The following is a 71,640-nucleotide window of genomic DNA, read 5'->3' as shown; positions in this document are numbered from 1 at the left end:
TGTCTTCATTGATCATCAAGAAAAATATATGTCCTTTGAGATAAAAAAAATAATCCTATTTAAATATTTTATTATGCAATAGATACACAATAAGTAAAATGTAAACAACCCCAACCCCCAGAATACGTACAGGTGAAGTCAGAAGTTTACATACAAATACATTTAAACTCAGTTTTTCACAATTCCTGACATTTCATCCTAGTAAAAATTCCCTGTTTTAGGTCAGTTAGGATCACCACTTTATTCTAAGAATGTGAAATGTCAGAATAATATTAGAGATAATTATTTATTTCAGCTTTTATTTCTTTCATCACATTCCCAGTGGGTCAGAAGTTTACATACTAATTGAGTGTATTTGGTAGCATCGCCTTTAAATTGTTTAACTTGGGTCAAACGTTTCAGGTAGCCTTCCACATTTAGAAAATCTGAGATGACAGGGTGATTAACAAAAGGCTAAGCTGTGTCTCAATATATTTAACTTGTGATTTTCATGAATAGGAATATTTTCTAGGAATATTTATGTTCGTTGCGTAATGCTAATTAGTGTCAGACGATGATTACACTCCCGGACCTGGGATGGGGAGTCACTAGAGGTTAAATTGTTTAACTTGGGTTAAATGTTTCAGGTAGCCTTCCACAAGCTTCCCACAATAAGTTGGGTGAATTTTGGCCCATTCCTCCTGACAGAGTAACTGAGTCAGGTTTGTTGGCCTCCGTGCTTGCAAAAGCTTTTTCAGTTCTACCCACATATTTCCCATAGGATTGAGGTCAGGGCTTTGTGAAGGCCATTCTAATACCTTGACTTCGTTGTCCTTTTTGCCACAACTTTGGAAGAATGCTTGGGGTCATTGTCCATTTGTAAGACCCATTTGTGACCAGGCTTTAACTTCCTGACTGATGTCTTGAGATGTTGCTTCAACATATCACATAATTATTTTTCTCCATGAAGTCATCTATTTTGTGAAGTGCACCAGTCCCTCCTGCAGCAAAGCACCCCCACAACATGATGCTGCCACCCCGTGATTCACGGTTGGGATGGTATTATTTGGCTTGCAAGCCTCCCCTTTTTCCTCCAAACACAACAATGGTCATTATGGCCAAACAGTTCTATTTTTGTTTCATAAGACCAGACGACATTTCTCCAAAACTTCAATCTTCGTCCCCATGTGCAGTTGCCAACTGTAGTCTGGCATTTTTATGGCTGTTTCGAGCAGTGGCTCCTTCCTTGCTGAGCTGCCTTTCAGGTTATGTCGATATAGGACTCGTTTTACTGTGGATATAGATACTTTTGTACCTGTTTCCTCCAGTATCTTCACAAGGTCCTTTGCTGTTGTTCTGGGATTGACTTGAACTTTTCGCACCAAAGTACGTTCCTCTCTAGGAGGTGGAACGTGACTCCTTCCTGAGCGGTATGACGGCTGCGTGGTCCCATGGTGTTTATACTTGCGTACTATTGTTTGTACAGATGAACGTGGTACCTTCAGTCATTTGGAAATTGCTCCCAAGAATGAACCAGACTTGTGGAGGTCTACATTTCTTTTTCTGAGGTCTTGGCTTTCTTTTGATTTTCCCATGATATCAAGCAAAGAGGCACTGAGTGTGAAGGTAGGCCTTGAAATACATCCACAGGTACACCTCCAATTGACTCAAATTATGTCAATTAGCCTATCAGAAACTTCTAAAGCCATGACATCCTTTTATGGAATTTTCCAAGCTGTTTAAGGGAACAGTCAACTTAGTCCCTGTAAATTTCTGACCCACTGGAATTGTGATACAGTGAATTATAAGTGAAATAATCTGTCTGTAAACAATTTTTTGGAAAAATTACTTGTGTCATGCACAAAGTAGATGTCCTAACCGACTTGCCAAATCAATATATATTTTGATGACAACTCTTGGCATTCTCTCAACCAGCTTCATGAGGTCACCTGGAATGCATTTCAAATAACACGTGTGCCTAGTAAAAAGTTAATTTGTGGAATTTCTTTCCTTCTTAATGCGTTTCAGCCAATCAGTTGTAGTGTGACAAGGTAGGGGTGGTATACAGAAGATAGCCCTATTTGGTAAAAGACCAAGTCCATATTATGGCAAGAACAGCTCAAATAAGCAAAGAGAAATGACGGTCCATCATTACTGAAAGACATGAAGGTCAGTCAATCTGGAAAATGTCAAGAACGTTTGAAGTTTCTTCAAGTGCAATCGCAAAACCATCAAGCGCTATGATGAAACTGGCTATCATGAGGACCGGCACAGGAATGGAAGACCCAGAGTTTCCTCTGCTGCAGAGGATATGTTCATTAGAGTTAACTGCACCTCAGGTTACAGCCCAAATAAATGCTTCAAAGTGTTCAAGTCACAAACACTTCTCAACATCAACTCTTCAGAGGAGACTGCATGAATCAGGCCTTCGTGGTCGAATTGCTGCAAAGAAACCACTACTAAAGGACACCAATAAGAAAACAATCATCTGTACTTAGTGGGAAAACAATTTGTTTTCAACAGAACAATGATCCAACACACCTCTAGGCTGTGTAAGGGCTATTTGACCAAGAAGGAGAGTGATGGAGTGCTGCATCAGAGGACCTGGCCCCCACAATCACCCGACCTCAACCCATTTGAGATGGTTTGGGATGAGTTTAACTGCAGAGTGAAGGAAAAGCAGCCAACAAGTGCTCAGCATATGTGGGAACTCCTTCAATACTGTTGGAAAAGCATTCCAGGTGAAGCTGGTTGAGATAAAGCCAAGAGGGTGCAAAGCTGTCATCAAGGCTATTTGTTGATCACTTCTTTGGTTACTACATGATTTCATATGTCTAATTTCAGAGTTTTTATTTCTTCACAATTATTCTACAATGTAGAAATAGTACAAATAAAATAAAAACTTGAATAAGTAGGTGTGTCCAGACTGCTACTGTACGTATGCAGAATTTCTAGTACAGAAGCACTAGTAAATAGTTTAAAAATCTCATCATACATATGTAGAATTTCAAACGCAGAAGCATAAAAAAAATAGGTAAACAACAGTGGGAAAAGTTGTATCTTAAAGTATAGTACACACTTCATATCTTAGTGGAATCTTAAAGGTTCATACACTATATACACATAGTAGTAGGCACTTGAATCTATGTCAGTCTCTCTCTCTCGATTTCTCTCTCACTCTCTCAATCTCTGTCTGTCTCAGGGCCCTCTGAAATCCAGGTTTGCCCTACACTTTGCTCCAGGGCCTTCATGTTGATCACTTCCACCTCCACTAGAAGCCTGGGGGGGGGGGGGCGATGAGCTGTATCAGCCGAGTGAGAGCTCCCTGAGTGTCTGCCTCGATGTCTAGGAAACTGGCTGGCTCCAGGACACCTGGAAGGCCTGGTGCCCATGCCCAGGCCAGAGCTCCTGTGCTTTGCTGCCTCAAAGAGTTAGGTGTCTCTGAGTGGGTGTGGGTGAGGTTGGAGAAAGACAGACTCGGAGGAGGAGCTGCACTCGCAAGGGAGGGAGGGATTGATTGATGGAGGGAGGGAGGGCAGGAGAGAGGGGTAATGGGTTTACAAGAATGAGGAGAGGAAGAGAGTTAGATGATCAATGTCAAGAATAAAATCAGAAATATAAACGGTACAGCATATGTTCATTGCAGGAAATATGTTGGGAGCATATAGTCAAGGCCAGATACTGTATGTCTAGAGCTTAGGTCTGGAGTGTAGTGGTCAGGCAGGTCTTACGTGTGTGACTGAGAAGTGTTCCCGGGGGAGTAGCAGCTACTGTCTGATGTTGAGGGACTGTCGGACACTCCTGTGTCTGCTGCTATAGACCTCGGCAGGTCCTCCTCTGAAACACCATGGGAGACAACAGAACTGTTTTAGGTGTTTTCACACACACGTCAGACAGGGTTAGGACCTTGGCTTGCAGGTTGTGACTGTGGCTGTAGCTGGGGTCTGGAGGCAGGTCAGACAGGGATGGACCCACACATGCAGGGGAGGAGGGGAGGGAGTTGAGGTAGGGGGGGTTGGGGTGAGGAGGGTGAGGCGTAGCTTCATCAGAGCTTTCGTTATCTAGAGGCAGACGGGAAGGACCCAGGGATGAGGCCAAGGCATGGCTGTGGCAAGACGTTCTGGGCTGGGGGTGTAGAACAGGAGGTCTGACCGAGGGTCCCACACCACCACATGCTGCACGTACTACGACCCAGGACACACACACACAAATAGGTATTGTCGTGTTACCTATTTGAAACTAGTACCTAATGCCTCAGTCTTCTGACTTCCTTGTGTTCCAGTAGGCATGTGAATATGAGACAAAGTAGTCTGGCAATGCGAAGCTACAGCATTTACCTGTGTTGTAGGTCTCCAGGTGAAACAGGTCCAGACCACAACATTGGAACGTTCACTCACCTTCCCTCTGAGGGTGGCGTAAGCTGTTTTTAGTCACCCCGTACAGACTGATCTTGCTTCTGCTCCCCTTCACTCCCACTCAGGGCTGTAAATTGTGTGTGTGTGTGTGTGTGTGTGTGTGTGTGTGTGTGTGTGTGTGTGTGTGTGTGTGTGTGTGTGTGTGTGTGTGTGTGTGTGTGTGTGTGTGTGTGTGTGTGTGTGTGTGTGTGTGTGTGTGCGAGTGCGAGCGTGCGTTTGTGTGTGTGTGTGTGTATACTCGGCCTTGTCTCAGGATGGTAAGTTGGTGGTTGAAGATATCCCTCTAGTTGTGTGGGGGCTGTGCTTTGGCAAAGTTTGTGGGGTGGGGTTATATCCTTCCTGTTTGGCCCTATCCGGGGGTAACATCGGATGGGGCCACAGTGTCTCCTGACCCCTCCTGTCTCAGCCTCCAGTATTTATGCTGCAGTAGTTTAAGTGTCAGGGGGCTAGGGTCAGTTTGTTATATCTGGAGTACTTCTCCTGTCTTATCCTGTGTCCGGTGTGAATTTAAGTATGCTCTCTCTAATTCTCTCTTTCTCTCTTTCTCTCGGAGGACCTGAGCCCTAGGACCATGCCTCAGGACTACCTGGCATGATGACTCCTTCCACCCGGTACAGCCAGAAAAAGACAGGCCACCCCTCATAGCCTGGTTCCTCTCTAGGTTTTTTCCTAGGTTTTGGCCTTTGTAGGGAGTTTTTCCTAGCCACTATGCTTCTACACCTGCATTGCTTGCTGTTTGGGGTTTTGGGCTGGGTTTCTGTACAGCACTTTCAGATATCAGCTCATGTACGAAGGGCTATGAGTGTGTGTGTGTGTGTGTGTGTGTGTGTGTGTGTGTGTGTGTGTGTGTGTGTGTGTGTGTGTGTGTGTGTGTGTGTGTGTGTGTGTGTGTGTGTGTGTCTTTAGCATTCCAGAGATCATAGGAATGGTGAGAGACATCTCCATAGCAGCGGGACCTAATTTCAGCACTTCTCCTCCCTTCCCTCTCCTTTTCTCCATCTCCTTGAATATATATTATTTGATTTATTTTGTGCAATAACTTCTGACTTTAACTGTCAAATCACTGAAACCTGCTCTCTGCGCCTGATTCCACCCACCTTAGTACATCGTGAAAGAATCCCGCACCACCATGGAATCAGCAGGAGCAGCCACGTCTCCTCTCCCATCGATGGAAGAGAGGTTCCTCCATCACACCAGAGTGATTCACAGGATTGGTTCTGCCATGGACCAAATGATGGAGAGGATGGATCGATGGGAGAGGAGTGGCCTTCCCACCTCATCTCCAGCAACCCCTTCTTCAGCACCTCCTGTTCCTGCGACCACATCTGGCTCCGGGGCTCTTCGGCTGACGCTCCCACGGGAGTATGACGGAACGGCGGCTGGGTGCCAGGGTTTCCTGCTTCAACTAGAACTATACCTGGCTACCGTGCGTCCTGCTCCCTCCGGAGAGGAGAGCGTGAGCGCCCTCGTCTCCTGTTTGACTGGGCGAGCCCTCGAGTGGGCCAACGCAGTGTGGAATGGTCCGGACTCGGCGAGGGATAATTACACAGAGTTCACCCGCCGATTCCGAGCTGTTTTTGACCATCCACCAGAGGGTCGGGCGGTGGGTGAATGGCTGTTCCACCTGCGTCAGGAGACGAGGAGCGTACAGGACTTTGCTCTGGAGTTCAGGACCTTGGCCGCAGGAGCAGGATGGAACGACAGGGCCTTGATCGACCATTTCAGATGCAGTCTCAGGGAGGACGTCCGCAGGGAGCTGGCATGTCGGGACACAACATTCACACTGGAGGAAATCAACATTGACTTGGCTATCCGTCTCAACAACCTGCTGGCTGCCCGCGTGCGTTCGGATCAGGGCCTGTCGTTTCCACTTCCCAGCCATCCTGCCCCTGAGTTAAGGCTAGGGATTCCCTTGGTGTCGTTAGACCTACCTTTCCCCGTGCACTCCTTAGATAGCCAACCATTAGGGTCAGGAGTAGTTAGGGAGGCTACGGTGCCGCTGGACATGGTAACGCAGGGGGATCATAAGGAGCAGATTAGTCTGTTCCTTATAGATTCACCTGGGTTTCCAGTGGTGTTGGGGGTTCCCTGGTTAGCTAAACACAACCCGGTGATTTCCTGGCGACAGGGGGCTCTTAGGGGGTGGTCAGAGGAGTGTTCAGGTAGGTGTATAGGAGTTGCCGTTGGTGCGACTACGGTGGAGAGTCAGACCAAGTTTCCACCGTGCGCATTCCCTCTGAATATGCCGATTTGGCTATCGCCTTCAGTAAAAGAGGGCGACCCAATTACCACCCCATCGTCGAGAGGACTGCGTGATTAACCTTCTGGAGAACGCTGCACTTCCTAGGAGTCAGGTGTATCCATTGTTCCAGGAGGAGACGGTAGCGATGGATACATATGTTGCTGAATCACTGGGACAGGGGTACATTCGGCCCTCCGTATCACCCGTCTCCTCGAGCTTCTTTTTGTGAAGAAGAAGGATGGAGGTCTGCGTCCGTGCGTTGATTATAGAGTCTAAATTCCATCACAGTGGGGTTTAGTTACCCACTACCTCTCATCGCTACGGCGATGGAATCATTTCACGGGGCGCGCTTCTTCACAAAACTGGACCTGAGGAGCGCGTATAATCTGGTGCGTATCCGGAGAGGAGATTAGTACTACATCTGGTCATTATGAGTACCGCGTCATGCCATACGGGTTGAAGAATGCGCAAGTAGTCTTCCAATCCTTCGTAGATGAGATTCTCTGAGACCTGCTCGGGCAGGAGTGGTAGTGTATATCGAAGACATCTTGATCTATTCTGCCACACGCGCAGCGCATGTCTCTGGTGCGTAAGGTACTTGGGCGACTGCTGGATTATGACCTGTATTGCAAAGCGGAGAAATGTGAGTTTTTCAAACAGTCGGTTTCCTTCCTGGGGTATCGTATTTCCACCTCCGGGGTGGTGATGGAGGATGACCGCGTTACAGCCGTGCGTAATTGGCCGACTCCGACCACGGTGAAAAAAGTGCAGCGGTTTTTAGGGTTTGCCAATTACTACAGGAGGTTTATCCGGGGTTTTGGTCAGGTGGCTGCTCCCATCACCTCACTGCTGAAGGGAGGACCGGTGCGCTTGCGTTGGTCAGCAGAGGCGGTCAGAGCTTTCAGTCGTTTGAAGGAGCTGTTCACCAATGCGCCCGTGTTGGAGCATCCAGACCCCTCTTTTGCATTCATAGTGGAGGTGGATGCGTCCGAGGCTGGGGTTGGAGCCGTGCTGTCCCAGCGCTCGGGCGTGCCACGCAAGCTCCGTCCGTCCGTGTGCCTTCTTTTCGAGCAAGCTCAGCCCAGCGGAGCAAAACTATGATTAGGGGGACCGGGAGTTGTTAGCTGTCGTCAGGGCTCTGAAGGTGTGGAGACATTGGCTTGAGGGGACTAAACACCCTTTTCTCATCTGGACTGACCATCGTAATCTCAAGTATTTCCGGGCAGCTAGGAGACTAAATCCACGTCAGGCTAGATGGGCCATGTTTTTTACCAGGTTCCGGTTTACCCTCTCATACCGGCCAGGCTCCCAAAACACGAAAACCGACGCTCTGTCCTGCCTCTATGATACCAAGGAGCGGTCCGTTGAGGCAACTCCCATCATTTCACTGTCATGTCTCGTGGCACCGGTGGTATGGGAGGTGGATGCGGAGATAGAGGAGGCGTCACGGTCAGAGCCGCCCCCCCGCAAACCGTCCAGTGGGTACTCAGTACGTGCCGAGGGGGGTCCGGGACAAGCTGATCCGGTGGGCTCATACTCTCCCCTCCTCGGGTCATGCGGGCATCAAGAGGACAGTGCTGAGTCTGAGAGGGAGATACTGGTGGTCCACGCTAGCTAAAGACGTGAGATTTTATGTCTCCTCCTGCTCTGCTCAGTGTGTGCTCAGAGCAAGGATTTTCTTACCGACCTTCCCCCGTCCCAGGGAAGTACTACGATCGTGGTCGTTGTGGATCGGTTTTCTAAGTCCTGTCATCTCATCCCGTTGCCCGGTCTCCCTACGGCCCTGCAGACTGCAGAGGCCTTGTTTACCCATGTCTTCCGGCACTATGGGGTGCCTGAGGACATCGTTTCTGATCGGGGTCCCCAATTCTCGTCCAGAGTGTGGAGGGCGTTTATGGAGAGACTGGGGGTCTCGTTCAGCTTAACCTCAGGTTTTCACCCCGAGAGTAATGGGCAGGTGGAGCGCGTAAATCAGGATGTGGGCAGGTTTCTGCGGTCCTATTGCCGGGACCGGCCTGGTGATTGGGCAAGGTATGTTCCCTGGGCTGAACTAGCTCAGAACTCCCTACACCACTCCTCAACTAACTTGTCTCCTTTTGAGTGTGTGTTAGGTTACCAACCGGTCCTGGCCCCATGGCATCAGAGCCAGACCGATGCTCCTGCGGTGGAGGAATGGGTACAGCGCTCCAAGGACACCTGGCAAGCCATTCAGGACTCACTACGGTTCGCGGGAGAACGGCAGAAGAGGAGCGCTGACCAGCACCGCAGTGAGGCCCCCGTGTTTGCACCGGGGGACAGGGTCTGGCTCTCAACCCGAAACCTGCCCTGTCGGAAGCTGGGGCCGCAGTGTGTGGGGCCATTCAAAGTCCTGAGGAGAATAAACTAGGTGTGTTACAGATTACAACTTCCTAGGTATTCCCGTATTAACCCCTCGTTTCATGTGTCTCTCCTCAGGCCGGTGGTGGCTGGTCCCCTGCAAGAAGGTGAGGTGCCTGAGGTCCCTCCGCCCCCTCTGGACATCGAGGGGTCCCCGGCGTACACAGTTCGGGGCATTCTGGATTCGAGACGCCGGGTGGGGGGCCTACAGTACCTCGTGGACTGGGAGGGTACGGTCCGGAGGAGAGATGCTGGGTTCCGGTGGGGGACATTTTGGACCCTTCTCTCCTGTTAGATTTCGACCGCCAGATCCAGGAAAAACACAATTTTTAAAGGCAACGTTATTTTTTAAAATTAAAAAAGTTGCCTATAAACTTTGACAAAACACTTCAAACTACTTCTGTAATCCAACTTTAGGTATTAGTAAACGTTAATAAATGATCAAATTGATCACGGAGCGATCTGTATTCAATAGGCACAGGGTTTGGGAAACGTAGCCAGCTTTTCTGGTTCCATTTCTCACAGCTGTGGACTTGAAAACCGGATGTGGCTATTACTCAGATGACCAAGGATTTAGTTGAATCACAACACTGGTGACATCGTGTGGAAGCTGTAGGAACTTTAATCCCAACCTTAAGTATTTTTCCTTCCAATAGACAATACATAGACTGGCGGATTGATTTTTTTCTCCGTCGATTTTGTGACCAGGTTTCCTTGCGATTTTGACCACGGAACTCGTTCTGTTATAGTCACAGACACCATTGAACCAGTGTTTTCTATGCACACATACTAATCATTTGCATATACTATATTCCTGGCATGAGTAGCAGGATGTTGAAATGTTGCGCGATTTTTAACAGAATGTTGAAAAAAGTAGCCCGATCTCTAAATTAAAACAACTATGTTCTTTTGAGACCCCTCTTTCAAAATCACTAAGATCGCTTCTTCTAGCCGTTGTAGCAAAAAATAATGGGCAACTGGGCAGTTTTATGCAGGACCCTAAGCATGGTGTTGTTACGTTTTCAATGACGGCTTACCAAAAGGCAAAAGGTCTCCTGCCGGGACTGGGTTTTAAAAAATTATAATAAATACAATATAAATATAGGACAAAACACACATCGAAACAAGAGAGACAACACAACACTACATAAAGAGAGACCTAATACAACAACATAGCAAGGCAGCAGCACATGACAACACAGAATGGTAGCAACACAACACAACAACAACATGGTAGCACCACAACATGGTAGCAGCACAAAACATGGTAGCAGCAAAAACATGGTACAAACATTATTGGGCACAGTCAACAGCACAAATGTCAAGAAGGTAGAGACAACAATACATCACACAAAGCAGCCACAACTGTCAGGAAGAGTGTCCATGATTGAGTCTTTGAATGAAGAGATTGAGATAAAACTGTCCAGTTTGAGTGTTTGTTGCAGCTCGTTCCAGTCACTAGCTGCAGCAAACTGAAAAGAGGAGGACCAGGGATGTGTGTGCTTTGGGGACCTTTAACAGAATGTGACTGGCAGATCGAGTGTTGTATGTGGAGGATGAGGGCTGTAGTAGATATCTCAGATAGGGGGGAGTGAGGCCTAAGAGGGTTTTATAAAAAAGCATCAACCAGTAGGTCTTATGAGGGTATACAGAGATGAACAATTTACAGAGTGCAGTGACAATATACTTTGTATCCCTCATTTACTCAATTGTTTCATTTATTTAGGCAGTTATCTCTAGTTGGATGAGAACATTACCGCCCTCTACTGAAAGAGATAGAGGGAAGGCATGGTAACGTGTTGAACATGCATTGTATTGGATAATAAATATTCACTACACAAATACTAGATATGTATACACGTTGCCTTTGGTATCTCGGGAGATGCTGCGAAAGGTATTGGAGGATGCGGGCATCGATCCCGCTACCTCTCGCATGCTAAGCGAGCGCTCTACCATTTGAGCTAATCCCCCAGCTGTTGTTAAAGGGGAAGTTTTGAGTACTAGACTCACATCACTGCAAGAGTTTACAGTACTGGGCCAATTAGTTATCAATGGCTAGGTTTCATCCACGAGTTGAAGATTTTTAAGCGAAAACTATAACATTAGCACAAAAAGATATGCGCATTCTACCTAAAAGGGGATGGTTGTAGCGAGAACAACAGGACATAACATTACGTGAGAACGAGGGTTGTTTGTGGAGGATGAGGGCTGCAGTAGATATCTCAGATAGGTGGGAGTGAGGCCGAAGAGGGTTTTATAAATAAGCATCAACCAATGGGTCTTATGAGGGTATACAGAGATGAACAATTTACAGAGGAGTATAGAGTGCAGTGACAATATACTTTGTATCCCTCATTTACTCAATTGTTTCCTTTATTTAGGCAGTTATCTCTCGTTGGATGAGAATCAAATCAAAATCAAATTTTATTTGTCGCATACACATGGTTTGCAGATGTTAATGCGAGTGTAGCGAAATGCTTGTGCTTCTAGTTCAGACAATGCAGTAATAACCAACAAGAAATCTAACTAATAATTCCAAAGCTAATTTCTTATACACAGTGTAAGGGGATAAAGAATATGTACATAAGGATATGGATGAGTGATGGTGGAGAGCAACATAGGCAAGATACAGTAGATGGTATCGAGTACAGTATATACATATGAGATGAGTATGTAAACAAAGTGGCATAGTTAAAGTGGCTAGTGATACATGTATTACATAAGGATGCAGTAGATGATATAGAGTACAGTATATACGTATACATATGAGATGAATAATGTAGGGTATGTAAACATTATATTAGTTAGCATTGTTTAAAGTGGCTAGTGATATATTTTACATCATTTCCCATCAATTCCCATTATTAAAGTGGCTGGAGTTGAGTCAGTGTGTTGGCAGCAGCCACTCAATGTTAGTGGTTGCTGTTTAACAGTCTGATGGCCTTGAGATAGAAGCTGTTTTTCAGTCTCTCGGTCCCAGCTTTGATGCACCTGTACTGACCTCGCCTTCTGGATGATAGCGGGGTGAACAGGCAGTGGCTCGGGTGGGTGTTGTCCTTGAACATTACCGCCCTCTACTGAAAGAGATAGAGGGAAGGCATGGTAACGTGTTGAACATGCATTGTATTGGATAATAAATATTCACTACACAAATACTAGATATGTATACACGTTGCCTTTGGTATCTCGGGAGATGCTGCGAAAAGTATTGGAGGATGCGGGCATCGATCCCGCTACCTCTCGCATGCTAAGCGAGCGCTCTCCCATTTGAGCTAATCCCCCAGCTGTTGTTAAGGGGGAAGTTTTGAGTACTAGACTCACATCACTGCAAGAGTTTACAGTACTGGGCCAATTAGTTATCAGTGGCGAGGTTTCATCCACGAGTTGAAGATTTTTAAGCGAAAACTATAACATTAGCACAAAAAGATATGCGCATTCTACCTAAAAGGGGATGGTTCTAGCGAGAACAACAGGACATAACATTACGTGAGTCCAATGACTTAGACATAATGGTTATTCATGACAGTATTTGTACAAAAAAAAGCGTTTCCATGCGCTATTTGTCACATAATCTATTTCACCGACAAAAAAAAGCCACCCTTGTCGAATGTATTTTGTATTGTTGACGTTTACGAGTCATTTCAATTTCCTTGTACATTAGTTTTCGGGAAGGGACGCAGCTGACAGTGTCATGTGACCTTTCTAAGCCAATCGCAGGGTAAAAACAAACCAGCTCAATTCAGGAAGTGAGTCAGCTGACACATGTCATATTATCACAATCATATTGTAACGTTAATCCAACTCCAAGAAAGATTTATTCTTGTAAAAAACTTGTAATACACTATTATTTATCGTGATTCAAACGTTATCTCACGTAAGATTCTAATGGATGAAGTTTACAAAGTGCTGCTGCAGGATTTTGGACTCTGAATTTGTGATTTGTCTACTCTACTCGTCTGCTCCATTCATGGACAGTCCAGTCCCGAGTGTGTCTGAGTTGGTTGCCGAGGCTCGACGTGTGTACGAGCAGAGCTTCGGGGGAGATGGTCCACAGGTGGCAGTGTGTGCCCCAGGCAGGGTCAACCTGATTGGGGAGCACATCGATTACAACCAAGGATTCGTCCTCCCTATGGTAATAATGTCATGAATGTTGTGTTTATTATATCAATGGTTGTTTATTTAGGACTGTAAAGTGTCACTTATATAGTCCAGTCCACACTGGGTACACAGATAAATGAACTCCCTGCCGTTTGCATTGACAGCTGAAGTACAGTACCAGTCAAAAGTTTGGAAACACCTAATCATTCATGGGTTTTTCTTTATTATCTTGATTTTTATTTATTTATTATTCTACATTGTAGACTATTAGTGAACCCGTCAAAACTATGAAATAACACATAGGGAATCATGTAGTAACCAAAAAAGTGTTAAATCAAAATATATTTTATGTTTGAGATTTTTCAAAGTAGCCACCCTTTGTCTTGATGACACTCTTGGCATTCTCTCAACCTGCTTCATGAGGAATGCTTTTCCAACAGTCTTGAAGGAGTTCCCACATATGCTGAGCGCTTGTTGGATGCATCATCCCAAACCATCTCAAATGGGTTGAGGTCAGGTGATTGTGGAGTTCAGGTCACCTGATGCAGCACTCCATAAATCTCCTTGGTCAAATAGCCCTTACACAGCCCAGAGGTGTGTTTTGGGTCATTGTCCTGTTTAATTCCACAAATTAACTTTTTACAAGGCACACGTGTTATTTGAAATGCATTCCAGGTGACCTCATGAAGCTGGTTGAGAGAATGCCAAGAGTTTGCAAAGCTGTCATCAAAATATATGTTGATTTGGCAAGTCGGTTACTACATCTACTTTTCGAAGGATGGATCCCAGTCTGTTCAGGGCTATGGAATGTGGGGGGTCAGAGGTGGCATTGGGATGAAGGCCCAGCTCGTGATGCGGAGGGCTTTTAGCAGGTGGAATGGTGGAGACCAATTGGAGGTTTACTTAGTAGCAATGCAAATATCATGGTACAGCTACAGTATATAGACACTCAATCATCATGTTACTTTTTAATGGTACGTTTACAAACATATATTTTGATAAACAGAATTGAAAGTTGTGTCTCATTATGGTAAGTGGTGAAATAAGTATAGCCAGTTACAGTTGCAGATAATAAGAAAAGATGATCAGTATTGACCTGGATAAAAGAGGAATATAATATCTATTGTTTACAGGAAATTTTAGATTAAGTTTTGTGGAAAAAGACCTGGGGGGTGAAATATATTTCTCCCATGGGCAAAGAAATTCAAAAGGGGTGATGGTTTTAATTAACAGTAATTTTGATCCAAATGTACAAATTGTCCAAACAGATTGTCACGGTAGATGGATTATTTTAATTATATTATTGGACAATAAACAGATATGGCTTATTAACCTATACGGTCCGAATAATGATGATCCAAGCTTCTTTGAAAATATATATAAGAATTGATCAACTCTACAAGCAACACTGGACACTGGATTATTATGGAAGGAGATTTTAATACGGTCTTAAATACCTCTATGGACCGGAAAGGGAATCACACTACAGACTATCACCCTAAGGCAGTAAGGAAATCATTAATGTCATGGATATATTGGATTTTTTTAACCTTTATTTAACTAGGCAAGAACAAAATCTTATTTTCAATGACTGCCTAGGAACAGTGGGCTTACTGTCTGTTCAGGTGCAGAATGTCAGATTTGTACCTTGTCAGCTCAGGGTTTTGAACTGGCAACCTTCCAGCAACTAGTCCAACGCTCTAACCCCTAGGCAACCCTGCCAGAATTACTGGATATATGGAGACTTAAATACCCTGACCAAGTGAGATATACATGGCGGAGCCTTAATCAAGCTAGTCGTCTTGACTACTTTCTTATGCCATTCTCTCTGGCACCAAAAGTTTCAAAAGTGTTGATAGGGGACAGAATGCGGTCGGATCATCACATAATTGGCATATATATTACTCTTACAGAATTTCCACGTGGGCGAGGATATTGCAAATTTAATCAAAGCCTACTAGCTGATAAATTGTTTAGATCTAGAGCAGAAGGATTTATAAAGGATTTTTCAGACATAACATAGGTACAGAAGATCCCTTTATTGTATGGGACGCTTTTAAATGTGCCTTTAGAGGCCATGCAATTCAGTACTCATCTATAAAACAAAAGACATTTAGATCAAAAGAGTCCATATTAACAAAGGAAATTGAAGGACTAACAGTACAGTTAGATAGCAATAAAAACGGTACCATAGAGACACAGAATAAGTTAGAGGAAAAACAAAAAGAAATGGAGGAACTTATTCAAGAAAGATCCAATGTAATAAAAAAATAAAGCAAACTGGATGGAATATGGGGGAAAATGCACCAAAGTCTTTTTCAATCTTCAAAATAGAAATGCTACCAAAGAAAATGTATTAAAACTTGCTATAAATGATGGAGTCATTCATGATTCTCTAAATTATATTGAAAAATTATATGAAATAAGAATTATTTTAAGTACTTTAAGTATATGTTTTCGTTTCAGGCTCCTCCGTCTCCACTAAATGAACCTAATTGAATGGATTGAATGGATTTTTCCTAATAATAATGTAAAATTAACATCTGTACAGAAAGACTCATGTGAAGGCCAAATTACAGAGGATGAACTGCTTAATGCAATTGGGGCCTTTAAGGAAACCTCCAGACCTGGATGGCATACCAGTCGAATAAAGATCGAGTCTGTTTAAAAATACCTAGAATATTTCAATTTGGGGGATTCTATTTAAAATGGGTTATGTATAGTAACACTAGGTGTAAATAATGGCTACATCTCAGAAAGTTTTAAACTCTCTAGAGGAGTAAAACAAGGTTGTCCACTATCGGCATATCTATTTATTATTGCCATCGAAATGTTAGCTGTTAAGATTAGATCAAACAATACTATTAAGGGCTTAGAAATCCGTGGCTTAAAAACTAAGGTGTCATTGTATGCTGATGATTCATGTTTTCTTTTAAAACCACAATTAGAGTCTATCCACGGGCTCATAGAGGATGTAAATACTTTTGCTATTCTCTCTTGATTAAAACCAAATTATGATAGTATATTACGTATTGTATCATACTTGGTATACAAATCCCAAAAGAAAGAAATTATCTCACTCCAATAAATATTTATAGAAAGTAGATAAGATCTTGCTACCATGGAAAGGAAAATATCTGTCTATTTATGGTAAAATCACCCTGATTAACTCTTTAGTTATATCACAGTTTACCGATTTGCTTATGGTTTTGCATGTGACCTGCTTTTTAAATTATATAAACATAAAAATATTCAATTTTATTTGGAACTTGTTCTCTAGTAAATTGGTACGAATGTCTCATCCTATGTTCAAGAAGGGCCTTTTTCCCTTTATTCAGATTACACCGGCCCACTTTCGGTTATTTGAAAAGGAAATTATCTCCAAAATATCTTTATTGTTTAAACAAGCCTTAGAAAGTTGGTTGCAATTTCAGTTTAATCCACCTGAAAAGAAAGAAATAATAATAATAAGAAGAAATAATACAACAAATATTGTGGTTAAATTCAAATATACTAATTGATTTTTTTTTAACTGTATTTTTCAAAGAAATTATTTGAAAATCTATAATTTTTGTGAATGATATCATAAATAGGACTGGTGGAGTTATCTCACACTTGCAGCTAACACAGACATATGGAAATGTTTGCTCAAAATTACAACAAATTATTGCAGCATTACCACAAAAATGGAAGAGGCAAGTGGAAGGGGAAAAAGTAATGAACTTGTATGTCGGCCCTGTATTAAAGAACATAAATGGTTAAAGAAAAGTGTGATACATAAAAACATTTACCAATTTAATTTAAGGACCAAAAGCTGACAGCTGTGCCATATAATTTGCAAAATAGTTGGGAAGAGATTTTCCATGTACCCATTCCATGGCACATGGTTTATGAATTGATACGCAAAACAATGCCGGATGCAAAACTTCACATTCTTCAATTTAAATTACAATACCAAATTCTTGCAACTAATAGAATGTTATATATATGGGGGATACAATCTTCCCAGTTCTGCAGATTCTGCTGTGAGGAGGCAGAGTCATTAGATCATTTATTTTGGGATTGTCCATATGTAGCTCGTTTTTGGTCACAGGTCCAGGAGAGGCTGAAGAATTGCAACATTTGCCTAGAACTAACACTGCAGATAGCAATACTGGGTGATTTGAAAAGCCATAGTCAATTAATCAATAATATAATAATTATTTTAGAAAAAATATATATTTTAAATTTACAATCTGTAGAAGCTATGAGAATAGAACGGTTCGATCCATTTGTGAAGCATCACAGCACAGTTGAAAAATATATGGCAAATAGAAATCCAAAAGGGATGATGTTGAGAGACAGATGGGAGAGGATGAATGGAGCTGAAGGGTGGGACTAATAGCAAGATAAAACATGTTAAACCTACGGGGTCTGTAAAATGTCTACAGGTTCAGAACTTTTGTCAAATAGCACAGTTACAAATAGAAATATAACTGGATGGACATCAGAAATAGAGGAAGGACTAAAAACAAACAAAACATAACTATTGTAAAATAGACTGTGTCTGTAAAAGGTGTACAAGGTGTATAAATTGAAGGTAAAAGCTGAAGTGTGTATTAGTTTACTTCAATTGGGGGATCGGTGGTATTGTTTGCGGGGAATAATAATAAAGGTATATTCTTTAAAAAAGTATGTATGTCTATATAGGTATGTGTATTTATACATGTGTATATGTATGCATGCGTGTATGGATATATATATTTACCCCAAAAATATATGGGGGATTGGAAATGACAATTACATTGATGGAGCCAATATTCTGTCCGCAATATTAAGCTGATCAACCACCTAAAAAAGTATTTAATTTTTTAAACATTGAGAGTGTGCTGACCATGGTGCTGGAGGAGGTACTCAGCTGGAGGTTGAATGTTTGAAGGGGTACGGGACTATAAAGAGTTGGGGAACCACTGATCTAGTGTATATTTAAATCATTTCCACTCTCAGGAGAGTGGTACTTAGCAGAGAGCTGGGCAAAGCGGCATTTAAAAAAAAAAATATGACGACCGTGTCCTTGAGAATATTAACATCCATAATCCAATGTGCCTTGTCATTGTCAAAGGACTGGCTGGCTCAGTGAAGTGGTTGCCTACTTGTGCTTGACACAGCAAGTCCAAATCTCCAACCAACTCTGCCAGTTTTGGCACAGAGTATGGGGCCATAGATTAGTCACATGATTGGCCACATGGTGGCACTACAGGAAAGGAAGTGAATAGATGCATAGACAGTTTTTATATTTCCAGAATGATTATGCAGTGCGTGCTTTATTCATAATCATAGCACGAATTAACCAAAAAATAGCATCAGACCACTTTATCATGACAAAACCTACATTTTTATTATTTTGAATGAACTAATAACAATTCTAGACATAGAGCAGTATCACTTCCTATCACAACCTACCCAAATTAGATTTAGAATAGATATGATTGCACTGGAGAGACACCCTCATTTGGTTGTTCATATGGCGTTATGGGATCCATTGTTTATCTGTGTTGGATTATCTAGCCAGGGCCAGACCCACCATGTTCTGGGCTCTGCTGAAGATGGAATAGTACTGTCGGATGAAGATGTCACCCAGAATCCACAGGTCGGAGCTACTAGACTGGAGACCGGTACGGCAGCCATAGTAGGTGGACTGTACAGGTGGCAGAGAGAGAGAGAACTTGTCAAAACAATGTTACGATCACTTCATGGCTCCCTAAGATCTACCACAGACACACACACACGCACAAACACACACACACACACACCTGGCGGACGTAGGTGGAGGCTGGGAGAGTGAAGGCCTGTCCGTGGATGTGGAAGACCATCGATGGCATGTTGTTGATGTTGTTACAGTTCACCACATTCTGAAAAAGAGAGAGAGACAAATAGAGAGAGGAGAGAGAGGTGTGAGAGGAGAGAGAGACGATGAATTAAACAGCGTTTGCTTTGTGAGGTAGACTGTGTGAGTTCTTTTCTGGTTTTTGTTGAGTTATGTCAGTAGTGGTGATGGGAACACATCATCAACACAACGTTATGCCTGGTTCTTTGTGACACATCAGCAAAACAATATTACATGACTTACGTCTCCGTTGGCGGAGTGGGCTCCCACAGCACGGGCCATGCTGGAGATGTCGGCCTGAGGTCCCACAATATTAGAGGTGCCGGTGTCCACGATAGCCTGGCAGCCGCCGTTACAGGCCACAATCTGGCCGTTCACAGTCACACTGCAATGGACACAGAGATACACAGATCAGGAAGAGATGGCTGCTTGAGAACAGTACTCAACCACTTCATCTACCAGTTACATAGGATTATATAACCCATTAATAACCATTTATAACCCTATAAAACGTACTGTAACTGCAATAGTACCTGTCGACGGTGATCTGCCAGTACATCTGAGAGGACAGGGGGATCCATGCGATCTGGCCGGAGTAGTGGTTGGTGTCAACGCCTCCGAAGGTCACCATGCTACCTACCGCAGAGTTACTGGAGATGGACGACAACAGAGAGCGAGAGGGAGAGAGAGGGGGGAGAGAGAGAGAGAGAGAGAGAGAGAGAGAGAGAGAGAAAGAGAGAAAGAGAGAGAGAAGTTGTGTCAGTTCATATTTCCATGTCTGCCAAGCCATGATGGTTTGTAGGAGCAATGTAGCTCTGGTCAACAGTAGTGCACTATACAGGCAATAGGGTTCCATTACAGAAATAGCCCTGGTTGACCTCCACTCTGACCACTCACCGAGTCAGGTAGACAGAGAACATGTCCTGGTTGACGAGATGCTGGGTCATCATGTTGTCAAAGACTGGTGTGGCCTGAGAGGCAGCCAGGCGGGGGTAAGCCAGACCCAGGATACCATCAGCCTTCATATGAGCCATGAAGGGAGCCTCCGATTGACTCAGCCCAAAGATCTGGTTCTTCACAGGGATCCCACCCACCTACAGAGGACCAAGAAGAGGAGGATAATATTTGAGATAGTACTGAAAACTACACAATGTTTCCAGTCCTCATGTTGTTGTGTTGAATTCTGTTCCTTACCACAACGGTGTCGAAGCCCTCGAAGCCAGTCATACTGCCAGTACCGTATTGGATGGACAGGCTCTTCCCAGCATTCTTGAAGGTAGAGGACAAACCGGGGTTGAACCTGTTGTGGTTGGCTGGAAGGAGGGGAGACACGATTAGCCTGGCAGTGTTTGTGTGTGTGTGTGTTTGTGCGTGTGTGTGTTTGGGCATTTGTGTTTGTGTGTTTGTGTGTGTGTGTGTGTTTGTGTGTGTGTGTTACAAACCGCAAGCTGCGCTGCTGCAGTAGACGGAGGGAATCCACAGGTTGGATGATCCAGTGTCAAAGATGACAGTGAAGGACTGAGGTGGAGTTCCAATGGAGATCACTCCAAAGTACGCCAACTAGAGAAGATCAAATAATGAACTAAATATTTGTATAATAAATACCTCCCCCTACAAAGTACGCCGACTAGAGAAGATCAAATAATGAACTAAATATTTGTATTAATAAATACCTCCCCCTACCCTATGATATTATAAGAATTAGCTGAATTACACCAGAATACCTATAGGTCATCAGTAATCGTATTGTTGATTTCAAACTAAAGTTTTCCTGGTGGATCAATAATTCATTTAGGAAGAAGAAGCCAAAAGACGTGCTTCAGCCTTCTCTGCTGCCTTACATAGTGGAAGGTGTTAAGTGCTATACATTCTCATGCTTACATCAGCGTCGTTGGTCATCTGCTCGCTGGAGACATATAGGCTCTGGTCGTCAAACCTGGTGGGGTTGAAAGGGAACTTCCCTCTGTACTCATTCCACAGACCCTGCTCCTCCAGGCTCTCCCTGGCACTCTTCCCCTTGATCAGCGGCACCCTGTGGAGGAGGACAAAGTCTGGTTGGGCAAGCAGCTCAGGTCCAGCAGGTTTCTGGTCAAAGGTCCAAGACCTTCTGGTCAAACCATTGTAATAAACGTTATGGCAGCATAGGCTAAACAACTGTGTGTGACTATTCAAATCATTCACTCATTTCGGGGTATTACACTTTTCACTGCCATCTGATCTGTTGCGTAATGTAAATATGGGAGAATAGCAGGAGTATAGCAGGAGAATAGCAGGAGAATAGCAGGAGTACAGCAGGAGAATAGCAGAAGTATAGCAGGAGAACAGCAGGAGTATAACAGGGGTATAACATGATTAACGTACTGGATGATGCATTCAGAGAGTGCCACCACGGCACACAGAACGATAGCCCACTTCATGATGTGATGTCTGGTCTCCTCAGCGATCACCTGTCGAACTCGTTCACCTGTGCAAAGAAGCAATTCGTAAATCAACCCATCAAACGCAATGTATCGCAATTCTTTTGCTCAGCGTAAATCAAGCGAGGTAGAGACCTTGAGTGGAACCAGACTCACCTGTAGATGCCTGTGGATGAGTGATCTGAGACGTGTGTGTTGTCTTATATACAGATGGTCCACAGTTCTAACTCTGCGTTCTTTATCGCCACGATAAGAGAGTATCCACCTGCCATGATAAGTAATGGTGAAATAATGGACGACCTCGAGACAATGTCAATCTGACGATAACCTGTACAGTATGTTGGTTCCAACAGCTACATTACAGTAATGTGTGTATACTGTTGAAATGTGCCAGTTCTAATCATGTAATGGCTAACCTGCCAGACTTCTCTCTAGGATATGAGATGACTTGTGTAGACTCAGTGATATAAAGTAAAGGTCCCCACTTGCAAATACCCTCCTATCAGCACACTTTTCCCTCACACGGTTTACTTTAGGATTAGGCATCCTTATTAAGGCTACTGTATCTCTGTTAGGACACAATACCTATCAGCCAGGGATTATGTCATTAACTAACATGGCACATTTACTAGAACATTCACAATGTTAACAAATATCTTGGTGATTATTTAAAGATGAATGTCACTATATGTTTCAAATTGTAACTTTCTTCATGCGGCGAAGGAGAGTCGGACCAAAATGCAGCGTGTAGATTACGATCCATGTTTAATGAAAAAAAACGTAAAACACGAATCAATACAAATAATACAAAACAAAAAGAACGTAACGAAAACCGAAACAGCCTGTACTCGTGTAAACTAACATAGAGACAGGAACAAGGACACTGAGGACAATCACCCATGAAACACACAAAGAATATGGCTGCCTAAATATGGTTCCCATTCAGAGACAACGATAATCACCTGACTCTGATTGAGAACCGCCCCAGGAAGCCATAGACTAACGCTAGACATCCCACAAAACCCCAAGACAAAAACACACCACAATAACCCATGTCACACCCTGGCCTGACCGAATAAATGAAGAATAAACATAATATATTTCGACCAGGGCGTGACACAAATAGAAAACTTAATGGACATTCAACACAAAACACAACGTTACTTCTGGGGTAAGAGGTCATATGTCTTCATTGATCAGCAAAACAAATATATATGTCCTTTGAGATTAAAAAATAATCCTCTATTTAAATATTTTATTATACAATAGATACACAAGAAGTAAAATGTAAACAACCCCAACCCCCAGAATACGTACAGGTGAAGTCAGAAGTTTGCATACAAATACATTTAAACTCAGTTTTTCACAATTCCTGACATTTCATCCAAGTAAAAGTTAGGATCACCACTTTATTCTAAGAATGTGAAATGTCAGAATAATAGTAGAGATAATTATTTATTTCAGCTTTATTTCTTTCATCACATTCCCAGTGGATCAGAAGTTTACATACTAATTGAGTGTATTTGGTAGCATCGCCTTTAAATTGTTTAACTTGGGTCAAACGTTTCAGGTAGCCTTCCACAAGCTTCCCACAATAAGTTGGGTGAATTTTGGCCCATTCCTCCTGACAGAGTAACTGAGTCAGGTTTGTTGGCCTCCTTGCTTGCAAAAGCTTTTTCAGTTCTTCCCACATATTTCCCATAGGATTGAGGTTAGGGCTTTGTGAAGGCCATTCTATTACCTTGACTTTGTTGTCCTTTTTGCCACAACTTTGGAAGAATGCTTGGGGTCATTGTCCATTTGTAAGACCCATTTGCAACCAGGCTTTAACTTCCTGACTGATGTCTTGAGATGTTGCTTCAACATATCACATAATTATTTTTCTCCATGATGTCATCTATTTTGTGAAGTGCACCAGTCTCTCCTGCAGAAAAGCACCCCCACAACATGATGCTGCCACCCCCGTGCTTCATGGTTGGGATGGTATTCTTTGGCTTGCAAGCCTCCCCCTTTTTCCTCCAAACACAACAATGGTCATTATGGCCAAACAGTTCTATTTTTGTTTCATAAGACCAGACGACATTTCTCCAAAAAGTTCAATCTTCGTCCCCATGTGCAGTTGTCAACTGTAGTCTGGCTTTTTTATGGCGGTTTTGGAGCAGTGGCTCCTTCCTTGCTGAGCTGCCTTTTCAGGTTATGTCGATATAGGACTCGTTTTACTGTGGATATAGATATGTTTGTACCTGTTTCCTCCAGCATCTTCACAAGGTTCTTTGCTGTTGTTCTGGGATTGACTTGAACTTTTTGCACCAAAGTACGTTCCTCTCGAGGAGGTAGAATGTGTCTCCTTCCTGAGCGGTATGACGGCTGTGTGGTCCCATGGTGTTTACTTGCGTACTATTGTTTGTACAGATGAACATGGTACCTTCAGGCATTTTGGAAATTGCTCCCAAGGATGAACCAGACTTGTGGTCTACATTTCTTTTTCTGAGGTCTTGGCTGATTTGTTTAGATTTTCCCATGATGTCAAGACAGGAGGCACTGAGTTTGAAGGTAGGCCTGGAAATACATCCACAGGTACACCTCCAATTGACTCAAATTATGTCAATTAGCCTATCAGAAACTTCTAAAGCCATGACATCCTTTTATGGAATTTTCCAAGCTATTTAAAGGAACAGTCAACTTAGTCCCTGTAAATTTCTGACCCACTGGAATTGTGATACAGTGAATTATAGGTGAAATAATCTGTCTGTAAACAATTTTAGGAAAAATTACTTGTGTCATGCACAAAGTATATGTCCTAACCGACTTGCCAAATCAACATATATTTTGATGACAGCTTTGCAAACTCTTGGCATTCTCTCAACTAGCTTTATGAGGTCACCTGGAATGCATTTCAAATAACACGTGTGCCTTGTAAAAAGTTAATTTGTGGAATTTCTTTCCTTCTTAGTGCGTTTCAGCCAATCAGTTGTAGTGTGACAAGGTAGGGGTGGTATACAGAAGATAGCCCTATTTGGTAAAAGACCAAGTCCATATTATGGCAAGAACAGCTCAAATAAGCAAAGAGAAATAACAGTCCATCATTACTGAAAGACATGAAGGTCAGTCAATCTGGAAAATGTCAAGAACTTTTGAAGTTTCTTCAAGTGCAATCGCAAAACCATCAAGCGATTTGATGAAACTGGCTATCATGAGGACCAGCACAGGAATGGAAGACCCAGAGTTACCTCTGCTGCAGAGGATATGTTCATTAGAGTTAACTGCACCTCAGGTTGCAGCCCAAATAAATGCTTCAAAGTGTTCAAGTCACAAACACTTCTCAACATCAACTCTTCAGAGGAGACTGCATGAATCAGGCCTTTGTGGTCAAATTGCTGCAAAGAAACCACTACTAAAGGACACCAATACGAAAAAGAGGCTTGATTGGGCCTAGAAACACGAGCAATGGACATTAGACTAGTGGAAATCATTCCGTTGGTCTGATTAGTCCAAACTTGAGATTTTTGGTTCCAACCATCGTGTCTTTCTGAGACGCAGAGTTGGCGAACGGAGGATCTCTGCGTGTGTGGTTCCCACCGTGAAGCATGGAGGAGGAGGTGTGATTCTGTGGAGGTGCTTTGCTGGTGACACTGTCAGTGATTTATTTAGAATTCAAGGCACAATTAAACAGCATGGCTACCACAGCATTCTCCAGCGATACGCCATCCCATCTGGTGTGGGACAATCATCTGTACTTAGTGGGACAACAATTTGTTTTCAACAGAACAATGATCCAACACACCTCTAGGCTGTGTAAGGGCTATTTGACCAAGAAGGAGAGTGATGGAGTGCTGCATCAGATGACCTGGCCCCCACAATCACCCGACCTCAACCCATTTGAGATGGTTTGGGATGAGTTTGACTGCAGAGAGAAGGAAAAGCAGCCAACAAGTGCTCAGCATATGTTGGAATTCCTTCAAGACTGTTGGAAAAGCATTCCAGGTGAAGCTGGTTGAGAGAATGCCAAGAGGGTGTAAAGCTGTCATCAAGGCAAAGGGTGGCTACTATTTGTTGAACACTTCTTTGGTTACCACATGATTTCATATGTCTAATTTCAGAGTTTTTATTTCTTCACAATTATTCTACAATGTAGAAATAGTACAAATAAATAAAAAAACTTGAATGAGTAGGTGTGTCCAGACTGCTACTGTACGTATGCAGAATTTCTAGTACAGAAGCACCAGTAAATAGTTAAAAAATCTCATCATACATATGTAGAATTTCAAACGCAGAAGCATAAAAAAATAGGTAAACAACAGTGGGAAAAGTTGTATCTTAAAGTATAGTACACACTTCATATCTTAGTGGAATCTTCAAGGTTCATACACTATATACACATAGTAGTAGGCACTTGAATCTATGTCAGTCTCTCTCTCTAGATTTCTCTCTCACTCTCTCAATCTCTGTCTCTCTCAGGGCCCTCTGAAATCCAGGTTTGCCCTACACTTCGCTCCAGGGCCTTCATGTTGATCACTTCCACCTCCACTAGAAGCCTGGGGGGGGCGATGAGCTGTATCAGCCGAGTGAGAGCTCCCTGAGTGTCTGCCTCGATGTCTAGGAAACTGGCTGGCTCCAGGACACCTGGAAGGCCTGGTGCCCACGCCCAGGCCAGAGCTCCTGTGGGTGGGCTTTGTTGCCTCAGAGAGTTAGGTGTCTCTGGATGGGTGTGGGTGAGGTTGGAGAAAGGCAGACTCGGAGGAGGAACTGCAAATGCAAGGGAGGGAGGGATTGATTGATGGTGGGAGGGCAGGTGAGAGGGGTAATGGGGTTTACAAGAATGAGGAGAGGAAGAGAGTTAGATGATCAATGTCAAGAATAAAACCAGAAATATAAACGGTACAGCATATGTTCATTGCAGGAAATATGTTGGGAGCATATAGTCAGGGCCAGATACTGTATGTCTAGAGCTTAGGTCTGGAGTGTAGTGGTCAGGCAGGTCTTACGTGTGGGACAGAGAAGTGTTCCCGGGGGGAGTAGCAGCTACTGTCTGATGTTGAGGGACTGTTGGACACTCCTGTGTCTGCTGCTTTAGACCTCGGCAGGTCCTCCTCTGAAACACCATGGGAGACAACAGAACTGTTTTAGGTGTTTTCACACACACGCCAGACAGGGTTAGGACCTTGGCTTGCAGGTTGTGACTGTGGCTGTAGCTGTGGTCTGGTAGGCAGGTCAGACAGGGATGGACCCACACATGCAGGGGAGGAGGGGAGGGAATTGAGGGAGGGGGGGATTGTGAGGCGTAACGCCAAAGCATGGCTGCGGGAAGACGTTCTGGGCTGGGGGTGTAGAACATGAGGTCTGACTGAGGGTCCCACACCACTGCATGCTGCACATAATAAGACCCAGGACACACACACACACAAATAGGTATTGTCATGTTACCTATTTGAAACAGTACGACCTAAAGCCTCAATCTTCTGCCTTCCTTGTGTTCCAGTAGGCATTATTTTCACATGTCTGACCGCTTGCATGATGACAAGTTTCTCACACAACTGGCCTATCTGGGTGATGTTTTTTCTCACCTGAATGATCTGAATCTAGGATTACAGGGACTCTCCGCAACTATATCCAATGTACGGAACAAAATTGAGGCTATGATGAAGAAGTTGGAGCTCTTTTCTCTCTGCATTAACAAGGACATCACACAGGTCTTTCCATTATTGTATGATTTTTTGTGTGCAAATTAACTCAAGCTTATGGACAATGTCGAATGTGATATAGCGAAGCACCTGAATGAGTTGGATGCGCAAATATGCAGGTACTTTCCCGAAACGGATGACAAAAACCACTGGATTTGTTATGCCTTTCATGCCCAGCTTCCAATCCACTTACCGATATCTGAACAAGGAAGCCTCATCGGAATTGCAACAAGCGGTTCTGTGAAATTCTAATTTAATTTAACCAGAAGCCACTGCCAGATTACTGGACTGGGCAGCGCTTAGAGTTTCCTGCCTTGGTAAATCGCGCTTTTAAGACCTTTGCAACCGCATACCTATTTGAGAGTGGATTCTCGGCCCTCACTAGCATGACAACTAAATACAGGCAGAGACTGTGTGTGGAAAATGATTTAAGACCAAGACTCTCTCCAATACAACATTGCAGAGTTATGTGCATCCTTTCAAGCACATGCTTCTCATTAACCTGTGGTGAGTTATTGACAATTGTATATGTAAGATGGTTAAATAAAGAGCAAAATGATTGTTTATTATATTATTATTTGTGCCCTGGTCCTATAGGAGCTCTTTGTTACTTCCCACGAGCCGGGTTGTGACAAAAAACTCACACTCATTCTTATGTTTAATAAATGTATTGTATAGTGTGTGTGTGGCAGGCTTAAAATGGTGGCAAGAACCAACGTTGATTCCGGTGGGGTGCCCCCACCCAGGCAGTGGCAGTGCTGGCAACACTAGCTGCAGTAACCGATGGGGAGGGGGTCACACTCGGACATTCAAAGAGGGGGTATATTATTGTGACCCTGGTGGCACAAAATCAAAAGTCAGAATTGTTTACCTTTATAGGCAAGTCAGTTAAGAACAAATTCTTATTTTCAATGACGGCCTAGGAACAGTGGGTTAACTGCCTGTTCAGGGGCAGAACGACAGATTTGTACATTGTCAGCTCGGAGATTTCAACTTGCAACCTTTCTGTTACTTGTCCAACACTCTAAACACTAGGATTCCCTGCCGCATGAAGATGCTAGCTAATATGGTCAATACGGGGACCGTATTTTGGATGTTTCAGGGAAAAGGTGTACATTTGACCTCCATCATCTAGGACGTGACAATGGTTCATAAAATCTCTCCATTTCTGCCCATTTTTTTTGCGTGGTCTTGCAGGCCTTCTCATGCAGCTGCAACAGTAAGTGCATTTGTAAATCAAGACCTTTCTTGAGTTGGGCTCTGGGATGGTGCAACTGTTGAGAATGTGAGTTCATGGTTGTGTGGGGGGGAAGGGTTGAGTGTGTGTGGGTGTATGTGTGTATCCCACAACTGTTGCGAATAGAAGTAAAAGATGTCAGGGACAATACAGGATGGTCAACAGCTAAATATAATACAAATCGAGGTGAGGACGATGGAAATGCATTTGGCAGTTGATCTACTTCAATTGGGTAAATGGCACTGTGTGCTCTTTTCGAAGGATGGATCCCAGTCTGTTCAGGGCTATGGAATGTGGGGGGTCAGAGGTGGCATTGGGATGAAGGCCCAGCTCGGGATGAGGAGGGCTTTTAGCAGGTGGAATGTTGGGGACCAATTTTAGGTTTACTTAGTAGCAATGCAAATATCATGGTACAGCTACAGTATATAGACACTCAATCATCATGTTACTTTTTAATGGTACGTTTACAAACATATATTTTGATAAACCAAATTGAAAGTTGTGTCTCATTATGGTAAGTGGTGAAATAAGTATAGCCAGTTACAGTTGCAGGTAATAAGAAAAGATGATCAGTATTGACCTGGATAAAAGAGGAATATAATATCTATTGTTTACAGGAAATTTTAGATTAAGTTTTGTGGAAAAAGACCTGGGGGGTGAAATATATTTCTCCCATGGACAAAGAAATTCAAAAGGGGTGATGGTTTTAATTAACAGTAATTTTGATCCAAATGTACAAATTGTCCAAACAGATTGTCAAGGTAGATGGATTATTTTAAATATATTATTGGACAATAAACAGATATGGCTTATTAACCTATACGGTCCGAATAATGATGATCCAAGCTTCTTTGAAAATATATATAATAATTGATCAACTCTACAAGCAACACTGGACACTGGATTATTATGGAAGGAGATTTTAATACGGTCTTAAATACCTCTATGGCCCAGAAAGGAAATCACACTACAGACTATCACCCTCAGGCACTTAAGGAAATCATTAATGTCATGGATATATTGGATTTTTTTAACCTTTATTGAACTAGGCAAGAACAAAATCTTATTTTCAATGACTGCCTAGGAACAGTGGGCTAACTGTCTGTTCAGGGGCAGAATGGCAGATTTGTACCTTGTCAACTCAGGGTTTTGAACTTGCAACGTACCAGCAACGAGTCCAACGCTCTAACCCCTAGGCTACCCTGCCGGAATTACTGGTTATATGGAGACTTAAATACCCTGACCAAGTGAGATATACATGGCGGAGGCTTTATCAAGCTAGTCGTCTTGACTACTTTCTTATGCCATTCTCTCTGGCACCAAAAGTTTCAAAAGTGTTGATAGGGGACAGAATGCGGTCGGATCATCACATAATTGGCATATATATTAATTGGGGCCTTTAAGGAAACCTCCAGAACTGGATGGCATACCAGTCGAATAAAGATCGAGTCCATTTAAAAATGCCTAGAATATTTCAATTTTGGGGATTCTATTTAAAATGGGTTATGTATAGTAACACTAGGTGTAAAATAGTAAATAATGGCTACATCTCAGAAAGTTTTAAACTCTCTAGAGGAGTAAAACAAGGTTGTCCACTATCGGCATATCTATTTATTATTGCCATCGAAATGTTAGCTGTTAAGATTAGATCAAACAATACTATTAAGGGCTTAGAAATCCGTGGCTTAAAAACTAAGGTGTAATTGTACGCTGATGATTCATGTTTTCTTTTAAAACCACAATTAGAGTCTATCCACGGGCTCATAGAGGATGTAAATACTTTTGCTATTCTCTCTTGATTAAAACCAAATTATGATAGTATATTACGTATTGTATCATACTTGGTATACCAATCCCAAAAGAAAGAAATTATCTCACTCCAATAAATGTTTATAGAAAGTTAGCAAAAATAGATAAGATCTTGCTACCATGGAAAGGAAAATACCTGTCTATTTATGGTAAAATCACCCTGATTAACTCTTTAGTCATATCACAGTTTACCTATTTGCTATGGTTTTGCATACACCTGGTGACCTGCTTTTTAAATTATATGAACATAAAAATATTCAATATTATTTGGAACTTGTTCTCTAGTAAATTGGTACGAATGTCTCATCCTATGTTCAAGAAGGGCCTTTTCCCCTTTATTCAGATTACACATGCCCACTTTCGGTTATTTGAAAAGGAAATGATCTCCAAAATATCTTTATTATTTAAACAAGCCTTAGAAAGTTGGTTGCAATTTCAGTTTAATCCACCTGAAAAGACAGAACAAATATTACAACAAATATTGTGGTTCAATTCAAATATACGAATTGATTAAAAAAAATAAAAAATCTAAGAAATTATTAAAAAATATATAATTTTTGTGAATGATTTGCTCAAAATTACAACAAATTATTGCAGCATTACCACAAAAATGGAAGAGGCAAGTAGAAGGGGAATTGATACGCAAAACAACGCCGGATGCAAAACTTCACATTCTTCAATTTAAATTACAATACAAAATTCTAGCAACTAATAGAATGTTATATATATGGGGGATACAATCTTCCCAGTTCTGCAGATTCTGCTGTGAGGAGGCAGAGTCATTAGATCATTTATTTTGCTTTGTCTGTATGTAGCTCGTTTTTGGTCACAGGTCCAGGAATGGCTGAGAATTGCAACATTTGCCTAGAACTAACGCTGCAGATAGCAATACTGGGTGATTTGAAAAGCCATAGTCAATTAATCAATAAAATAATTATTATTTTAGCAAAAATATATATTTTTAATTTACAATCTGTAGAAGCTGTGAGAATAGAAAGGTTCAATCCGTTTGTAAAGCATCACAGCACAGTTGAAAAATATATGGCAAATAGAAATCCAAAATGGATGATGTTGAGAAATAGATAGGAGAGGTTGAATTGAGCTGAAGGGTGGGACTAATAGCAAGATACAGTGCCTTGCGAAAGTATTCGGCCCCCTTGAACTTTGCGACCTTTTGCCACATTTCAGGCTTCAAACATAAAGATATAAAACTGTATTTTTTTGTGAAGAATCAACAACAAGTGGGACACAATCATGAAGTGGAACGACATTTATTGGATATTTCAAACCTTTTTAACAAATCAAAAGCTGAACAATTGGGCGTGCAAAATTATTGTTAAACCTACGGGGTCTGTAATATGTCTACAGGTTCAGAACTTTTGTCAGATAGCACAGTTACAAATAGAAATCTAACTGGATGGACATCAGAAATAGAGGAAGGACTAAAAACAAACAAAAAATAACTATTGTAAAATAGACTGTGTCTGTAAAAGGTGTATAAGGTGTATAAATTGAAGGTAAAAGCCAAAGTGTGTATTAGTTTACTTCAATTGGGGGATCGGTGGTATTGTTTGCGGGGAATAATAATAAAGGTATATTCTTTAAAAAAGTATGTCTGTCTATTGTGGCAAAGAAGGGGGTCGAGTGATAAATGGCAGATATGTGAGAGCAGAACTAATAAACGGGCTCTGCCCGATCACTAAAATGGCCACCCCTGTCAGAACTACAGATCACCAAATGGCCGACCACCAAAACTACAAGTCCCAGAAGCAAGGGGAACCCTCAGAAGGTGGAGCCGACCCACAGATAAAGGCTCAAGAAAAACCAGGAAGAGAGGGTGAGAGTGCTGAAAGGGTCTATGAACAATAGAGAAAGAGACTATAGAGATTGGCTGGATTTAACGTGTATGAGCTGGACTGTTTTGGACTTACCTGTTGGCGTTTGGACCTGGACCTACCGAGAACCCGATTTGTGTACCGAACCCTGCTATCCTTGACCTCGCCTACGGCCTGGGTGGACCAGGACGGAGAAACAAACACACAGGTACTGTCCTATTCGAAAGAACTCTCATTCTTGGGTGATTTGGTGACAGTTTAACACTTAGTTTGTGACAAACGCTCCTATCCTTGAAGAGGTTTGCCACACTATATAGTTAAGTGTATATGTATGCATGCGTGTATGAATATATTTACCCCAAAAATATATGGGGGATTGGAAATGATGCAGACAATTTCATTGATGAAGCCAATATTCTTTCCGCAATATTAAGCTGATCAACCACCTAAAAAAGTATTTAATTTTTTTAACATTGAGAGTGTGCTGACCCTGGTGCTGGAGGAGGTACTCAGCTGGAGGTTGAATGTTTGAAGGGGTACGGGACTATAAAGAGTTGGGGAACCACTGATCTAGTGTATATTTAAATCATTACCACTCTCAGGTGAGTGGTACTTAGCAGAGAGCTGGGCAAAGCAGCATTTAAAAAAAATATATATATGACGACCGTGTCCTGGAAAGTATTAACATCCATAATCCAATGTGCCTTGTCATTGTCAAAGGACTGGCTGGCTCAGTGATGTGGTTGTCTACTTTTGCTTGACACAGCAAGTCCAAATCTCCAACCAACTCTGCCAGTTTTGGCATAGAGTTTGGGGCCATAGAGTAGTCACATGATTGGCCACATGGTGGCACTACAGGAAAGGAAGTGAAGAGATGCATAGACACAGTTTTTATGTTACCAGGTTGATCATGCAGTGTGTGCTTTATTCATAATCATAGCACGAATGAACCAAAAAAGTCCATCAGACCACTTTATCATGACAAAATGTATTTATTATTTTGAATGAACTAATAACAATTCTAGACATAGAGCAGTATCTCTTCCTATCACAAACTACTCAAATTAGCTTAAGAATAGATACGATTGCACTGGAGAGACACCCTCATTTGGTTGTTCATTTGGCGTTATGGGATCCATTGTTGATCTGTGTTGGATTATCTAGCCAGGGCCAGACCCACCATGTTCTGGGCTCTGCTGAAGATGGAATAGTACTGTCGGATGAAGATGTCACCCAGAATCCACAGGTCGGAGCTACTAGACTGGAGACCGGTACGGCAGCCATAGTAGGTGGACTGTACGGGTGGCAGAGAGAGAGAGAAATTGTCAAAACAATGTTACGATCACTTCATGGCTCCCTAAGATCTACCACAGACACACACACACACGCACAAACACACACACACACACCTGGCGGACGTAGGTGGAGGCTGGGAGAGTGAAGGCCTGTCCGTGGATGTGGAAGACCATCGATGGCATGTTGTTGATGTTGTTACAGTTCACCACATTCTGAAAAAGAGAGAGAGACAAATAGAGAGAGGAGAGAGAGGTATGAGAGGAGAGAGAGACGATGAATTAAACAGCGTTTGCTTTGTGAGGTAGACTGTGTGAGTTCTTTTCTGGTTTTTGTTGAGTTATGTCAGTAGTGGTGATGGGAACACATCATCAACACAACGTTATGCCTGGTTCTTTGTGACACATCAGCAAAACAATATTACATGACTTACGTCTCCGTTGGCGGAGTGGGCTCCCACAGCACGGGCCATGCTGGAGATGTCGGCCTGAGGTCCCACAATATTAGAGGTGCCGGTGTCCACGATAGCCTGGCAGCCGCCGTTACAGGCCACAGTCTGGCCGTTCACAGTCACACTGCAATGGACACAGAGATACACAGATCAGGAAGAGATGGCTGCTTGAGAACAGTACTCAACCACTTCATCTACCAGTTACATAGGATTATATAACCCATTAATAACCATTTATAACCCTAGAAAACGTACTGTAACTGCAATAGTACCTGTCGACGGTGATCTGCCAGTACATCTGAGAGGACAGGGGGATCCATGCGATCTGGCCGGAGTAGTGGTTGGTGTCAACGCCTCCGAAGGTCACCATGCTACCTACCGCAGAGTTACTGGAGATGGACGACAACAGAGAGCGAGAGGGAGAGAGAGGGGGGAGAGAGAGAGAGAGAGAGAGAGAGAGAGAGAGAGAGAGAGAGAGAGAGAGAGAAAGAGAGAAAGAGAGAGAGAAGTTGTGTCAGTTCATATTTCCATGTCTGCCAAGCCATGATGGTTTGTAGGAGCCATGTAGCTCTGGTCAACAGTAGTGCACTATACAGGCAATAGGGTTCCATTTCAGAAATAGCCCTGGTTGACCTCCACTCTGACCACTCACCGAGTCAGGTAGACAGAGAACATGTCCTGGTTGACGAGATGCTGGGTCATCATGTTGTCAAAGACTGGTGTGGCCTGAGAGGCAGCCAGGCGGGGTAAGCCAGACCCAGGATACCATCAGCCTTCATATGAGCCATGAAGGGAGCCTCCGATTGACTCAGCCCAAAGATCTGGTTCTTCACAGGGATCCCACCCACCTACAGAGGACCAAGAAGAGGAGGATAATATTTGAGATAGTACTGAAAACTACACAATGTTTCCAGTCCTCATGTTGTTGTGTTGAATTCTGTTCCTTACCACAACGGTGTCGAAGCCCTCGAAGCCAGTCATACTGCCAGTACCGTATTGGATGGACAGGCTCTTCCCAGCATTCTTGAAGGTAGAGGACAAACCGGGGTTGAACCTGTTGTGGTTGGCTGGAAGGAGGGGAGACAAGATTAGCCTGGCAGTGTTTGTGTGTGTGTGTGTGTGTGTGTGTTTGTGTGTGGGCGTGTGTGTGTTTGTGTTTGTGTGTTTGTGTGTGTGTGTGTGTTTGCGTGTGTGTGTTACAAACCGCAAGCTGCGCTGCTGCAGTAGACGGAGGGAATCCACAGGTTGGATGATCCAGTGTCAAAGATGACAGTGAAGGACTGAGGTGGAGTTCCAATGGAGATCACTCCAAAGTACGCCAACTAGAGAAGATCAAATAATGAACTAAGTATTTGTATAATAAATACCTCCCCCTACAAAGTACGCCAACTAGAAAAGATCAAATAATGAACTAAGTATTTGTATAATAAATACCTCCCCCTACAAAGTACGCCAACTAGAGAAGATCAAATAATGAACTAAGTATTTGTATAATAAATACCTCCCCCTACAAAGTACGCCAACTAGAGAAGATCAAATAATGAACTAAATATTTGTATTAATAAATACCTCCCCCTACAAAGTACGCCAACTAGAGAAGATCAAATAATGAACTAAGTATTTGTATAATAAATACCTCCCCCTACAAAGTACGCCAACTAGAAAAGATCAAATAATGAACTAAATATTTGTATAATAAATACCTCCCCCTACAAAGTACGCCAACTGGAGAAGATCAAATAATGAAATAATCATTTGTATTAATAAATACCTCCCCCTACAAAGTACGCCAACTAGAGAAGATCAAATAATTAACTAAATATTTGTATTAATAAATACCTCTCCCAACCCTATGATATTTTAAGATTTAGCTGAATTACACCAGAATACCTATAGGTCATCAGTAGGTCATTTCAAACTAAAGTTTTCCTGGTGGATCAATAATTCATTTAGGAAGAAGAGGCCAAAAGAAGTGCTTCAGCCTTCTCTGCTGCCGTACATAATGGAACGTGTTAAGTGCTATGTGCTATCCATTCTCATGCTTACATCAGCGTCGTTGGTCATCTGCTCGCTGGAGACATATAGGCTCTGGTCGTCAAACCTGGTGGGGTTGAAAGGGAACTTCCCTCTGTACTCATTCCACAGACCCTGCTCCTCCAGGCTCTCCCTGGCACTCTTCCCCTTGATCAGCGGCACCCTGTGGAGGAGGACAAAGTCTGGTTGGGCAAGCAGCTCAGGTCCAGCAGGTTTCTGGTCAAAGGTCCAAGACCTTCTGGTCAAACCATTGTAATAAACGTTATGGCAGCATAGGCTAAACAACTGTGTGTGACTATTCAAATCATTCACTCATTTCGGGGTATTACACTTTTCACTGCCTTCTGATCTGTTGCGTAATGTAAATATAGGAGAATAGCAGGAGAATAGCAGGAGAATAGCAGGAGAATAGCAGGAGAACAGCAGGAGAATAGCAGGAGAATAGCAGGAGAATAGCAGGAGAATAGCAGGAGAATAGCAGGAGAATAGCAGGAGAATAGCAGGAGAATAGCAGGAGAATAGTAGGAGTATAGCAGGAGTATAGCAGGAGTATAGCAGGAGTACAGCAGGAGTATAGCAGGAGAATAGCAGGAGTATAGCAGGAGAATAGCAGGAGAATAGCAGGAGTATAGCAGGAGTATAGCAGGAGTACAGCAGGAGTATAGCAGGAGAATAGCAGGAGTATAGCAGGAGTATAGCAGGAGTAGAGCAGGAGTATAGCAGGAGAATAGCAGGAGTATAGCAGGAGAATAGCAGGAGAATAGCAGGAGTATAGCAGGAGTATAGCAGGAGTACAGCAGGAGTATAGCAGGAGAATAGCAGGAGTATAGCAGGAGTACAGCAGGAGAATAGCAGGAGTATAGCAGGAGAATAGCAGGAGTATAGCAGGAGTATAGCAGGAGTATAGCAGGAGAATAGCAGGAGTATAGCAGGAGTATAGCAGGAGTATAGCAGGAGTATAGCAGGAGTACAGCAGGAGAATAGCAGGAGAATAGCAGGAGAATAGCAGGAGAATAGCAGGAGAATAGCAGGAGTATAGCAGGAGTATAGCAGGAGTACAGCAGGAGAATAGCAGGAGAACAGCAGGAGAATAGCAGGAGAATAGCAGGAGAATAGCAGGAGAATAGCAGGAGAATAGCAGGAGTATAGCAGGAGTATAGCAGGAGTATAGCAGGAGTACAGCAGGAGTATAGCAGGAGAATAGCAGGAGTATAGCAGGAGAATAGCAGGAGAATAGCAGGAGTATAGCAGGAGTATAGCAGGAGTACAGCAGGAGTATAGCAGGAGAATAGCAGGAGAATAGCAGGAGTATAGCAGGAGTACAGCAGGAGTATAGCAGGAGAATAGCAGGAGAATAGCAGGAGTATAGCAGGAGTACAGCAGGAGAATAGCAGGAGAATAGCAGGAGTATAGCAGGAGTATAGCAGGAGTACAGCAGGAGTATAGCAGGAGAATAGCAGGAGAATAGCAGGAGTATAGCAGGAGAATAGCAGGAGTATAGCAGGAGTATAGCAGGAGTATAGCAGGAGTACAGCAGGAGAATAGCAGGAGAATAGCAGGAGTATAGCAGGAGTATAGCAGGAGTACAGCAGGAGTATAGCAGGAGAATAGCAGGAGTATAGCAGGAGTATAGCAGGAGTATAGCAGGAGTACAGCAGGAGAATAGCAGGAGAATAGCAGGAGTATAGCAGGAGTATAGCAGGAGTACAGCAGGAGTATAGCAGGAGAATAGCAGGAGAATAGCAGGAGTATAGCAGGAGAATAGCAGGAGTATAGCAGGAGTATAGCAGGAGTACAGCAGGAGTATAGCAGGAGTATAGCAGGAGTACAGCAGGAGAATAGCAGGAGTATAGCAGGAGAATAGCAGGAGTATAGCAGGAGTATAGCAGGAGTATAGCAGGAGAATAGCAGGAGTATAGCAGGAGTATAGCAGGAGTATAGCAGGAGTATAGCAGGAGTACAGCAGGAGTATAGCAGGAGTACAGCAGGAGTACAGCAGGAGAATAGCAGGAGTACAGCAGGAGAATAGCAGGAGAATAGCAGGAGTATAGCAGGAGAATAGCAGGAGAACAGCAGGAGAATAGCAGGAGAATAGCAGGAGAACAGCAGGAGTATAGCAGGAGTATAGCAGGAGTATAGCAGGAGTACAGCAGGAGAATAGCAGGAGAACAGCAGGAGAATAGCAGGAGTATAGCAGGAGTATAGCAGGAGAATAGCAGGAGTATAGCAGGAGTATAGCAGGAGTATAGCAGGAGAATAGCAGGAGTATAGCAGGAGTATAGCAGGAGTATAGCAGGAGAATAGCAGGAGAACAGCAGGAGTATAGCAGGAGTATAGCAGGAGTATAGCAGGAGAATAGCAGGAGTATAGCAGGAGTATAGCAGGAGTACAGCAGGAGTATAGCAGGAGAATAGCAGGAGTATAGCAGGAGAATAGCAGGAGAATAGCAGGAGTATAGCAGGAGTATAGCAGGAGTACAGCAGGAGTATAGCAGGAGAATAGCAGGAGAATAGCAGGAGTATAGCAGGAGAATAGCAGGAGTATAGCAGGAGTATAGCAGGAGAATAGCAGGAGTATAGCAGGAGTATAGCAGGAGTACAGCAGGAGTATAGCAGGAGAATAGCAGGAGTATAGCAGGAGAATAGCAGGAGAATAGCAGGAGTATAGCAGGAGTATAGCAGGAGTACAGCAGGAGTATAGCAGGAGAATAGCAGGAGAATAGCAGGAGTATAGCAGGAGAATAGCAGGAGTATAGCAGGAGTATAGCAGGAGTACAGCAGGAGTATAGCAGGAGAATAGCAGGAGTATAGCAGGAGTACAGCAGGAGAATAGCAGGAGTATAGCAGGAGAATAGCAGGAGTATAGCAGGAGTATAGCAGGAGTATAGCAGGAGAATAGCAGGAGTATAGCAGGAGTATAGCAGGAGTATAGCAGGAGTATAGCAGGAGTACAGCAGGAGTATAGCAGGAGTACAGCAGGAGTACAGCAGGAGAATAGCAGGAGTACAGCAGGAGAATAGCAGGAGAATAGCAGGAGTATAGCAGGAGAATAGCAGGAGAACAGCAGGAGAATAGCAGGAGAATAGCAGGAGAACAGCAGGAGTATAGCAGGAGTATAGCAGGAGTATAGCAGGAGTACAACAGGAGAATAGGCGGAGAACAGCAGGAGAATAGCAGGAGAATAGCAGGAGAACAGCAGGAGAATAGCAGGAGAACAGCAGGAGAACAGCAGGAGAACAGCAGGAGAACAGCAGGAGTATAGCAGGAGTATAGCAGGAGAACAGCAGGAGAATAGCAGGAGTATAGCAGGAGTACAGCAGGAGTATAGCAGGAGTACAGCAGGAGAATAGCAGGAGAATAGCAGGAGTATAGCAGGAGTACAGCAGGAGTATAGCAGGAGTACAGCAGGAGTATAGCAGGAGTACAGCAGGAGAATAGCAGGAGAATAGCAGGAGAATAGCAGTAGAATAGCAGGAGAATAGCAGGAGAATAGCAGGAGAATAGCAGGAGTATAGCAGGAGTATAGCAGGAGAATAGCAGGAGAATAGCAGGAGTATAGCAGGAGTACATCAGGAGTACAGCAGGAGAATAGCAGGAGAACAGCAGGAGAACAGCAGGAGAATAGCAGGAGAACAGCAGGAGAATAGCAGGAGAATAGCAGGAGAACAGCAGGAGTATAGCAGGAGTACAGCAGGGGTATATCAGGGGTATAACATGATTAACGTACTGGATGATGCATTCGGAGAGTGCCACCACGGCACACAGAACGATAGCCCACTTCATGATGTGATGTCTGGTCTCCTCAGCAGTCACCTGTAGAACTCGTTTACCTGTGCAAAGAAGCAATTCGTCAATCAACCCATCAAACGTAATGTATCGCAATTCTTTTGCTCAGCGCAAATCAAGCGAGGTAGAGACCTTGAGAGGAACCAGACTCACCTGTAGATGCCTGTGGATGAGTGATCTGAGACGTGTGTGTTGTCTTATATACAGATGGTCCACAGTTCTAACTCTGCGTTCTTTATCGCCACGATAAGAGAGTATCCACCTGCCATGATAAGTAATGGTGAAATAATGGACGACCTCGAGACAATGTCAATCTGACGATAACCTGTACAGTATGTTGGTTCCAACGGCTACATTACAGTAATGTGTGTATACTGTTGAAAAGTGCCAGTTCTAATCATCTAATGGCTAACCTGCCAGACTTCTCTCTAGGATATGAGATGACTTGTGTAGACTCAGTGATATAAAGTAAAGGTCCCCACTTGCAAATACCCTCCTATCAGCACACTTTTCCCTCACACGGTTTACTTTAGGATTAGGCATCCTTATTAAGGCTACTGTATCTCTGTTAGGACACAATACCTATCAGCCAGGGATTATGTCATTAACTAACATGGCACATTCACCAGAACATTCACAATGTTAACAAATATCTTGGTGATTATTTAAAGATGAATGTCACTATATGTTTCAAATTGTAACGGTCTTCAAGCGGTGAAGGAGAGTCGGACCAAAATGCAGCGTGTAGATTACGATCCATGTTTAATGAAAAAAAACGTAAAACACAAATCAATACAAATACTACAAAACAAAAAGAACGTAACGAAAACCGAAACAGCCTGTACTCGTGTAAACTAACATAGAGACAGGAACAAGGACACTGAGTACAATCACCCATGAAACACACAAAGAATATGGCTACCTAAATATGGTTCCCATTCAGAGACAACGATAATCACCTGACTCTGATTGAGAACCGCCCCAGGCAGCCATAGACTAACGCTAGACATCCCACAAAACCCCAAGACAAAAACACACCACAATAACCCATGTCACACCCTGGCCTGACCGAATAAATGAAGAATAAACATAATATATTTCGACCAGGGCGTGACACAAATAGGAAACTTAATGGACATTCAACACAAAACACAACGTTACTTCTGGGGCAAGAGGTCATATGTCTTCATTGATCAGCAAAACAAATATATATGTCCTTTGAGATTAAAAAAATTATCCTCTATTTAAATATTTTATTATACAATAGACACACAAGAAGTAAAATGTAAACAACCCCAACCCCCAGAATACGTACAGGTGAAGTCAGAAGTTTGCATACAAATACATTTAAACTCAGTTTTTCACAATTCCTAACATTTCATCCAAGTAAAAGTTAGGATCACCACTTTATTCTAAGAATGTGAAATGTCAGAATAATAGTAGAGATAATTATTTATTTCAGCTTTTATTTCTTTCATCACATTCCCAGTGGGTCAGAAGTTTACATACTAATTGAGTGTATTTGGTAGCATCGCCTTTAAATTGTTTAACTTGGGTCAAACGTTTCAGGTAGCCTTCCACATTTAGAAAATCTGAGATGACAGGGTGATTAACAAAAGGCTAAGCTGTGTCTCAATATTTTGTCTCATAAATATTTTCTAGGAATATTTATGTCCGTTGCGTAATGCTAATTAGTGTCAGACGATGATTACAGTCCCGGACCCGGGATGGGGAGTCACTAGAGGTTAAATTGTTTAACTTGGGTTAAATGTTTCAGGTACATACATCCACAGGTACACCTCCAATTGACTCAAATTATGTCAATTAGCCTATCAGAAACTTCTAAAGCCATGACATCCTTTTATGGAATTTTCCAAGCTGTTTAAAGGAACAGTCAACTTAGTCCCTGTAAATTTCTGACCCACTCGAATTGTGATACAGTGAATTATAAGTGAAATAATCTGTCTGTAAACAATTTTTTGGAAAAATTACTTGTGTCATGCACAAAGTAGATGTCCTAACCGACTTGCCAAATCAATATATATTTTGATGACAACTCTTGGCATTCTCTCAACCAGCTTCATGAGGTCACCTGGAATGCATTTCAAATAACACGTGTGCCTAGTAAAAAGTTAATTTGTGGAATTTCTTTCCTTCTTAATGCGTTTCAGCCAATCAGTTGTAGTGTGACAAGGTAGGGGTGGTATACAGAAGATAGCCCTATTTGGTGAAAGACCAAGTCCATATTATGGCAAGAACAGCTCAAATAAGCAAAGAGAAATGACGGTCCATCATTACTGAAAGACATGAAGGTCAGTCAATCTGGAAAATGTCAAGAACGTTTGAAGTTTCTTCAAGTGCAATCGCAAAACCATCAAGCGCTATGATGAAACTGGCTCTCATGAGGACCGGCACAGGAATGGAAGACCCAGAGTTTCCTCTGCTGCAGAGGATATGTTCATTAGAGTTAACTGCACCTCAGGTTACAGCCCAAATAAATGCTTCAAAGTGTTCAAGTCACAAACACTTCTCAACATCAACTCTTCAGAGGAGACTGCATGAATCAGGCCTTCGTGGTCGAATTGCTGCAAAGAAACCACTACTAAAGGACACCAATAAGAAAACAATCATCTGTACTTAGTGGGACAACAATTTGTTTTCAACAGAACAATGATCCAACACACCTCTAGGCTGTGTAAGGGCTATTTGACCAAGAAGGAGAGTGATGGAGTGCTGCATCAGAGGACCTGGCCCCCACAATCACCCGACCTCAACCCATTTGAGATGGTTTGGGATGAGTTTAACTGCAGAGTGAAGGAAAAGCAGCCAACAAGTGCTCAGCATATGTGGGAACTCCTTCAATACTGTTGGAAAAGCATTCCAGGTGAAGCTGGTTGAGATAAAGCCAAGAGGGTGCAAAGCTGTCATCAAGGCTATTTGTTGATCACTTCTTTGGTTACTACATGATTTCATATGTCTAATTTCAGAGTTTTTATTTCTTCACAATTATTCTACAATGTAGAAATAGTACAAATAAAATAAAAACTTGAATAAGTAGGTGTGTCCAGACTGCTACTGTACGTATGCAGAATTTCTAGTACAGAAGCACTAGTAAATAGTTAAAAAATCTCATCATACATATGTAGAATTTCAAACGCAGAAGCATAAAAAAAATAGGTAAACAACAGTGGGAAAAGTTGTATCTTAAAGTATAGTACACGCTTCATATCTTAGTGGAATCTTAAAGGTTCATACACTATATACACATAGTAGTAGGCACTTGAATCTATGTCAGTCTCTCTCTCTCGATTTCTCTCTCACTCTCTCAATCTCTGTCTATCTCAGGGCCCTCTGAAATCCAGGTTTGCCCTACACTTTGCTCCAGGGCCTTCATGTTGATCACTTCCACCTCCACTAGAAGCCTGGGGGGGGCGATGAGCTGTATCAGCCGAGTGAGAGCTCCCTGAGTGTCTGCCTCGATGTCTAGGAAACTGGCTGGCTCCAGGACACCTGGAAGGCCTGGTGCCCACGCCCAGGCCAGAGCTCCTGTGCTTTGTTGCCTCAAAGAGTTAGGTGTCTCTGAGTGGGTGTGGGTGAGGTTGGAGAAAGACAGACTCGGAGGAGGAGCTGCACTCGCAAGGGAGGGAGGGATTGATTGATGGAGGGAGGGAGGGCAGGAGAGAGGGGTAATGGGTTTACAAGAATGAGGAGAGGAAGAGAGTTAGATGATCAATGTCAAGAATAAAATCAGAAATATAAACGGTACAGCATATGTTCATTGCAGGAAATATGTTGGGAGCATATAGTCAAGGCCAGATACTGTATGTCTAGAGCTTAGGTCTGGAGTGTAGTGGTCAGGCAGGTCTTACGTGTGTGACAGAGAAGTGTTCCCGGGGGAGTAGCAGCTACTGTCTGATGTTGAGGGACTGTCGGACACTCCTGTGTCTGCTGCTATAGACCTCGGCAGGTCCTCCTCTGAAACACCATGGGAGACAACAGAACTGTTTTAGGTGTTTTCACACACACGTCAGACAGGGTTAGGACCTTGGCTTGCAGGTTGTGACTGTGGCTGTAGCTGGGGTCTGGAGGCAGGTCAGACAGGGATGGACCCACACATGCAGGGGAGGAGGGGAGGGAGTTGAGGGAGGGGGGGGTTGGGGTGAGGAGGGTGAGGCGTAGCTTCATCAGAGCTTTCGTTATCTAGAGGCAGACGAGAAGGACCCAGGGATGAGGCCAAGGCATGGCTGTGGCAAGACGTTCTGGGCTGGGGGTGTAGAACAGGAGGTCTGACTGAGGGTCCCACACCACCACATGCTGCACCTACTACGACCCAGGACACACACACATAAATAGGTATTGTCGTGTTACCTATTTGAAACTACTACCTAATGCCTCAGTCTTCTGACTTCCTTGTGTTCCAGTAGGCATGTGAATATGAGACAAAGAAGTCTGGCAATGCGAAGCTACAGCATTTACCTGTGCTGTAGGTCTCCAGGTGAAACAGGTCCAGACCACAACATTGGAACGTTCCCTCACCTTCCCTCTGAGGGTGGCGTAAGCTGTTTTTAGTCACCCCGTACAGACTGATCTTGCTTCTGCTCCCCTTCACTCCCACTCAGGGCTGTAAATTGTGTGTGTGTGTGTGTGTGTGTGTGTGTGTGTGTGTGTGTGTGTGTGTGTGTGTGTGTGTGTGTGTGTGTGTGTGTGTGTGTGTGTGTGTGTGTGTGTGTGTGTGTGTGTGTGTGTGTGTGTGTGTGTGTGTGTGTGTGCGTGCGTGCGCATGCGAGTGCGCGTTTGTGTGTGTGTGTGTGTGTATACTCGGCCTTGTCTCAGGATGGTAAGTTGGTGGTTGAAGATATCCCTCTAGTTGTGTGGGGGCTGTGCTTTGGCAAAGTTTGTGGGGTGGGGTTATATCCTTCCTGTTTGGCCCTATCCGGGGGTAACATCGGATGGGGCCACAGTGTCTCCTGACCCCTCCTGTCTCAGCCTCCAGTATTTATGCTGCAGTAGTTTAAGTGTCAGGGGGATAGGGTCAGTTTGTTATATCTGGAGTACTTCTCCTGTCTTATCCTGTGTCCGGTGTGAATTTAAGTATGCTCTCTCTAATTCTCTCTTTCTCTCTTTCTCTCGGAGGACCTGAGCCCTAGGACCATGCCTCAGGACTACCTGGCATGATGACTCCTTCCACCCGGTACAGCCAGAAAAAGACAGGCCACCCTCATAGCCTGGTTCCTCTCTAGGTTTTTTCCTAGGTTTTGGCCTTTGTAGGGAGTTTTTCCTAGCCACTATGCTTCTACACCTGCATTGCTTGCTGTTTGGGGTTTTGGGCTGGGTTTCTGTACAGCACTTTCAGATATCAGCTCATGTACGAAGGGCTATGAGTGTGTGTGTGTGTGTGTGTGTGTGTGTGTGTGTGTGTGTGTGTGTGTGTGTGTGTGTGTGTGTGTGTGTGTGTGTGTGTGTGTGTGTGTGTCTTTAGCATTCCAGACATCATAGGGATGGTGAGAGACATCTCCATAGCAGCGGGACCTAATTTCAGCACTTCTCCTCCCTTCCCTCTCCTTTTCTCCATCTCCTTGAATATATTATTTGATTTATTTTGTGCAATAACTTCTGACTTTAACTGTCAAATCACTGAAACCTGCTCTCTGCGCCTGATTCCACCCACCTTAGTACATCGTGAAAGAATCCCGCACCACCATGGAATCAGCAGGAGCAGCCACGTCTCCTCTCCCATCGATGGAAGAGAGGTTCCTCCATCACACCAGCGTGATTCACAGGATTGGTTCTGCCATGGACCAAATGATGGAGAGGATGGATCGATGGGAGAGGAGTGGCCTTCCCACCTCATCTCCAGCAACCCCTTCTTCAGCATCTCCTGTTCCTGCGACCACATCAGGCTCCGGGGCTCTTCGGCTGACGCTCCCACGGGAGTATGACGGAACGGCGGCTGGGTGCCAGGGTTTCCTGCTTCAACTAGAACTATACCTGGCTACCGTGCGTCCTGCTCCCTCCGGAGAGGAGAGCGTGAGCGCCCTCGTCTCCTGTTTGACTGGGCGAGCCCTCGAGTGGGCCAACGCAGTGTGGAATGGTTCGGACTCGGCGAGGGATAATTACAGTGTTCACCCGCCGATTCCGAGCTGTTTTTGACCATCCACCAGAGGGTCGGGCGGTGGGTGAATGGCTGTTCCACCTGCGTCAGGAGACGAGGAGCGTACAGGACTTTGCTCTGGAGTTCAGGACCTTGGCCGCAGGATTAGGATGGAACGACAGGGCCTTGATCGACCATTTCAGATGCAGTCTCAGGGAGGACGTCCGCAGGAAGCTGGCATGTCGGGACACAACATTCACACTGGAGGAAATCAACATTGACTTGGCTATCCGTCTCAACAACCTGCTGGCTGCCCGCGTGCGTTCGGATCAGGGCCTGTCGTTTCCACTTCCCAGCCATCCTGCCCCTGAGTTAAGGCTAGGGATTCCCTTGGTGTCGTTAGACCTACCTTTCCCCGTGCACTCCTTAGATAGCCAAACCATTAGGGTCAGGAGTAGTTAGGGAGGCTACGGTGCCGCTGGACATGGTAACGCAGGGGGATCATAAGGAGCAGATTAGTCTGTTCCTTATAGATTCACCTGGGTTTCCAGTGGTGTTTGGGGTTCCCTGGTTAGCTAAACACAACCCGGTGATTTCCTGGCGACAGGGGGCTCTTAGGGGGTGGTCAGAGGAGTGTTCAGGTAGGTGTATAGGAGTTGCCGTTGGTGCGACTACGGTGGAGAGTCCAGACCAAGTTTCCACCGTGCGCATTCCCTCTGAATATGCCGATTTGGCTATCGCCTTCAGTAAAAAGAGGGCGACCCAATTACCACCCCATCGTCGAGAGGACTGCGTGATTAACCTTCTGGAGAACGCTGCACTTCCTAGGAGTCAGGTGTATCCATTGTTCCAGGAGGAGACGGTAGCGATGGATACATATGTTGCTGAATCACTGGGACAGGGGTACATTCGGCCCTCCGTATCACCCGTCTCCTCGAGCTTCTTTTTTGTGAAGAAGAAGGATGGAGGTCTGCGTCCGTGCATTGATTATAGAGGTCTAAATTCCATCACAGTGGGGTTTAGTTACCCACTACCTCTCATCGCTACGGCGATGGAATCATTTCACGGGGCGCGCTTCTTCACAAAACTGGACCTGAGGAGCGCGTATAATCTGGTGCGTATCCGGAGAGGAGATTAGTACTACATCTGGTCATTATGAGTACCGCGTCATGCCATACGGGTTGAAGAATGCGCAAGTAGTCTTCCAATCCTTCGTAGATGAGATTCTCCGAGACCTGCTCGGGCAGGGAGTGGTAGTGTATATCGATGACATCTTGATCTATTCTGCCACACGCGCAGCGCATGTGTCTCTGGTGCGTAAGGTACTTGGGCGACTGCTGGATTATGACCTGTATTGCAAAGCGGAGAAATGTGAGTTTTTCAAACAGTCCGTTTCCTTCCTGGGGTATCGTATTTCTACCTCCGGGGTGGTGATGGAGGATGATCGCGTTACAGCCGTGCGTAATTGGCCGACTCCGACCACGGTGAAAAAAGTGCAGCGGTTTTTAGGGTTTGCCAATTACTACAGGAGGTTTATCCGGGGTTTTGGTCAGGTGGCTGCTCCCATCACCTCACTGCTGAAGGGAGGACCGGTGCGCTTGCGTTGGTCAGCAGAGGCGGGCAGAGCTTTCAGTCGTTTGAAGGAGCTGTTCACCAATGCGCCCGTGTTGGAGCATCCGGACCCCTCTTTTGCATTCATAGTGGAGGTGGATGCGTCCGAGGCTGGGGTTGGAGCCGTGCTGTCCCAGCGCTCGGGCGTGCCACCCAAGCTCCGTCCGTGTGCCTTCTTTTCGAGCAAGCTCAGCCCAGCGGAGCAAAACTATGATTAGGGGGACCGGGAGTTGTTAGCTGTCGTCAGGGCTCTGAAGGTGTGGAGACATTGGCTTGAGGGGGCTAAACACCCTTTTCTCATCTGGACTGACCATCGTAATCTCAAGTATTTCCGGGCAGCTAGGAGACTAAATCCACGTCAGGCTAGATGGGCCATGTTTTTTCCAGGTTCCGGTTTACCCTCTCATACCGGCCAGGCTCCCAAAACACGAAAACCGACGCTCTGTCCTGCCTCTATGATACCAAGGAGCGGTCCGTTGAGGCAACTCCCATCATTTCACTGTCATGTCTCGTGGCACCGGTGGTATGGGAGGTGGATGCGGAGATAGAGGAGGCGTCACGGTCAGAGCCGCCCCCCCCCCCCAAACCGTCCAGTGGGTACTCAGTACGTGCCGAGGGGGGTCCGGGACAAGCTGATCCGGTGGGCTCATACTCTCCCTCCTCGGGTCATGCGGGCATCAAGAGGACAGTGCTGAGTCTGAGAGGGAGATACTGGTGGTCCACGCTAGCTAAAGACGTGAGATTTTATGTCTCCTCCTGCTCTGCTCAGTGTGTGCTCAGAGCAAGGATTTTCTTACCGACCTTCCCCCGTCCCAGGGAAGTACTACGATCGTGGTCGTTGTGGATCGGTTTTCTAAGTCCTGTCATCTCATCCCGTTGTCCGGGTCTCCCCTACGGCCCTGCAGACTGCAGAGGCCTTGTTTACCCATGTCTTCCGGCACTATGGGGTGCCTGAGGACATCGTTTCTGATCGGGGTCCCCAATTCACGTCCAGAGTGTGGAGGGCGTTTATGGAGAGACTGGGGGTCTCGGTCAGCTTAACCTCAGGTTTTCACCCTGAGAGTAATGGGCAGGTGGAGCGCGTAAATCAGGATGTGGGCAGGTTTCTGCTGTCCTATTGCCGGGACCGGCCTGGTGAGTGGGCAAGGTATGTTCCCTGGGCTGAACTAGCTCAGAACTCCCTACGCCACTCCTCAACTAACTTGTCTCCTTTTGAGTGTGTGTTAGGTTACCAACCGGTCCTGGCCCCATGGCATCAGAGCCAGACCGATGCTCCTGCGGTGGAGGAATGGGTACAGCGCTCCAAGGACACCTGGCAAGCCATTCAGGACTCACTACGGTTCGCGGGAGAACGGCAGAAGAGGAGCGCTGACCAGCACCGCAGTGAGGCCCCCGTGTTTGCACCGGGGGACAGGGTTTGGCTCTCAACCCGAAACCTGCCCTGTCGGAAGCTGGGGCCGCAGTGTGTGGGGCCATTCAAAGTCCTGAGGAGAATAAACTAGGTGTGTTACAGATTACAACTTCCTAGGTATTCCCGTATTAACCCCTCGTTTCATGTGTCTCTCCTCAGGCCGGTGGTGGCTGGTCCCCTGCAAGAAGGTGAGGTGCCTGAGGTCCCTCCGGCCCTCTGGACATCGAGGGGTCCCCGGCGTACACAGTTCGGGGCATTCTGGATTCGAGACGCCGGGTGGGGGGCCTACAGTACCTCGTGGACTGGGAGGGGTACGGTCCGGAGGAGAGATGCTGGGTTCCGGTGGGGGACATTTTGGACCCTTCTCTCCTGTTAGATTTCGACCGCCAGATCCAGGAAAAACACAATTTTTAAAGGCAACGTTATTTTTTTAAATTAAAAAAGTTGCCTATAAACTTTGACAAAACACTTCAAACTACTTCTGTAATCCAACTTTAGGTATTAGTAAACGTTAATAAATGATCAAATTGATCACGGAGCGATCTGTATTCAATAGGCACAGGGTTTGGGAAACGTAGCCAGCTTTTCTGGTTCCATTTCTCACAGCTGTGGACTTGAAAACCGGATGTGGCTATTACTCAGATGACCAAGGATTTAGTTGAATCACAACACTGGTGACATCGTGTGGAAGCTGTAGGAACTGTAATCCCACCCTTAAGTATTTTTCCTTCCAATAGACAATACAGGTGATTGTGGAGTTCAGGTCACCTGATGCAGCACTCCATAAATCTCCTTGGTCAAATAGCCCTTACACAGCCCAGAGGTGTGTTTTGGGTCATTGTCCTGTTTAATTCCACAAATTAACTTTTTACAAGGCACACGTGTTATTTGAAATGCATTCCAGGTGACCTCATGAAGCTGGTTGAGAGAATGCCAAGAGTTTGCAAAGCTGTCATCAAAATATATGTTGATTTGGCAAGTCGGTTACTACATCTACTTTTCGAAGGATGGATCCCAGTCTGTTCAGGGCTATGGAATGTGGGGGGTCAGAGGTGGCATTGGGATGAAGGCCCAGCTCGGGATGAGGAGGGCTTTAAGCAGGTGGAATGTTGGGGACCAATTTTAGGTTTACTTAGTAGCAATGCAAATATCATGGTACTGCTACAGTATATAGACACTCAATCATCATGTTACTTTTTAATGGTACGTTTACAAACATATATTTTGATAAACAAAATTGAAAGTTGTGTCTCATTATGGTAAGTGGTGAAATAAGTATAGCCAGTTACAGTTGTAATGGCCTAGCAGATAATAAGAAAAGACAATCAGTATTGACCTGGATAAAAGAGGAATATAATATCTATTGTTTACAGGAAATTTTAGATTAAGTTTTGTGGAAAAAGACCTGGGGGGTGAAATATATTTCTCCCATGGGCAAAGAAATTCAAAAGGGGTGATGGTTTTAAATAACAGTAATTTTGATCCAAATGTACAAATTGTCCAAACAGATTGTCACGGTAGATGGATTATTTTAAATATATTATTGGACAATAAACAGATATGGCTTATTAACCTATACGGTCCGAATAATGATGATCCAAGCTTCTTTGAAAATATATATAAGAATTGATCAACTCTACAAGCAACACTGGACACTGGATTATTATGGAAGGAGATTTTAATACGGTCTTAAATACCTCTATGGCCCGGAAAGGAAATCACACTACAGACTATCATCCTCAGGCACTTAAGGAAATCATTAATGTCATGGATATATTGGATTTTTTTAACCTTTATTTAACTAGGCAAGAACAAAATCTTATTTTCAATGACTGCCTAGGAACAGTGGGCTTACTGTCTATTCAGGTGCAAAATGTCAGATTTGAACCTTGTCAGCTCAGGGTTTTGAACTTGCAACCTTCCAGCAACTAGTCCAACGCTCTAACCCCTAGGCTACCCTGCCAGAATTATTGGATATATGGAGACTTAAATACCCTGACCAAGTGAGATATACATGGCGGAGGCTTAATCAAGCTAGTCGTCTTGACTACTTTCTTATGCCATTCTCTCTGGCACCAAAAGTTTCAAAAGTGTTGATAGGGGACAGAATGCTGTCGGATCATCACATAATTGGCATATATATTACTCTTACAGAATTTCCACCTGGGCGAGGATATTGGAAATTTAATCAAAGCCTACTAGCTGATAAATTGTTTAGATCTAGGGCAGAAGAATTTATAACAGACTTTTTCAGACATAACATAGGTACAGAAGATCCCTTTATTGTATGGGACGCTTTTAAATGTGCCTTTAGAGGCCATGCAATTCAGTACTCATCTATAAAACAAAAGCAATTTAGATCAAAAGAGTCCATATTAACAAATGAAATTGAAGGACTAACAGTACAGTTAGATAGCAATACAAATGGTACCATAGAGGCACAGAATAAGTTAGAGGAAAAACAAAGAAAATGAAGGAACTTATTCAAGAAAGATCCAGTCTAATAGATTAGAAAATAAAGCAAACTGGATGGAATATGGGGAAAAATGCACCAAAGTCTTTTTCAATCTTCAATATAGAAATGCCACCAAAGAAAATGTATTAAAACTTCCTACAAATGATGGAGTCATTCATGATTCTCCTAATTATATTTTGAAACAGGAATTAAAGTACTTTAAGAATATGTTTTCGTTTCAGGCTCCTCCATCTCCACTAAATGAACCTAATTGAATGGATTGTTTTCCTAATAATAATGTAAAATTAACATCTGTACAGAAAGACTCATGTGAAGGCCAAATTACAGAGGAGGAACTGCTTAATGCAATTGGGGCCTTTAAGGAAACCTCCAGAACTGGATGGCATACCAGTCGAATAAAGATCGAGTCCGTTTAAAAATGCCTAGAATATTTCAATTTTGGGGATTCTATTTAAAATGGGTTATGTATAGTAACACTAGGTGTAAAATAGTAAATAATGGTTACATCTCAGAAAGTTTTAAACTCTCTAGAGGAGTAAAACAAGGTTGTCTACTATCGGCATATCTATTTATTATTGCCATCGAAATGTTAGCTGTTAAGATTAGATCAAACAATACAATTAAGGGCTTAGAAATCCGTGGCTTAAAAACTAAGGTGTAATTGTACGCTGATGATTCATGTTTTCTTTTAAAACCACAATTAGAGTCTATCCACGGGCTCATAGAGGATCTAAATACTTTTGCTATTCTCTCTTGATTAAAACCAAATTATGATAGTATATTACATATTGTATCATACTTGGTATACCAATCCCAAAAGAAAGAAACTATCTCACTCCAATAAATGTTTATAGAAAGTTAGCAAAAATAGATAAGATCTTGCTACCATGGAAAGGAAAATACCTGTCTCTTTATGGTAAAATCACCCTGATTAACTCTTTAGTCATATCACAGTTTACCTATTTGCTATGGTTTTGCATACACCTGGTGACCTGCTTTTTAAATTATATGAACATAAAAATATTCAATATTATTTGGAACTTGTTCTCTAGTAAATTGGTACGAATGTCTCATCCTATGTTCAAGAAGGGCCTTTTCCCCTTTATTCAGATTACACCGGCCCACTTTCGGTTGTCTGAAAAGGAAATGATCTCCAAAATATCTTTATTATTTAAACAAGCCTTAGAACGTTGGTTGCAATTTCAGTTTAATCCACCTGAAAAGACAGAACAAATAATACAACAAATATTGTGGTTCAATTCAAATATACTAATTGATTTAAAAAAATAATAATTCAAAGAAATTATTAAAAAATATATAATTTTTGTGAATGATTTGCTCAAAATTACAACAAATTATTGCAGCATTACCACAAAAATGGAAGAGGCAAGTAGAAGGGGAAAAAAGTCATGAACTTGTATGTCGGCCCTGTATTAAAGAACATAAATGGTTAAAGAAAAGTGTGATACATAAAAACATATACCAATTTAATTTAAGGACCAAAAGCTGACAGCTGTGCCATATAATTTGCAAAATAGTTGGGTAGAGATTTTCCATGTACCCATTTCATGGCACATGTTTTATGAATTGATATGCAAAACAACGCCGGATGCAAAACTGCACATTCTACAATTTAAATTACAATACAAAATTCTTGCAACTAATAGAATGTTATATATATGGGGGATACAATCTTCCCAGTTCTGCAGATTCTGCTGTGAGGAGGCAGAGTCATTAGATCATTTATTTTGCTTTGTCTGTATGTAGCTCGTTTTTGGTCACAGGTCCAGGAATGGCTGAAGAATTGCAACATTTGCCTAGAACTAACGCTGCAGATAGCAATACTGGGTGATTTGAAAAGCCATAGTCAATTAATCAATAAAATAATAATTATTTTAGCAAAAATATATATTTTTAATTTACAATCTGTAGAAGCTATGAGAATAGAAAGGTTCAATCCGTTTGTAAAGCATCACAGCACAGTTGAAAAATATATGGCAAATAGAAATCCAAAATGGATGATGTTGAGAGATAGATAGGAGAGGTTGAATGGAGCTGAAGGATGGGACTAATAGCAAGATACAGTGCATTGCGAAAGTATTCGGCCCCCTTGAACTTTGCGACCTTTTGCCACATTTCAGGCTTCAAACATAAAGATATAAAACTGTATTTTTTTGTGAAGAATCAACAACAAGTGGGACACAATCATGAAGTGGAACGACATTTATTGGATATTTCAAACCTTTTTAACAAATCAAAAACTGAAAAATTGGGCGTGCAAAATTATTCAGCCCCCTTAAGTTAATACTTTGTAGCACCACCTTTTGCTGAGATTACAGCTGTAAGTTGCTTGGGGTATGTCTCTATCAGTTTTGCACATCGAGAGACTGAAATTTTTTCCCATTCCTCCTTGCAAAACAGCTCGAGCTCAGTGAGGTTGGATGGAGAGCATTTGTGAACAGCAGTTTTCAGTTCTTTCCACAGATTCTCGATTGGATTCAGGTCTGGACTTTGACTTGGCCATTCTAACACCTGGATATGTTTATTTATGAACCATTCTATTGTAGATTTTGCTTTATGTTTTGGACCATTGTCTTGTTGGAAGACAAATCTCCGTCCCAGTCTCAGGTCTTTTGCAGACTCCATCAGGTTTTCTTCCAGAATGGTCCTGTATTTGGCTCCATCCATCTTCCCATCAATTTTAACCATCTTCCCTGTCCCCGCTGAAGATAAGCAGGCCTAAACCATGATGCTGCCACCACCATGTTTGACAGTGGGTATGATGTGTTCAGGGTGATGAGCTCTGTTGCTTTTACGCCAAACATAACGTTTTGCATTGTTGCCAAAAAGTTCAATTTTGGTTTCATCTGACCAGAGCACCTTCTTCCACATGTTTGGTGTGTCTCCCAGGTGGCTTGTGGCAAACTTTAAATTACACTTTTTATGGATATCTTTAAGAAATGGCTTTCTTCTTGCCACTCTTCCATAAAGGCCAGATTTGTGCAATATACGACTGATTGTTGTCCTATGGACAGAGTCTCCCACCTCAGCTGTAGATCTCTGCAGTTCATCCAGAGTGATCATGGGCCTCTTGGCTGCATCTCTGATCAGTCTTCTCCTTGTATGAGCTGTTTAGAGGGACGGCTAGGTCTTGGTAGATTTGCAGTGGTCTGATACTCCTTCCATTTCAATATTATCGCTTGCACAGTGCTCCTTGGGATGTTTAACCTGTTGAAACTCTAGGGGCGCAATTTCATTTTTGGATGAAAAACATTCCCGTTTTAAACAAGATATTTTGTCACAAAAAGATGCTCGACTATGCATATAATTGATAGCTTTCGAAAGAAAACACTCTGACATGTCCAGAACTGCAAAGATATTTTCTGTGCGTGCCCTAGAACGTGAGCTTCAGGCAAAACCAAGATGAGACGGCATCCAGGAAATGAGCAGGATTTTTGAGGCTCTGTTTTCCATTGTCTCCTTATATGTCTGTGAATGCGAGAGGAGTAAGTCTGCCCTTTCTGTCGTTTCCCCAAGGTGTCTGCAGCATTGTGACGTATTTGTAGGCATATCATTGGAAGATTGACCATAAGAGACCATATTTACCAGGTGTCCGCCCGGTGTCATGCGCCGAAATTGGTGCGCAAAAGTCAGCTACAAGTATTTTTCCATGGAATTTAGAGAAGAATGCAAGCTTCCACAAACGATATATCAATGAAGAGATATGTGAAAAAACACCTTGAGGATTGATTCCAAACAACGTTTGCCATGTTTCGGTCGATATTATGGAGTTAATTCGGAAAAAGTTTGACGTTGTAGGTGACTGAATTTTCGGTTCGTTTCGGTAGCCAAATGTGATGTACAAAACGGAGCGATTTCTCCTACACACAGACGCTTTCAGGAAAAACTGCGCATTTGGTATGTAACTGAGAGTCTCCTCATTGAAAACATCCGAAGCTCTTCAAAGGTAAATGATTTTATTTATTTGGTTATCTGGTTTTTGTGAAAATGTTGCGTGCTAAATGCTACTCAAAATGCTAAACTAGCTTAGCATACTCTTACACAAATTAGTAAATTGCTATGGTTCAAAAGCATATTTTGAAAATCTGAGATGACAGTGTTGTTAAGAAAAGGCTAAGCTTGAGAGCAGGCGCATTATTTTCATTTTATTTGCGATTTTCAGAAATCGTTAACGTTGCGTTATGCTAATGAAAGAGGCAAGTAGAAGGGGAAAAAAGTCACGAACTTGTATGTCGGCCCTGTATTAAAGAACATAAATGGTTAAAGAAAAGTGTGATACATAAAAACATATACCAATTTAATTTAAGGACCAAAAGCTGACAGCTGTGCCATATAATTTGCAAAATAGTTGGGTAGAGATTTTCCATGTACCCATTTCATGGCACATGGTTTATGAATTGATACGCAAAACAACGCCGGATGCAAAACTTCACATTCTTCAATTTAAATTACAATACAAAATTCTTGCAACTAATACGAATGTTATATATATGGGGGATACAATCTTCCCAGTTCTGCAGATTCTGCTGTGAGGAGGCAGAGTCATTAGATCATTTATTTTGCTTTGTCTGTATGTAGCTCGTTTTTGGTCACAGGTCCAGGAATGACTGAAGAATTGCAACATTTGCCTAGAACTAACACTGCAGATAGCAATACTGGGTGATTTGAAAAGCCATAGTCAATTAATCAATAAAATAATAATTATTTTAGCAAAAATATATATTTTTAATTTACAATCTGTAGAAGCTATGAGAATAGAAAGGTTCAATCCGTTTGTAAAGCAAATGAGCCTGAGGCTTTAGTCACGATCCCGGATCCGGGATGGGGAGATTCAAGAGGTTAAAGCTTGGGAAATCTTTTTGTATCCAAATCCGACTTTAAACTTCTTTACAACAGTATCTCGGACCTGCCTGGTGTGTTCCTTGTTCTTCATGATGCTCTCTGCGCTTTTAACGGACCTCTGAGACAATCACAGTGCAGGTGCATTTATACGGAGACTTGATTACACACAGGTGGATTGTATTTATTATCATTAGTCATTTAGGTCAACATTGGATCATTCAGAGATCCTCACTGAACTTCTGGAGAGAGTTTGCTGCACTGAAAGTAAAGGGGCTGAATAATTTTGCACGCCCAATTTTTCAGTTTTTGATTTGTTAAAAAAGTTTGAAATATCCAATAAATGTAGTTCCACTTCATGATTGTGTCCCACTTGTTGTTGATTCTTCACAAAAAAATACAGTTTTATATCTTTATGTTTGAAGCCTGAAATGTGGCAAAAGGTTGCAAAGTTCAAGGGGGCCGAATACTTTCGCAATGCACTGTAAAACATGTTAAACCTACGGGGTCTGTAATATGTCTACAGGTTCAGAACTTTTGTCAGATAGCACAGTTACAAATAGAAATCTAACTGGATGGACATCAGAAATAGAGGAAGGACTAAAAACAAACAAAAAATAACTATTGTAAAATAGACTGTGTCTGTAAAAGGTGTATAAGGTGTATAAATTGAAGGTAAAAGCCAAAGTGTGTATTAGTTTACTTCAATTGGGGGATCGGTGGTATTGTTTGCGGGGAATAATAATAAAGGTATATTCTTTAAAAAAGTATGTCTGTCTATTGTGGCAAAGAAGGGGGTCGAGTGATAAATGGCAGATATGTGAGAGCAGAACTAATAAACGGGCTCTGCCCGATCACTAAAATGGCCACCCCTGTCAGAACTACAGATCACCAAATGGCCGACCACCAAAACTACAAGTCCCAGAAGCAAGGGGAACCCTCAGAAGGTGGAGCCGACCCACAGATAAAGGGTCAAGAAAAACCAGGAAGAGAGGGAGAGAGTGCTGGAAGGATCTATGAACAATAGAGAAAGAGACAATAGAGATTGGCTGGATTTAACGTGTATGAGCTGGACTGATTTGGACTTACCTGTTGGCGTTTGGACCTGGACCTACCGAGAACCCGATTCGTGTACCGAACCCTGCTATCCTTGACCTCGCCTACGGCCTGGGTGGACCAGGACGGAGAAACAAACACACAGGTACTGTCCTATTCGAAAGAACTCTCATTCTTGGGTGATTTGGTGACAGTTTACCACTTAGTTTGTGACAAACGCTCCTAACCTTGAAGAGGTTTGCCACACTATATAGGTATGTGTATTTATACATGTGTATATGTATGCATGCGTGTATGAATATATTTACCCCAAAAATATATGGGGGATTGGAAATGATGCAGACAATTTCATTGATGAAGCCAATATTCTTTCCGCAATATTAAGCTGATCAACCACCTAAAAAAGTATTTAATTTTTTAAACATTGAGAGTGTGCTGACCCTGGTGCTGGAGGAGGTACTCAGCTGGAGGTTGAATGTTTGAAGGGGCACGGGACTATAAAGAGTTGGGGAACCACTGATCTAGTGTATATTTAAATCATTACCACTCTCAGGAGAGTGGTACTTAGCAGAGAGCTGGGCAAAGCAGCATTTAAAAAATTAAAATACGACGACGGTGTCCTGGAGAGTATTAACATCCATAATCCAATGTGCCTTGTCATTGTCAAAGGACTGGCTGGCTCAGTGAAGTGGTTGTCTACTTTTGCTTGACACTGCAAGTCCAAATCTCCAACCAACTCTGCCAGTTTTGGCACAGAGTTTGGGGCCATAGAGTAGTCACATGATTGGCCACATGGTGGCACTACAGGAAAGGAAGTGAATAGATGCATAGACACAGTTTTTATGTTACCAGATTGATCATGCAGTGTGTGCTTTATTCATAATCATAGCACGAATGAACCAAAAAAGTCCATCAGACCACTTTATCATGCCAAAATGTATTTATTATTTTGAATGAACTAATAACAATTCTAGACATAGAGCAGTATCTCTTCCTATCACAAACTACTCAAATTAGCTTAAGAATAGATACGATTGCACTGGAGAGACACCCTCATTTGGTTGTTCATATGGCGTTACGGGATCCATTGTTGATCTGTGTTGGATTATCTAGCCAGGGCCAGACCCACCATGTTCTGGGCTCTGCTGAAGATGGAATAGTACTGTCGGATGAAGATGTCACCCAGAATCCACAGGTCGGAGCTACTAGACTGGAGACCGGTACGGCAGCCATAGTAGGTGGACTGTACGGGTGGCAGAGAGAGAGAGAGAACATGTCAAAACAATGTTACGATCACTTCAAGGCTACATAAGATCTACCACAGACATATACACACACACACACACACACACACCTGGCGGACGTAGGTGGAGGCTGGGAGAGTGAAGGCCTGTCCGTGGATGTGGAAGACCATCGATGGCATGTTGTTGATGTTGTTACAGTTCACCACATTCTGAAAAAGAGGGAGAGACAAATAGAGGGAGGAGAGAGAGGTGTGAGAGGAGAGAGAGACGATGAATTAAACAGCGTTTGCTTTGTGAGGTAGACTGTGTGAATTCTTTTCTGGTTTTTGTTGAGTTATGTCAGTAGTGGTGATGGGAACACATCAACAACACAACGTTATGCCTGGTACTTTGTGACACATCACCAAAACAATATTACATGACTTACGTCTCCGTTGGCGGAGTGGGCTCCCACAGCACGGGCCATGCTGGAGATGTCGGCCTGAGGTCCCACAATATTAGAGGTGCCGGTGTCCACGATAGCCTGGCAGCCGCCGTTACAGGCCACAATCTGGCCGTTCACAGTCACACTGCAATGGACACACAGATATACACAGATCAGGAAGAGATGGCTGCTTGAGAACTGTACTCAACCACTTCATCTACCAGTTACATAGGATTATATAACCCATTAATAACCATTTATAACCCTATAAAACGTACTGTAACTGCAACAGTACCTGTCGACGGTGATCTGCCAGTACATCTGAGAGGACAGGGGGATCCATGCGATCTGGCCGGAGTAGTGGTTGGTGTCAACGCCTCCGAAGGTCACCATGCTACCTACCGCAGAGTTACTGGAGATGGACGACAACAGAGAGCGAGAGGGAGAGAGAGGGGGAGTGTGAGGGGAGAGAGGGGGAGTGTGAGGGGAGAGAGGGGAGAGAGAGGGGGAGAGAGAGAGAGAGAGAGAGAGAGAGAGAGAGAAGTTGTGTCAGTTCATATTTCCATGTCTGCCAAGCCATGATGGTTTGCAGGAGCCATGTAGCTCTGGTCAACAGTAGCGCACTATACAGGCAATAGGGTTCCATTTCAGAAATAGCCCTGGTTCACCTCCACTCTGACCACTCACCGAGTCAGGTAGACAGAGAACATGTCCTGGTTGACGAGATGCTGGGTCATCATGTTGTCAAAGACTGGTGTGGCCTGAGAGGCAGCCAGGCGGGGGTAAGCCAGACCCAGGATACCATCAGCCTTCATATGAGCCATGAAGGGAGCCTCCGATTGACTCAGCCCAAAGATCTGGTTCTTCACAGGGATCCCACCCACCTACAGAGGACCAAGAAGAGGAGGATAATATTTGAGATAGTACTGAAAACTACACAATGTTTCCAGTCCTCATGTTGTTGTGTTGAATTCTGTTCCTTACCACAACGGTGTCGAAGCCCTCGAAGCCAGTCATACTGCCAGTACCGTATTGGATGGACAGGCTCTTCCCAGCATTCTTGAAGGTAGAGGACAAACCGGGGTTGAACCTGTTGTGGTTGGCTGGAAGGAGGGGAGACACGATTAGCCTGGCAGTGTTTGTGTGTGTGTGTGTTTGTGCGTGTGTGTGTTTGGGCATTTGTGTTTGTGTGTTTGTGTGTGTGTGTGTTTTGTGTGTGTGTGTTACAAACCGCAAGCTGCGCTGCTGCAGTAGACGGAGGGAATCCACAGGTTGGATGATCCAGTGTCAAAGATGACAGTGAAGGACTGAGGTGGAGTTCCAATGGAGATCACTCCAAAGTACGCCAACTAGAGAAGATCAAATAATGAACTAAATATTTGTATAATAAATACCTCCCCCTACAAAGTACGCCAACTAGAGAAGATCAAATAATGAACTAAATATTTGTATAATAAATACCTCCCCCTACAAAGTACGCCAACTAGAGAAGATCAAATAATGAACTAAATATTTGTATTAATAAATACCTCCCCCTACCCTATGATATTATAAGAATTAGCTGAATTACACCAGAATACCTATAGGTCATCAGTAATCGAATTGTTGATTTCAAACTAAAGTTTTCCTGGTGGATCAATAATTAATTTAGGAAGAAGAAGCCAAAAGACGTGCTTCAGCCTTCTCTGCTGCCTTACATAGTGGAAGGTGTTAAGTGCTATACATTCTCATGCTTACATCAGCGTCGTTGGTCATCTGCTCGCTGGAGACATATAGGCTCTGGTCGTCAAACCTGGTGGGGTTGAAAGGGAACTTCCCTCTGTACTCATTCCACAGACCCTGCTCCTCCAGGCTCTCCCTGGCACTCTTCCCCTTGATCAGCGGCACCCTGTGGAGGAGGACAAAGTCTGGTTGGGCTAGCAGCTCAGGTCCAGCAGGTTTCTGGTCAAAGGTCCAAGACCTTCTGGTCAAACCATTGTAATAAACGTTATGGCAGCATATGCTAAACAACTGTGTGTGACTATTCAAATCATTCACTCATTTCGTATTACACTTTTCACTGCCTTCTGATCTGTTGTGTAATGTAAATATAGGAGTACAGCAGGAGTACAGCAGGAGAATAGCAGGAGAATAGCAGGAGAATAGAAGGAGAATAGCAGGAGAATAGCAGAGTATAGCAGGAGAATAGCAGGAGAATAGCAGGAGTATAGCAGGAGAATAGCAGGAGAATAGCAGAGTATAGCAGGAGAATAGCAGGAGAATAGCAGGAGAATAGTACGAGTATAGCAGGAGAATAGCAGAGTATAGCAGGAGTATAGCAGGAGTACAGCAGGAGAATAGCAGGAGAATAGCAGGAGAATAGCAGGAGAATAGCAGGAGAATAGCAGGAGAATAGCAGGAGTATAGCAGGAGTATAGGAGGAGTATAGCAGGAGAATAGCAGGGTATAGCAGGAGAATAGCAGGAGAATAGCAGGGTATAGCAGGAGAATAGCAGGAGAATAGCAGGAGAATAGCAGGAGAATAGCAGGAGTATAGCAGGAGAATAGCAGGAGAATAGCAGGAGAATAGCAGGAGTACAGCAGGAGAATAGCAGAGTATAGCAGGAGAATAGCAGGAGAATAGCAGGAGAATAGCAGGAGAATAGCAGGAGAATAGCAGGAGTACAGCAGGAGAATAGTAGGAGAATAGCAGGAGTATAGCAGGAGTACAGCAGGAGTATAGCAGGAGAATAGCAGGAGAATAGCAGGAGAATAGCAGGAGAATAGCAGGAGAATAGCAGGAGAATAGTATGAGTATAGCAGGAGAATAGCAGGAGAATAGTATGAGTATAGCAGGAGAATAGCAGGAGTACAGCAGGAGAATAGCAGGAGTACAGCAGGAGAATAGCAGAGTATAGCAGGAGAATAGCAGGAGAATAGCAGGAGAATAGCAGGAGAATAGCAGGAGAATAGCAGGAGTATAGCAGAGTATAGCAGGAGTACAGCAGGAGAATAGCAGGAGAATAGCAGGAGTATAGCAGGAGAATAGCAGGAGAATAGCAGGAGAATAGCAGGAGAATAGCAGGAGAATAGCAGGAGAATAGCAGGAGAATAGCAGGAGAATAGCAGGAGAATAGCAGAGTATAGCAGGAGTATAGCAGGAGAATAGCAGGAGAATAGCAGGAGAATAGCAGGAGAATAGCAGGAGTATAGCAGAGTATAGCAGGAGAATAGCAGGAGAATAGCAGGAGAATAGCAGGAGTATAGCAGGAGAATAGCAGGAGAACAGCAGGAGTATAGCAGGAGAATAGCAGGAGAATAGCAGGAGAATAGCAGGAGTATAGCAGGAGTATAGCAGGAGAATAGCAGGAGAATAGCAGGAGAATAGCAGGAGAATAGCAGGAGTATAGCAGGAGAATAGCAGGAGTATAGCAGGAGAATAGCAGGAGAATAGCAGGAGAATAGCAGGAGAATAGCAGGAGAATAGCAGGAGAATAGCAGGAGTATAGCAGGAGAATAGCAGGAGAATAGCAGGAGAATAGCAGGAGTATAGCAGGAGAATAGCAGGAGAATAGCAGGAGAATAGCAGGAGAATAGCAGGAGAATAGCAGGAGAATAGCAGGAGAATAGCAGGAGAATAGCAGGAGAATAGCAGGAGAATAGCAGGAGAATAGCAGGAGAATAGCAGGAGAATAGCAGGAGAATAGCAGGAGTATAGCAGAGTATAGCAGGAGTATAGCAGGAGAATAGCAGGAGAATAGCAGGAGAATAGCAGGAGAATAGCAGGAGAATAGCAGGAGAATAGCAGGAGAATAGCAGGAGAATAGCAGGAGAATAGCAGGAGAATAGCAGGAGAATAGCAGGAGTATAGCAGAGTATAGCAGGAGTATAGCAGGAGAATAGCAGGAGAATAGCAGGAGAATAGCAGGAGAATAGCAGGAGTATAGCAGAGTATAGCAGGAGAATAGCAGGAGAATAGCAGGAGTATAGCAGGAGAATAGCAGGAGAATAGCAGGAGAATAGCAGGAGAATAGCAGGAGAATAGCAGGAGTATAGCAGAGTATAGCAGGAGTATAGCAGGAGAATAGCAGGAGAATAGCAGGAGAATAGCAGGAGAATAGCAGGAGTATAGCAGAGTATAGCAGGAGTATAGCAGGAGAATAGCAGGAGAATAGCAGGAGTATAGCAGGAGAATAGCAGGAGAATAGCAGGAGAATAGCAGGAGAATAGCAGGAGAATAGCAGGAGAATAGCAGGAGAATAGCAGGAGAATAGCAGGAGAATAGCAGGAGAATAGCAGGAGTATAGGAGGAGTATAGCAGGAGAATAGCAGGGTATAGCAGGAGAATAGCAGGAGAATAGCAGGAGAATAGCAGGAGAATAGCAGGAGAATAGCAGGAGAATAGCAGGAGAATAGCAGGAGAATAGCAGGAGAATAGCAGGAGAATAGCAGGAGTACAGCAGGAGAATAGCAGAGTATAGCAGGAGAATAGCAGGAGAATAGCAGGAGAATAGCAGGAGAATAGCAGGAGAATAGCAGGAGAATAGCAGGAGTACAGCAGGAGAATAGCAGAGTATAGCAGGAGAATAGCAGGAGAATAGCAGGAGAATAGTATGAGTATAGCAGGAGAATAGCAGGAGTACAGCAGGAGAATAGCAGGAGTATAGCAGGAGAATAGCAGGAGAATAGCAGGAGTACAGCAGGAGAATAGCAGGAGAATAGCAGGAGAATAGCAGGAGAATAGCAGGAGAATAGCAGGAGAATAGCAGGAGTATAGCAGGAGAATAGCAGGAGAATAGCAGGAGAATAGCAGGAGAATAGCAGGAGAATAGCAGGAGAATAGCAGGAGAATAGCAGGAGTATAGCAGGAGAATAGCAGGAGAATAGCAGGAGTACAGCAGGAGAATAGCAGGAGAATAGCAGGAGAATAGCAGGAGAATAGCAGGAGAATAGCAGGAGAATAGCAGGAGTATAGCAGGAGAATAGCAGGAGAATAGCAGGAGTACAGCAGGAGAATAGCAGGAGAATAGTATGAGTATAGCAGGAGAATAGCAGGAGAATAGCAGGAGAATAGCAGGAGAATAGCAGGAGTATAGGAGGAGAATAGCAGGAGTACAGCAGGATAATAGCAGGAGTACAGCAGGAGAATAGCAGAGTATAGCAGGAGAATAGCAGGAGAATAGTATGAGTATAGCAGGAGAATAGCAGGAGAATAGGAGGAGAATAGCAGGAGTACAGCAGGAGAATAGCAGGAGAATAGCAGGAGAATAGCAGGAGAATAGCAGGAGTACAGCAGGAGAATAGCAGAGTATAGCAGGAGAATAGCAGGAGAATAGCAGGAGAATAGCAGGAGAATAGCAGGAGTACAGCAGGAGAATAGCAGGAGTACAGCAGGAGAATAGCAGGAGTACAGCAGGAGAATAGCAGAGTATAGCAGGAGAATAGCAGGAGAATAGCAGGAGAATAGTATGAGTATAGCAGGAGAATAGCAGGAGTATAGCAGGAGAATAGCAGGAGAATAGCAGGAGTATAGCAGGAGAATAGTAGGAGAATAGTAGGAGAATAGCAGGAGAATAGCAGGAGTACAGCAGGAGTATAGGAGGAGAATAGCAGGAGAATAGCAGGAGAATAGCAGGAGTACAGCAGGAGTATAGGAGGAGAATAGCAGGAGAATAGCAGGAGAATAGCAGGAGTACAGCAGGAGTACAGCAGGAGTATAGGAGGAGAATAGCAGGAGAATAGCAGGAGTACAGCAGGAGTATAGGAGGAGAATAGCAGGAGAATAGCAGGAGAATAGGAGGAGAATAGCAGGAGAATAGCAGGAGAATAGCAGGAGAATAGCAGGAGTACAGCAGGAGAATAGGAGGAGAATAGCAGGAGAATAGGAGGAGAATAGCAGGAGTACAGCAGGAGTATAGGAGGAGAATAGCAGGAGAATTGCAGGAGAATAGGAGGAGAATAGCAGGAGAATAGCAGGAGTACAGCAGGAGAATAGCAGGAGTATAGCAGGAGAACAGCAGGAGAATAGCAGGAGAATAGCAGGAGAATAGGAGGAGAATAGCAGGAGAATAGCAGGAGTATAGCAGGAGAATAGGAGGAGAATAGCAGGAGAATAGCAGGAGAATAGCAGGAGAATAGGAGGAGAATAGCAGGAGAATAGCAGGAGTATAGCAGGAGAATAGGAGGAGAATAGGAGGAGAATAGCAGGAGAATAGCAGGAGTATAGCAGGAGAATAGGAGGAGAATAGCAGGAGAATAGCAGGAGAATAGCAGGAGAATAGGAGGAGAATAGCAGGAGAATAGCAGGAGTACAGCAGGAGTACAGCAGGAGAATAGCAGGAGAATAGCAGGAGTACAGCAGGAGTATAGGAGGAGAATAGCAGGAGAATAGCAGGAGAATAGGAGGAGAATAGCAGGAGAATAGCAGGAGTACAGCAGGAGTATAGCAGGAGAATAGCAGGAGTATAGCAGGAGAATAGGAGGAGAATATCAGGGGTACAGCAGGAGTATAGCAGGAGAATAGGAGGGGTATAGCATGATTAACGTACTGGATGATGCATTCGGAGAGTGCCACCACGGCACACAGAACAATAGCCCACTTCATGATGTGATGTCTGGTCTCCTCAGCAGTCACCTGTAGAACTCGTTCAACCTGTGCAAAGAAGCAATTCGTAAATCAACCCATCAAACGCAATGTATCGCAATTCTTTTGCTCAGCGTAACCCAGGCGAGGTAGAGACCTTGAGAGGAACCAGACTCACCTGTAGATGCCTGTGGATGAGTGATCTGAGACGTGTGTGTTGTCTTATATACAGACGGTCCACGGTTCTAACTCTGCGTTCTTTATCGCCACGATAAGAGAGTATCCACCTGCCATGATAAGTAATGGTGAAATAATGGACGACCTCGAGACAATGTCAATCTGACGATAACCTGTACAGTATGTTGGTTCCAACGGCTACATTACAGTAATGTGTTGTATACTGTTGAAATGTGCCAGTTCTAATCATGTAATGGCTAACCTGCCAGACTTCTCTCTAGGATATGAGATGACTTGTGTAGACTCAGTAATATAAAGTAAAGGTCCCCACTTGCAAATACCCTCCTATCAGCACACTTTTCCCTCACACGGTTTACTTTAGGATTAGGCATCCTTATTAAGGCTACTGTATCTCTGTTAGGACACAATACCTATCAGCCAGGGATTATGTCATTAACTAACATGGCACATTCACCAGAACATTCACAATGTTAACAAATATCTTGGTGATTATTTAAAGATGAATGTCACTATATGTTTCAAATTGTAACGGTCTTCATGCGGTGAAGGAGAGTCGGACCAAAATGCAGCGTGTAGATTACGATCCATGTTTAATGAAAAAAAAACGTAAAACACGAATCAATGCAAATACTACAAAACAAAAAGAACGTAACGAAAACCGAAACAGCCTATACTCGTGTAAACTAACATAGAGACAGGAACAAGGACACTGAGGACAATCACCCACGAAACACACAAAGAATATGGCTGCCTAAATATGGTTCCCATTCAGAGACAACGATAATCACCTGACTCTGATTGAGAACCGCCCCAGGCAGCCATAGACTAATGCTAGACATCCCACAAAACCCCAAGACAAAACGCACCACAATAACCCATGTCACACCCTGGCCTGACCGAATAAATGAAGAATAAACATAATATATTTCGACCAGGGCGTGACAGAACCCCCTAAGGTGCGGACTCCCGGACGCACATAAAAACAATATGGAGGGTCCCGGGTGGGCGTCTGTCCATGGTGGCGGCTCTGGCTCTGGAGCGGACGTGGAACCCACTCTATAAATGTCTTAGTCCCCCTCCTCGCGTCCTAGGATAGTCCACCCTCGCCGCCGACCATGGCCTAGTAGTCCTCACCCCGGGACTGAGCGGCAGCTCGGGACTGAGGGGCAGCTCGGGACTGAGGCAGCTCGGGACTGAGGGCAGCTCGAGAATGAGGGGAAGCTCGGGACTGAGAGGAAGCCCAGCACTGAGAGAAAGCCCAGCACTGAGAGAAAGCTCAGCCAGGTAGTTGAATCCGGCAGATCCTGGCTGGCTGGCAGTTCTGGCAGATCCTGGCTGACTGGCGGATCTGGAAGAATCTGGTTGACTGGCGGATCTGGAAGAGTCTGGTTGACTGGCGGATCTGGAAGAGTCTGGTTGACTGGCAGATCTGGAAGAGTCTGGTTGACTGGCAGATCTGGAAGAGTCTGGTTGACTGGCAGATCTGGAAGAGTCTGGTTGACTGGCAGATCTGGAAGAGTCTGGCTGACTGGCAGATCTGGAAGAGTCTGGCTGACTGGTAGATCTGGAAGAGCCTGGCTGACTGGCAGATCTGGAAGAGTCTGGCTGACTGGCGGATCCTGGCTGACTGGCAGATCTGGAAGAGTCTGGCTGACTGGCGGATCCTGGCTGACTGGCAGATCTGGAAGAGTCTGGCTGACTGGCGGATCTGGAAGAGTCTGGTTGACTGGCGTGACACAAATAGAAAACATAATGGACATTCAACACAAAACACAACGTTACTTCTGGGGCAAGTGGTCATATGTCTTCATTGATCAGCAAAACAAATATATATGTCCTTTGAGATTAAAAAAATAATCCTCTATTTAAATATTTTATTATACAACAGATACACAAGAAGTAAAATGTAAACAACCCCAACCCCCAGAATACGTACAGGTGAAGTCAGAAGTTTGCATACAAATACATTTAAACTCAGTTTTTCACAATTCATTTCATCCAAGTAAAAGTTAGGATCACCACTTTATTCTAAGAATGTGAAATGTCAGAATAATAGTAGAGATAATTATTTATTTCAGCTTTTATTTCTTTCATCACCTTCCCAGTGGGTCAGAAGTTTACATACTAATTGAGTGTATTTGGTAGCATCGCCTTTAAATTGTTTAACTTGGGTCAAACGTTTCAGGTAGCTTTCCACAAGCTTCCCACAATAAGTTGGGTGAATTTTGGCCCATTCCTCCTGACAGAGTAACTGAGTCAGGTTTGTTGGCCTCCGTGCTTGCAAAAGCTTTTTCAGTTCTTCCCACATATTTCCCATAGGATTGAGGTCAGGGCTTTGTGAAGGCCATTCTAATACCTTGACTTTGTTGTCCTTTTTGCCACAACTTTGGAAGTATGCTTGGGGTCATTGTCCATTTGTAAGACCCATTTGCGACCAGGCTTTAACTTCCTGACTGATGTCTTGAGATGTTGCTTCATTATATCACATAATTATTTTTCTCCATGATGTCATCTATTTTGTGAAGTGCACCAGTCCCTCCTGCAGCAAAGCACCCCCACAACATGATGCTGCCACCCCTTGCTTCACGGTTTGGATTATATTCTTTGGCTTGCAAGCCTCCCCCTCTTTCCTCCAAACACAACAATGGTCATTATGGCCAAACAGTTCTATTTTTGTTTCATAAGACCAGACGACATTTCTCCAAAAAGTTCAATCTTCGTCCCCATGTGCAGATGCCAACTGTAGCCTGGCTTTTTATGGCGGTTTTGGAGCAGTGGCTCCTTCCTTGCTGAGCTGCCTTTCAGGTTATGTCGATATAGGACTCGTTTTACTCTGGATATAGATACTTTTGTACCTGTTTCCTCCAGCATCTTCACAAGGTCCTTTGCTGTTGTTCTGGGATTGACTTGAACTTTTCGCACCAAAGTACGTTCCTCTCTAGGAGGTAGAACATGTCTCCTTCCTGAGCGGTATGACGGCTGCGTGGTCCCATGGTGTTTATACTTGCGTACTATTGTTTGTACAGATGAACGTGGTACCTTCAGGCATTTGGAAATTGCTCCCAAGGATGAACCAGACTTGTGGAGGTCTACATTTCTTTTTCTGAGGTCTTGGCTGATTTCTTTTGATTTTCCCATGATGTCAAGCAAAGAGGCACTGAGTTTGAAGGTAGGCCTTGAAATACATCCACAGGTACACCTCCAATTGACTCAAATTATGTCAATTAGCCTATCAGAAACTTCTAAAGCCATGACATGCTTTTATGGAATTTTCCAAGATGTTTAAAGGAACAGTCAGGCAAAACCATCAAGCGCTATGATGAAACTGGCTATCATGAGGACCGGCACAGGAATGGAAGACCCAGAGTTACCTCTGCTGCAGAGGATATGTTCATTAGAGTTAACTGCACCTCAGGTTGCAGCCCAAATAAATGCTTCAAAGTGTTCAAGTCACAAACACTTCTCAACATCAACTCTTTAGAGGAGACTACATGAATCAGGGCTTCAGGTTCGAATTGCTGCAAAGAAACCACTACTAAAGGACACCAATAAGAAAAAGAGGCTTGATTGGGCCAAGAAACACGAGCAATGGACATTAGACTAGTGGAAATCATTCCGTTGGTCTGATTAGTCCAAACTTGAGATTTTTGGTTCCAACCATCGTGTCTTTCTGAGACGCAGAGGAGACGAACAGATGATCTCTGCATGTGTGGTGTGATTCTGTGGAGGTGCTTTGCTGGTGACACTGTCAGTGATTTATTTAGAATTCAAGGCACAATTAAACAGCATGGCTACCACAGCATTCTCCAGCGATACGCCATCCCATCTGGTGTGGGACAATCATCTGTACTTAGTGGGACAACAATTTGTTTTCAACAGAACAATGATCCAACACACCTCTAGGCTGTGTATGGGCTATTTGACCAAGAAGGAGAGTGATGGAGTGCTGCATCAGATGACCTGGCCCCACAATCACCCGACCTCAAACCATTTGAGATGGTTTGGGATGAGTTCGACTGCAGAGGGAAGGAAAAGCAACCAACAAGTGCTCAGCATATGTGGGAACTCCTTCAATACTGTTGGAAAAGCATTCCATGTGAAGCTGGTTGAGAGAATGCCAAGAGGGTGCAAGGCTGTCATCAAGGCAGAGGGTGGCTACTATTTGTTGAACACTTCTTTGGTTACTACATGATTTTATATGTCTAATTTCAGAGTTTTTATTTCTTCACAATTATTCTACAATGTAGAAATAGTACAAATAAAATAAAAACTTGTGTGTCCAGACTGCTACTGTACGTATGCAGAATTTCTAGTACAGAAGCACTAGTAAATAGTTAAAAATCTCATCATACATATGTAGAATTTCAAACGCAGAAGCATAAAACAAAATAGGTAAACAACAGTGGGAAAAGTTGTGTCTTAAAGTAAAGTACACACTTCATATCTTAGTGGAATCTTAAAGGTTCATACACTATATACACATAGTAGTAGGCACTTGAATCTATGTCAGTCTCTCTCTCTCGATTTCTCTCTCACTCTTTCAATCTCTGTCTGTCTCTGGGCCCTCTGAAATCCAGGTTTTCCCTGCACCTCGCTCCAGGGCTTTCATGTTGATCACTTCCCACCTCCACTAGAAGCCTGGGGGGGGCCGATGAGCTGTATCAGCTGAGTGAGAGCTCCTGAGTGTCTGCCTCGATGTCTAGGCAACTGGCTGGCTCCAGGACACCTGGAAGGCCTGGTGCCCACGTCCAGGCCAGAGCTCCTGTGCTTTGTTGCCTCAGAGAGTTAGGTGTCTCTGAGTGGGTGTGGGTGAGGTTGGAGAAAGACAGACTCGGAGGAGGAGCTGCACTCGAAAGGGAGGGAGGGATTGATTGATGGAGGGAGGGAGGGAGGGAGCGAGGGCAGGAGAGAGGGGTAATGGGTTTACAAGAATGAGGAGAGGAAGAGAGTTAGATGATCAATGTCAAGAATAAAACCAGAAATATAAACGGTACAGCATATGTTCATTGCAGGAAATATGTTGGGAGCATATAGTCAGGGCCAGATACTGTATGTCTAGAGCTTAGGTCTGGACTGTAGTGGTCAGGCAGGTCTTACGTGTGTGACACAGAAGTGTTCACAATGGAGTAGCAGCTACTGTCTGATGTTGAGGGACACTCCTGTGTCTGCTGCTATAGACCTCGGCAGGTCCTCCTCTGAAACACCATGGGAGACAGCAGAACTGTTTTAGGTGTTTTCACACACAAGTCAGACAGGGTTAGGACCTTGGCTTGCAAGTTGTGACTGTGGTTGTAGCTGGGGTCTGGAGGCAGGTCAGACAGGGATGGACCCACACATGCAGGGGAGGGAGTTGAGGGAGGGGGTTGGGGTGAGGAGGGTGAGGCGTAGCTTCATCAGGGCATTCATCATCTAGAGGCAGACGGGATGGACCCAAGGATGAGGCCAAGAAATGGCTGCGGGAAGACGTTCTGGGCTGAGGGTGTAGAACAGGAGGTCTGACTGAGGGTCCCACACCACCACATGCTGCACGTACTACGACCCAGGACACACACACACAAATAGGTATTGTCGTGTTATCTATTGGAAACAGTACTACCTCATGCCTCAATCTTCTGCCTTCCTTGTGTTCCAGTAGGCATGTGAATATGAGACAATGAAGTCTGGCAATGCGAAGCTACAGCATTTACCTGTGTTGTCGGTCCAGGTGAAACAGGTCCAGACCACAACATTGGAACGTTCCCTCACCTTCCCTCTGAGGGTGTCGTAAGCTGTTTAGTCACCCCGTACACACTGATCTTGCTTCTGCTCCCCTTACTCCCACTCAGGGCTGTAAATTGTGTGTGTGTGTGTGTGTGTGTGTGTGTGTGTGTGTGTGTGTGTGTGTGTGTGTGTGTGTGTGTGTGTGTGTGTGTGTGTGTGTGTGTGTGTGTGTGTGTGTGTGTGTGTGTGTGTGTGTGTGTGTGTGTGTGTGTGTGTGTGTGTGTACTCGGCCTTGTCTCAGGATGGTAAGTTGGTGGTTGAAGATATCCTTCTAGTTGTGTGGGGGTTGTGTTTTGGCAAAGTGGGTGGGGTTATATCCTTCCTGTTTGACCCTATCCCGGGGTATCATCGGATGGGGCCACAGTGTCTCCTGACCCCTCCTGTCTCAGCCTCCAGTATTTATGCTGCAGTCGTTTATGTGTCGGCTAG

The 71,640-nt window shown here is 43.8% G+C and overlaps 2 protein-coding genes, 2 non-coding genes and 1 pseudogene across 4 annotated transcripts; all 5 read right to left on the bottom strand.

The window, feature by feature from the left end:
• Positions 1-10,910: 10,910 nt before the first annotated feature.
• Positions 10,911-10,983, bottom strand: trnaa-agc (transfer RNA alanine (anticodon AGC)). Its single transcript has one exon. It is a non-coding gene; the product is annotated as a tRNA-Ala (tRNA).
• Positions 10,984-12,221: 1,238 nt separating this feature from the next.
• trnaa-agc (transfer RNA alanine (anticodon AGC)) lies at positions 12,222-12,294 on the bottom strand. Its single transcript has one exon. It is a non-coding gene; the product is annotated as a tRNA-Ala (tRNA).
• Positions 12,295-18,649: 6,355 nt separating this feature from the next.
• On the bottom strand, positions 18,650-21,393 carry LOC135531999 (pepsin A-like). The gene is made up of 9 exons (XM_064959680.1): positions 21,338-21,393; positions 20,858-21,008; positions 20,419-20,536; positions 20,171-20,289; positions 19,874-20,070; positions 19,510-19,626; positions 19,220-19,361; positions 18,903-19,001; positions 18,650-18,787 (listed from the first exon to the last, which is right to left on the bottom strand). The coding sequence occupies exons 1-9, from the start codon at positions 21,391-21,393 to the stop codon at positions 18,650-18,652; spliced, it is 1,137 nt and encodes a 378-aa protein (XP_064815752.1).
• An 11,718-nt stretch (positions 21,394-33,111) lies between these two features.
• LOC135531998 (pepsin A-like) lies at positions 33,112-39,515 on the bottom strand (annotated as a pseudogene).
• Positions 39,516-58,128: 18,613 nt separating this feature from the next.
• LOC135531997 (pepsin A-like) lies at positions 58,129-65,274 on the bottom strand. Its single transcript, XM_064959679.1, has 9 exons — positions 65,219-65,274; positions 60,429-60,579; positions 59,923-60,040; positions 59,676-59,794; positions 59,379-59,575; positions 58,987-59,103; positions 58,695-58,836; positions 58,378-58,476; positions 58,129-58,266 (listed from the first exon to the last, which is right to left on the bottom strand). Exons 1-9 carry the CDS (start codon positions 65,272-65,274, stop codon positions 58,129-58,131), a joined length of 1,137 nt encoding a protein of 378 aa, XP_064815751.1.
• Positions 65,275-71,640: the final 6,366 nt, after the last annotated feature.

Source organism: Oncorhynchus masou, unplaced genomic scaffold (genome assembly GCF_036934945.1).
Source record: "Oncorhynchus masou masou isolate Uvic2021 unplaced genomic scaffold, UVic_Omas_1.1 unplaced_scaffold_1701, whole genome shotgun sequence".
In the NCBI taxonomy this organism is placed as follows: Eukaryota; Metazoa; Chordata; class Actinopteri; order Salmoniformes; family Salmonidae; genus Oncorhynchus; species Oncorhynchus masou.
This window is presented reverse-complemented; position numbering and strand designations above follow the sequence as displayed.

Excerpts from the sequence above, each read along its gene's own strand:
- LOC135531999 (XM_064959680.1), bottom strand. The coding sequence starts at position 21,393 with ATGAAGTGGGCTATCGTTCTGTGTGCCGTGGTGGCACTCTCTGAATGC. Across the intron at positions 19,627-19,873 it reads TTCTCTGTCTACCTGACTCG|TAACTCTGCGGTAGGTAGCA; the intron begins GTGAGTGGTCAG and ends GTCCATCTCCAG. Across the intron at positions 19,002-19,219 it reads CCCACTCCGCCAACGGAGAC|AATGTGGTGAACTGTAACAA; the intron begins GTAAGTCATGTA and ends TCTCTTTTTCAG.
- LOC135531997 (XM_064959679.1), bottom strand. The coding sequence starts at position 65,274 with ATGAAGTGGGCTATTGTTCTGTGTGCCGTGGTGGCACTCTCCGAATGC. Across the intron at positions 60,041-60,428 it reads AGATGACCAACGACGCTGAT|TTGGCGTACTTTGGAGTGAT; the intron begins GTAAGCATGAGA and ends GATCTTCTCTAG. Across the intron at positions 59,576-59,675 it reads AGGGCTTCGACACCGTTGTG|GTGGGTGGGATCCCTGTGAA; the intron begins GTAAGGAACAGA and ends GGTCCTCTGTAG.